The sequence below is a fragment of the Empidonax traillii genome, unplaced genomic scaffold, assembly GCF_003031625.1.
Source record: "Empidonax traillii isolate 1590-97213 ecotype Southwest subspecies unplaced genomic scaffold, ASM303162v1 scaffold112:size1231168, whole genome shotgun sequence".
NCBI classification, from domain to species: Eukaryota; Metazoa; Chordata; class Aves; order Passeriformes; family Tyrannidae; genus Empidonax; species Empidonax traillii.
In genome coordinates this window covers 563,870-635,958 of record NW_020955305.1, presented here as the reverse complement: position 1 = coordinate 635,958, position 72,089 = coordinate 563,870, and the positions used below count along the sequence as shown (strand labels likewise).

At 38.4% G+C, this 72,089-nt stretch overlaps 2 protein-coding genes across 7 annotated transcripts; one reads left to right on the top strand and one right to left on the bottom strand.

Moving 5' to 3' along the window:
• Nucleotides 1-16,998: 16,998 nt before the first annotated feature.
• GASK1B (golgi associated kinase 1B) lies at nt 16,999-35,799 on the bottom strand. 2 transcript variants are annotated; one of them, XM_027882858.1, is made up of 5 exons: nt 35,695-35,799; nt 30,670-31,954; nt 23,459-23,673; nt 19,441-19,667; nt 16,999-19,145 (listed from the first exon to the last, which is right to left on the bottom strand). In XM_027882858.1, the coding sequence occupies exons 2-5, from the start codon at nt 31,664-31,666 to the stop codon at nt 18,938-18,940; spliced, it is 1,647 nt and encodes a 548-aa protein (XP_027738659.1). In that variant the 5' UTR covers nt 31,667-31,954; nt 35,695-35,799; the 3' UTR covers nt 16,999-18,937. The 2 variants fall into 2 exon arrangements, with proteins under 2 accessions (XP_027738659.1, XP_027738658.1); XM_027882857.1 differs by lacking the exon at nt 35,695-35,799 and adding an exon at nt 32,555-33,964.
• Nucleotides 35,800-36,760: 961 nt separating this feature from the next.
• Nucleotides 36,761-53,261, top strand: TMEM144 (transmembrane protein 144). 5 transcript variants are annotated; one of them, XM_027882852.1, is made up of 14 exons: nt 36,763-36,791; nt 39,114-39,199; nt 40,199-40,252; nt 40,340-40,536; nt 41,695-41,817; nt 42,212-42,311; nt 43,119-43,199; nt 45,173-45,254; nt 45,965-46,038; nt 46,891-47,009; nt 48,287-48,406; nt 48,876-48,973; nt 50,961-51,014; nt 53,017-53,261. In XM_027882852.1, exons 4-14 carry the CDS (start codon nt 40,398-40,400, stop codon nt 53,098-53,100), a joined length of 1,074 nt encoding a protein of 357 aa, XP_027738653.1. In that variant the 5' UTR covers nt 36,763-36,791; nt 39,114-39,199; nt 40,199-40,252; nt 40,340-40,397; the 3' UTR covers nt 53,101-53,261. The 5 variants fall into 5 exon arrangements, with proteins under 5 accessions (XP_027738655.1, XP_027738653.1, XP_027738656.1 ...); XM_027882854.1 differs by lacking the exon at nt 40,199-40,252 and having other exon boundaries at nt 36,761-36,791; XM_027882855.1 differs by lacking the exon at nt 36,763-36,791 and having other exon boundaries at nt 39,100-39,199; nt 40,340-40,530.
• Nucleotides 53,262-72,089: the final 18,828 nt, after the last annotated feature.

Below are 72,089 nucleotides of genomic sequence, written 5' to 3'. Positions count from 1 at the left end.
AAGTAATAGATGCCAATTTTTAACTGATGAACAATACTTCCCTGTGTGTCAGCTCAGACATGTGGTTTGTGCATCTGGAAGCTAAACACAAGGTTTAAATGTTCCCACTCACACCCCACACAGCAGAAATCCGATGGAAATTTTTCTCCTCACTGTGCAGCGTAACAGCTGCACTGACTGTCACAATTTGCTGTTAAAATCCCCAGGGCTGCGCTCCCTCTGTGGCCCCACAAGTGCCATGAGAACACTGACATCTACATACACTACATTTCAGCAGAAAAAGCAAATTTATCAGTCATATGCACCAAAGATGTTGCCAAAGCTGACAAATTTAGTATTAGTTTTGCCCTTTTGGGTTGTATTTCCCAACTAGCTGACCAACAACAGAATCTCAGGGAAGGCAGACACTTATTTTCTGTTTCTAAAGCCTATTTCTAGATCTTTTGTTTAGGGGGAAAGAAAAGTCTTGAAAACAATGAAACATACATTTGCTGGGGCACAGAAAATGGGGGGGGTTACAACAGAGAAACTAATGTTTATTTGTCATACTTTTGAATTCCTTATTTTTCCTCCGAACTCATTTTCATTGACAAAAACATGGGGTTTAGACCCCTGAGTTACTGAAACTGCAAATTCTCCTTGCAGTCCCTCTGCACAATTAAAGCTGACACATTTCTATCTCTGAGCTCTCAGGCACAGCGTAGCTGCTCTGACCTTACCATTTCCAAAAACAAGACAATAAGCAAGGGCAGGAAGAAGAGCAGGACTGCTTATTCTAAGGGGAGAAAGGCATGTTGCAAAGGAAAATGCAATGAGTGGTGCCTGTCAGGCACAAATTCCTACTTGGAGCTCACAGAAGACTAAGGAAACATTGTTCTTTAAAAGGCTGCACAGTTAAAAATTGCCACGAACTGATAAGCCATGAAACTCATTGCCATAAGATGATACAGAGCTTAAACCACATCAAGAAGAAGATTAGTGCATATGAGCAAATTCAAACAACTGACATGCACGAGGACATGAAGATGCTGGGAGAATTTGACCTGGCGAGCAGGAAGTGTATGAAGGAAGACCAGCAGCATGTAAAGATTATGGGGGTTTGCCCCCAGAAAATGCTCCACTGGTGCTTGCCAAAACACTCAGCGTCCATCTGACATCAGGCTGAGAGTTTATTGATTAATATGTGTAGGATAACCTTTCTGGTAAATTTCTTAAAATTACTTGTTGCAGTTCAAATCATTTCAGATTTGACTCCCTCTAGAACCAGATAGTCTGTTAAATGCACTCAGCAAATATGTTTACTGAATTTCATATTGTATTAAAAAGCTATTATTCAAAGGAATGTTCTCAATGGTTCATTCAGCTCTGGTCAAGACTCTACCATAAGGGGTGTTGTTGACTGAATTTGCAAATCCTCCTCCACATGCAGCAAAATACCAAGGCATCACAAGAACAAGTTAACTTTATAAATCTCAGTCACCTTTTCCCTTTGCTTGAAACAATGCTGCTATTTGCTTATTTGTAAAATTCCTCTTGGGATATAATGATCTTTAGTCCCAACATATCACTGTACTACCACAGAGATCTTAACTTTCACAGTTTGTTTGAAAAATTAAGCAATTAATCTTGCAGACTCAAAACTTTTTTTTTTTGTCTCAGAAATCTAGTGTCCGGGGGCTACTTTAAGAAAACATATGGAGCAAATCTGTCAGTAGTTGTCTCAACATTGAGTACAGAGCAAAAAACTGTTAGCTATATCTGAGAGCTCTAGCTGAACATTTATCATAAACTGTGGGTATATTCTAGTGACTTATAATTAGCATTCATTAATCACAAAAATTTATTAATTTATATTTTCACATTCCATCCAGGTTTTAATGTATATTATGGACTGAATTCCACATACCTTGTGGGCCTATTATATCTTTTATTTTAACTCATTTTTTAAACTCACTTGAAATACCAAGCCAACAGTTTGTTTTGACTGGCTTGTACTGTTAAAGTTTAAAAAAAACCCAAACCAGAAGTTGTCAGTTGTACACTTCTTCATATCTTTTTAGTCATGCTAAAGAAATTACACATTACCCAAAAAGTTAACTTCAGTTTCTGCTGGCAATGGACAAACATTTCTGAATTAGCAAAAAATTAGTCATTCTGCTACATACTGAGAAGAATTACTCTTGGGTGTGCAATGCCTTCCAACCAGTAGAACATTGAATTCACTAATCCCACCTTCTTTTTTACCGCGGGCCTTGTTCTTTCTGTACCTTCTGCTAAGTGTCAAATATATTTTCCTTTTTGTACAGATCTGTGGACATATATAGGAGGCAATCCTAAGTGAAAACAATAGCACAGTGCTAGTGAAACCATTTCTAGTCTGGCAATGAGCAGCTCAGAGCCTGTTGATTACGGCACCAACACATGACAGGATTTGCCGCAGAGGTGTCATAAAATTCTTGAAAAGAGTGACAATGTTTGCATTTGGTGTGTTAGGGAATTGAAAACTACTAGAAAGGGAGCTGCTGTGGTCATAACCTTTGCTAGCTTCATGGAATCACAGAATTATAGAATATCCTGAGTTGGAGGGGACCCACAAGGATCATCAAAGTCCAGCTCCTAGCCTTGCACAGGACACCCCAAGAATGACACCATGTGCCTGAAGGCATTGTCCAAAACATTCTTTGAACTCTGTCAGGTTTGGTGCTGTGACCACTTCTCTGGGGAACCTGTTCCAGTGCCCAACCACTTGCTGGGTGAAGAAGCTTTTTGTAACATCTAACCTAAACCTCCCCTCAGAGAGCTTCATGCTGTTCCCTTGGGTCCTATTTCTGGTCATCAGAGGGAAGAGAACAGTGCCTGCCCCTCTGCTTCCCCTTATGAGAAAGCTGTAGACTGCGATGAGGTCTCCCTGCAGTCTCATCCAGGCTGAACAAACCAAGTCATCTCAGCCACTCCTCATATGGCTTCACCTCTTACCCCATCTTCATACCTCTCTTTCGGATGCTTTCTAATATCTTTCTTATACCGTGGTGCTCAAAACTGCACACAGAACTCAAGGTGAGACCACACCAGTGCAGAGCAGAGCAGGACAATCCTCTCCCTCAACTGGCTGGTGATGCTTTGCCTGATGCCCCCCAGGACACGGCTGGCCCTCCTGGCTGCCAGGGCACAATGACTCATATTCAAATTGCCATCAACCAGGACCCACAGGTCCCTTTCCATGGCACTGCTCTCTGGGCTTTCACTCCCCAGTCTATCCACACATCCAGAGTTGCTCCATGATACTATGAATGGCTGCATATATGGCAACATTTTGGTCACTGCAATATAAGAAAGATATTAAGCTCTTAGAGAGCGTCCAAAAGAAGTCAAACAACGATAGCGGAGAGCCTTGAGGGGAAGCCACGAGAGGAGCAGCTGAGGTCACTTGGTCTGTTCAGCCTGGAGAAGAGGAGACTGAGGGGAGATCTCATACAGTCTACAACTTCCTCATGAGGTGAAGAAGTCAGGCAATCACTGATCTCTTCTCTGTGGTGACCAGCGTCAGCACCCAGGGGAATGGCCTGAAGTGTCAGGGATGGTTTAGGTTGGATATTGGAAAGAGGTTCTTCACCCAAGAGGGTAGTAGACACTGGAACAGCCTCCCCAGGGAAGTGGTCACAGCACCAAGCCTGACAGAGTTCAAGAAGTGTTTGGATGATCCTCTCAAGCACATGGTGTGACTCTTGGGGATGGTCCTGTGCAGGGTTAAGAGTTGACTCAATGATCCTTGTGGATCTCTTCCAGCTCAGCATATTCTGTGATTGTGTGATTCTGTGAACTTTGCAATCAGCAAGCACACCCCAGATACAAGGCATGACTTCAGTCTTGACATGAGAGCATGGACAAAACTCTTAGCTGTAGATGGAAGTAAGAGGGCTGTATCCTGTAGAAACCATGCAGCAGAACTGCAAAGCTGAATTTGACAGCGAAGTTGCAAGTGTGACAAGCTGGCTATTGACGTTGTCCACAGTGACAGGGAAGCTGTCTGTGAGGATTTGAGGAAAACAGATTAAAATCTTCATTAAACTTTAACAGCTGGCAAAAAAACACATAAGATGATATCAGGCAGAGGCCAGTCAAAACAAACTGGAGGTTTGGTATTTCAAGCCAGTTTAAAAAAATACAGACAATGAGGAACTGTTTGAAACAATGGTGAACTTTCAAATTCTTTTTATAGTTTGTCTTGATTTTTTTCCCAAAGGAACACTATCTTGGTGTAAAGAATGGCATGCAAAAGAGAAAAATTCACACATTTTTGCATTTTCAAAGAACATGAAAGAATTCTGAACTCATATACATTTGGTGCAAACTCCCTCCACTCCTCCTAAGTGATGCTTAGCAGCTGTTCATTTCACTATCATCTCGCAGCAAAAATTACATATTTTTGTGTTCTACCTTCCACTGGAGAAATTCTGACCTTGTCTGAAGGTATTGCATATATGCTGTGCCTACCCTTGCCCCTGCTTGTGACTACCTGGACTTGCCTGGTGGTCCCCACACTGTTGGCTGAGCTTGGTTTCACTGGACCAACCCTGTCCCTCCTGGCTAGTGATGGGGGGACAGCAAGTGCTCCTGGGGCTGCTTCAGCTGCCAGTTTGCCTCCACTGCCAGTGGTGCCTGAGATAAATGGCTGAAGACAACCTCATCTTCCAGTGTTCCTCCTCCTTTCTCTCCCCACTCTTAGGAAAGTAATTCTTTCTTTATGGCGGGTACTGGGAACTTGCCTCTCAGCATGAGGCCTTCAGCTGAGTTGTCCTGAGATACTCTTACTCTTGCCCTTATCTTTTCTGCTTGGTTCCATTTTTGAGCTAACTATATAGCAGCTCAGCCTAGAAACAATCCCATACATCATCCTCATCCTAAAAAAGACAATTGTTTCCCAATTCCTGTGTGGCTGGATGGTTACACAGATGGTCAGAACATCCTTCTGCATGAAGATTTTGGCTCTGGCATTGTTTGTCTCACAACTGAACACATCCTGTCCCATGATGTCTCCTTCAGTTACACTAGATTGTTCAGAGATTTACAAAGTCTTGGATTTGGTGTCTCCTTCACTTCCCAGGAGAGCAAGATGCTCAAGAGAAACTTCACTGATCACATCTACCAAAGTGAGCAAAAGTTTTCAAGGAAATGCTTTATGGTATTCATTTTCCAGTGGTGACTTGACTCACCATGCTCCATTAAGACAGCCTTGTGTACTAAGCAAGACTCAGAAATGGAAAATTATGTTTAAGGGTAAATTAGATGCCATCCCCCCAAAAAACAAGATTAAATCCTATAGGATGTGTTCTGGCACAGTCCCAAGCAGCTGGGCTTACACAAAGCAGCCTTTTTTTCTGTAATAGATTCTGGTGAAGTTTTGTTCCTCTTTATAAAAATTGCCTGTGTTATCCTGAAAATAGAAGCAATTGGGCTTTCCCTGACCTGATCTGGAGAAAACATAAAAAGCTCATTTAGTTATAAAACCTATTTAATTTATGCTCTCAAAGTTCATCACAAAAACTTTGTTGAAAATTATTTGGGAAAGCAAAGAATGCCCCAAAATACTGTTAAATTATCATCCATTTTGTGGCTGTCATCCATTCTGGTTCCTGGGGAGCACTCTAGAAGTTTTCTATGTGCAACAATTGCACAATAGTATCAAACAAGACACAGATTTCCTAATATACTCCAGTTTCATGCTGAAGAACTACTAAAAACAACTATTTGCATGGTTTTCCGGGATGCAAGGTTAGGTTTCCAGCACCATCACATTGCTTTTGTAAATGTTAGAACACAAGCAAAGTGGTGCACTAAACAGAGATGAAGGTTTTATTTTACACCAAGAATTATCTTTGAAACAATCACCCTGTGTGGAGTAGTCAAAAGACATTTAAGGATTTATTCAATTTTCATTTAATGCTTTCATCCTCATTTTCTTTCAGTGAGGTTAGCTTAAAAATGTTTATAAAGTAAGCTTGTAAAGCTCAAACAGTGAGTTCTGCCTGGCTGAATTATGGAAAAATAAACAAAATCATAATTCCAGTACTGTAACTGTCTAGTTGTCCTTTTGGATTTTTCTTTTTCCATGGGGTCTTGTTCTTTGGAGTCCTTTTTTCCTTTTTTAAAGCCTTCAAAGTCTTCAAAGTATTGCTCTATTTTGGATCTTACCTCTTGTTTTTGAGCAATTGAATTTGAAATATATCTATCAAACATCTGATTTTTAAGGACTTTTTTTATTCTCAAAATTACATGTATTTCAACACCCTATCAACTCTCCCTTTATTTTTTGAAAGTGTGATCAAACCTGGATTCAGGAATTCAGAAGATGCTAAGGAAACATTCAACTAGAATGTTGAAAGACATCTGTGTATCTGATGTATGCCTCCCTTTACTGCCCTAAGCATCTTCATTTTTGAGCAATGAAATCTAAAGAAATAGGTTATAGTTTTTGAGAAATTATTTTAAACACTTGGAGAAAACAGGCAAGTTTGCAGGTGCATAACCGTAATCAATTGTAATTCAGTGATACTCTGTTTCAATTTTTAATATAGTTATTATCATGGCTCAGTACCTCAGGCAAGAGTCACGATTTTACCAGATGAATCAAAGTGCACACGTGTTTGCTATCCAAATGATACTCAATTAGACACTTAAATACAACTATAAATCTGTGCTCTACCTGCTTGCATAGAGACATGCAGGGCACCTGAAGTGCAAGAGACCTGACAACTTATACCTGAAATGAACACCCATTCCCAATCCTTTGAATTCTTCCAAGTTAATGAGTGTTTCCAAGATTTGAATAAAAACATCTGAATGCACGCAATTTTTAGAGTGCTCTGTTTTTTCCAGTCCATCATATTTCCTAAATGTTCTTTTCTGTGTAACTGAAATGTCTTGGATGTGTGAGAAATTTCATCCATTTGAAGTTCTGAACTATATCAAAGCTCCAGGAAACAGGCTCATTTACAAGGAGATAGATCTGTGTAGCTGTAGATAAACTGCCTGACAGAAAAAATGCCTACAACTCTGGTGCTAGTCCCTAACACCGATACTGCTAACTCCTGAAACACACTTTTGTCTGCTCTCAAAGCTAAAAACAAAATTATCACTACAAAAAAGCAGCTGCCCGCAGAGATGCAGAAGAAACTCACAGAAAAGTAAGAGATGAAAGGGAAATATGTGTTAACAAGAGCCAGTGGAAGCACACAGGGCTTCATTAATGGCTTTCTGGTCCCTTGGGGGCTTTGCTTCACAAGCCAACATCCCCCGCCTGAAACAACCAGCTGGAAAGTGTCACTCCTTCCAGAACTTGGCTCCCAATCAGAATGCCCTAATTAAAAAATAATGCTCTTTGGCAAAAATTAGTAACTGCTTCACATGCTTCAGAGAATTAATAAACATATTTTCATATTTTGACAAAAAAAAAAATAAAACAGTCTAATTGAATTGCAGCTTCAGGAATTGCAGATATTCACCTGGACATCCTCTGATGATAGTTTTAAAGCTGATTTGCAGCTGTATTGCCATGCATGGAGCTACTGTCATCACTCGATTGGCTTTCAAAGCTGCTATCAAATCCTAAGTCAGATGTAACTTATAGTGTTTCAGGAAACATTTTTCAATAATAACATTAGATTTGTGTGACATTTTCTAATTAGAGTTTAGAAACACACATAACCCTCACAAAGCGAGAACTGAGAGGGAAGTCAACTGTTTCAGTGTGCCATATTTTTCTTAGAATATATCTAAGATGGTAACTAACGAACGTCCATTTAAGAACTGTTTGCATAATTTTGTAACTAATTAAGTAACTTGACATGGCATCTAAGACTAGGTCTTTAATGAAAGAGAAATCAAACAAACTATATGAATAAGCCCAGAAAAAGGTATTATGAGGGGGCAGTATCAGAATCAGTGCACGCTTCTGTACGTGACTATGTTTTTCCCCTGTGATGTCAGCCAGAAATTACTCCCATTTTGGTATTAAAAGCAGTTCTGCTCTCAGGTTTCATTGTGATGCTTGCACACACACTGTCAGCATAGATTTTGTAACAAGCAGGAAGATGGCCACTCTGAAAAATGGTAAATGTTCAACGTTTTCCAACATCCCTGGATGTTGTGAGAAAACTCATCCACACAAAACTGAGCTTTCTTCGAGAAAACTGTCTAGTTTCTAAATATGTTTCATTCGTTCATCTTTTACATTACTATATTTAGACTCAGTTTGCTGCTATATCTTAAACTTCTCTGGGTTTTGATTTTGATTGTCTCCTTGGAGCAAACTGCTTAATGATCTTAGTCTACTTTGGAAATCATAGATCTAGCACACCATTCTGGGAAGCACAGATTAGCCTGACTTTCAAGTGAACGTGTATCATCATTATCAGAAGTCTGAGCCAATGATTACCATATTCCCTGGGACTGCTGCCATTAGGTCACCAGGGAATGTTCTACCAGATTTTAAATGAGGAATGACGTCTAGATAAAATGGCTATATCCAAACAGTTTAGATATCCTAGTTTAGCTGGAAATGTATTTTGAGCTGAAATTAATTTAAGGGTTTTTTTTTCTGATGTAATTCTGCCATACTTGATCCATGTCACTTTGCACCTTGTAACTGCAGCATTATGCACAGTTTAGCAGCTTTTGAACTGATTGTGAAACCTGAACAGGTAGAGAGCTTTCCTCAGACAAAAATTCATGATAATACATATTTGTATTAATTCAAGGTGAATGATTTGCCAGAAAGCACTAATGTCCTTCCTCATGAATGACATTTGCATTTTCTAATTTACCATATCCCTCTACACAGGAGACTGTCAAATTTGTTTAAATGAAAAGCACCTCTGAGCTGTATTTGCAAAATGTGTAGAATACTCGGATTCATAAAATCACAGACTTGCTTGGGAAGGGACTTTAAAGATCACGTAGTTCCAACACTCCTGCTACAAGCAGGCACACCTTGCACTAGACCAAAGTGATCAAAACTCCATCCAACAGAGCCTTGAATGCTTCCAGGGATGGGGCATCCACAATTCCTCTGGGCAACCTGGTCCAGTGTCTCACCACCCTCACAGTGAAGAATTTCTTCCTAACATCTAATTTAAACCTACACTCTTTCAGTTTAAAGCCCTTTTCCCTTGTTCTATCACTACATGCTTTTGTAAGAAATCTCTTACAGGTGAAAAATTCAGGTGAAGATAAGAATGTAAGGTGGTAATTTGCATGTGCTCTTGCAAGACACTTGGAAAGCATTCACAGGATGTCTCTGAGGGGTAGATTTATATCTGGAGTTAATAGAAAGATGTATCACACCATGTCCATTCTAGCAATTCACTGTTATCCACTGTGCTTCTGAAAAGCTAGCACTTATTTTAGCAAGTATAGAATATATCTTGGGATCATTAAACATGCTGAAGAGTCTTACACTGAAGTTACTGTAAAGAATTCTCTATTAAAAAATACACGAGTATAAATGAGAATCAGAACCACATTAGGAACACATAAAGAACAAATGTGGATAATTCAAATTTTCCATTTTTGTGAAATCATGCTCAGGGGCGTGTTTAAACGTTGCTAATGTTTAGGGAGGAGCTGGGTAAACTGAGAGATACAACCTACCATTACCTAATCTTCCATTAGCTATCTTCTTTCCAAATTATATTATTAGCCCCTTCTTTTCCTGTGATTTATGCTATGAGAGACATACCACAAAACAGAGCATTCTGACTGGGCAATCTCCTAATTTAGCCAGAAGTATATGGTGAAAGCTGGATGTTTACATGCAAGCTGGAGGAAATTATCACTTTCATTGGGAATTAACAGCTGCAAACTTGGCCAAAGTGGTCCTTTTCCAGAGCCCACTTGGGAATTGAAAAGTACCTGGACTGAAATTCCCCACAGTTAAAGAGTATTCCAGTGTAGGTAACCCACCTCTCTACTGGGGAAAGAACCATTTCAGTTGTGAAGGAAACCATGACAACAGTTTTCTGAAATGGGCATTTCTGAATTTCTTTTGTAGAATGCATTCCAACTGGCTTTCAGCAAATTCATGTCAGAGTAGCTCTCTGACACACAGAGGAATTAAGCTCTGATCTCTATTACGTTCACCATCCCTAGGAAAAAGACACACCACTTCCACTGGGCTTCAAGTACAACTCAGTATGAAGACTAAAGGCTTAGGTTTACAGAAATTTACAGTAAATTGGAAAAGTTTTTCTCCATTGAGAATATGAAAGTTGCACAATGCATACTTCATTTCAGTCCAGAATGCTTGAGCAGATCTTGGTGACATCTGTATGCCAAGTGAGAAATGGGAAACAATTGCAGAAGTTTCCCTGAAACTGGAGGTTCAGTTTTGAGCCTTAAAGAATGCAGCCTTTGCTGCATTAATGCCAGTGAGGACTTCATTATGAACTTGAAACATATGTAAGAGTGGGAAGAAATCTAGCAAAGCTGATCATACACCGTGTTGCAACACAGTCCTATTGTGGTTCCAAGACGAGGTTGTAAGAGTGGCCTCCAGGGATGGAGGCTGGAGGAGAGCAGATTGCAACGTGAGAAAATACAGCCTCCTTTTATCTGGATTCCACTGAAAGTCATCCAAAGTGCAGGACTTTTCCAGGCTTTAGTCATCATATAGTGACGGGGAGGGTGGCAGTTTACAAAACTTTTGGTCAAGGAAATTCTCTTCATTTTCTTCAATGTTCATTCACTCCTTAAAAAGTAGAATAGTCATAATATTGAGCTTCACAAATTGTTTTTTAAAAACTAAATGAATATCAGACCATATTCTCAGATCTGCACTTCTGGTATACTTTTCTCTGATCATCTGTAGTCCCTTCTTACAAGACATATTTACATAGGTTTTGGCAGGACTTATCCCCCACCAAAGAGAAAAAATTACTTTTTTTTCTTTGCTAATTATACTATTACCTATACTTAAAATCATGGAAAGCAAATAGGCTGAAAATTTGACCCTAACTATATGTGGGAGGCAGGGTGCCAAGAAGTACTGAAACACGTGTAAGTTCTGTTTTCTTAGCAGGAAAGACAGCAATTGTGAAAGCCTGAGGATATATACACTGGGTGGTAAAGCTAACATCAGAAAATCAAAGAAATCTTAGCACTAAGGAAACAGTGTAACAAAAAATAGGAGTCAGCTCTTCATGGCCATGCAGATTATCACTCAGATAAGACTGTGATAAAGGGTAAGAATTCTTTCCCAGTATGGTGTTGACACTGCATAAGCTTTAATCTGTTGTTCTTTGGCTCTCGGATCTCTTGCTTCGCAACACAAACACTAACAAATTGACAAAAGCTGTGTTTGCACATTATAGCTACTTGCAAACCAGCATTTCAAGTTCAAGTTTGGACATACAAGCACGCAAAGCAAAATGAAGTGGAAAGCTGTGATTTTAATGGGGATTTAATCTCTTTTGTTCTTTGACCTTTTGCGGCTCTCAGAATACATCAACGCTTCTGTCGCATGAGTTGCCTTATTGGCTTAGTTCATGCTGATACAGCCAAGCAAGCATTCAAGTGCGACTAGAAGTGCAGGTTTTGATGGTATATTGCACTTTCCAGCAGCAAGTACCACAGTACTATCAGTACTACCCAATGGGGTATAAATCCTGTGAATCAGCCCAGGCCTCAGCTGCAATCCTAAGCATGGAGACTTCTGCAGCTGCACAGAAAGAGCCTCATACCTCAGGAAGTAACTTTGGAAGCAATGGCTCAGGCAGTGCACTGAGTGCAGGGAAGTATCTTCCCTGTCAAAGGTCAGAAAAAGGCAGAACAGCCTATAACGGGACTATAACATAATACAACGTTTCCAAGTCTTATTATTAAGCAAACAGCATACTGCATCTTTAGTGTATGTAATAGGGTTTTTTACTTCCCCTTCCCTTTTGAGCTACAAAGCCTTCTCGAGCAGCGACCCTGCAGTGGAAGTCTCCTAGTTAAAAGTGCAGCAGGACCTGAATAACTACAAAAGGAACCCACAGGAGAAAAGGAACCCACAGCAGGAGGAATGAGGGCCACAACAGTGATCAGTCAAGATGGAGCCAGCAGCAATTTCTGGATTACCTATGTGATAACAGAACTCATATTCTTTCACACCAAACTATCACAAAATTAAAAAAAAAAAAAATTAAAAAACCCAACAACTCAGTTTATGAGATTTCTCATAAAAATCTGTATCTCACCTGTGCACTCTTCAAAAATTCAGCTGGATATGCTCTGATAATGATACACATGAAATAAATTGTGACATGCTTTCCAAGCATTTATCTATCCAAGTTGCAACTGCAGTCCTGGATAGTAGCAGTGGTATCTGCTATAACAGAAATATTATATAGAAGAAAAATATCCGGTAAAAAAAAATGTTACTTTTTTATTTGAAATCTGAGAAATTATTTGTATTGATACTTCACATTGTTGGAGATCGCCAAGAGAAAACCAAATGGGTATTGATGGGCTGCAAAAAAGATTTGAATCCTGTAAGGATCAGGTGCAAAATACAAACTGCAGGTGTAGGGTTCCAAGTTTTTCCTTTAAGTGGTTCAGCCCCAGAGGGAGAAGTTAAACATATTACATGGAAAGAATCAGCAAGATTTAGGAGTATACTGGGTATTCAAACTTACAGAGCAATCAAAAACCTTCGTGGTACAGGCAGTGATGCTGACCTATATGAGATGTGATGGAAGAATTGTCCATGTGGTCATGAAAAGAGGTAGCAGAATGAGTGAATGGGAGATTGGGGAGAGATCTGCTACAACCATGTGGTCCTGAGCATAGCTCAGACAAGAAGCCTCAGATATTTTCCTCACATAATCAGGGTTTTGTAAGTCAGGTCTTGTCATATTTAACAGGATGAATCCTTTTATCTTCCTTCAGGATGATGTTTTCAAAAGGCAGGTCTAGGTTTTGTTTGGGTATCATCAGTTTACTGCAACTATGCCCCAACTGTATTTAGAGTGTGCTTCAGCCACTTTTTATTTTTACTTTTTGATTGCATATTTCTATTTCAGGAGACCTGAAATAGGAAAAAAACCCAGGTGACCATAAAAGACCCTGCCTTAGGTATGTGATACATCCACATATATCTGAAAATTAAGATGTTTGACCTGCAGTCGTTTCAGAATTCCCGGAGCACAGCAGCACGCTGGACTACCAGATTTTACCATCTGTCAGATGTAATTCTCACACTTCATAAGTCTGGCTTTTACACAGTTAATAAATTCCATCCAAATCTCAAAGTGTTTCACACAGCCAGCTGAAGAATACCTCTGATAAGGCGTGCTTGTTCAGCTTTAGCAGACCTCTATGGAATGCCATGCCAGCTTTTCCATTGAAGGAAATAGAGATAATGTTCTTGAACAGTGAATGCTGAAACCAAATGATTAAAAAAGAAGTAAATGTACTGCAAAAGACTAAAAAGGAAATAACTACTGAAACTGAACTAATTTTTAGAGAAAGCTACTTATTTCAGTCAAATAAGTAACATCATTGGTATACCCAGATAAAGCAATGCATCACAGTGGGGAAAAAAGTTTTCTGCATTTTTTGTGCATTTCATCTTTTCCAAAAGAACAAAATCCATGGAACTGCTTTTGGAAAACCACAAGTGGGGCCACCCAGCCAAACAGTACTTCTTGGAATGTGGCACTGTGAGGTGAGAATGTGAGCTTGGGGCATTATCTGTGGCCCCTTTTCCCTATATTCCCTGGTATCCAGAACTGTTCTATTAGGAATGTTAGAGGATAAAAGCTTGCCTAATTTTTACAAAGTCCATATATAAACCTGCTGTACTTGAACTTGTCCCCTTTGAATGTCCTGACACACAGAAATACAGGTGGAACACACTGGTAGTCTTCAAAGAACACTTGTAGATCCTGCTTTGAGCCCACAGATATTGTTTAGAGAACTGACATTCCAGGTTCTATATCCATGCTATATTTCAGGCAACTCTCCTTATTTGTATGTTAGTCTTCTAAGCTTTCCTTTTGACCTTAGGGTTCAGTTCTCCAATCTCTGAGAATATGGATTAACCTAACTGACTTAAAATGTTTTATCTGGAAATGGGATAATCCAGCTAAATTGAAATTAATTCACACAAATGTATCTGACAGAATTCAGCCTGAAGCATGCAATAATGTGCAAAAATAAATAATATTTTTAATAAAACAAAGCAAATTGCTTTATGTGGGAAAGAGAATGTTTGAAAATGTTTCAGCATCTTTGTGTTTCCCATTAGTCTCTCTTGGATCATGGCAAAATATGTAAACTTCAGAGGCCAAAAGTTCTCAGGCTACTTTAACTCTGTGTGAGTCTCTATTCCATGGAGAGTTCATTGTCTCTCTTCTATTCCTGTGTTTGCTCATGGTGTGTTAGAAAGTTTACGAGTCACTGACCAATACTTCTGCTCTGGCATCATAAATTGCCATGGCCTTTTCTGTTCAATGTTTGTGTAAGTAGGTAATGTCAGAATGGCTAAAGAAGGTAGTAAATACCAGTGCTTCAGTAACCAGAAGCTTCACAGATACACTGCGTCAGCTTAGTAAGAAAGAGTTGCAAGTCTCATGAGTAAACAGCTAGAAAATATTTCAACAGAAAGAGCCTAATCTGTTTTGGATTATTTCTGTGAAGAAGCAGTTGCAAGACTGTAATTCTTCCTGAACAGTAACTAATGATCCACATATTACAATAATTATTGAGTTATGGTTTTGTTATTGCAACTTAGCTGAACTGAAAATCTGATAAAGATATTCTTTTATTTTGTATATTCCTAGACACCATATAAAAATAGCAGCAGAGATTCAAATGATTCATTTCTTGTGAACATGCTTTACTGGTATTAATTAAAGGATAAACAAATTGACTTTTAAAATTCAAAAATTCCGAAATAAAATGGAATTCAATATCTAGTACAAAACTTTTCAAAACCTCTGCGTTGATATCACTCTGGCAGTTTAGCTCAGACACAAACATATTGCTGTTTTCCCCTACAAACAAAAAACTTATAAGATTACATAAATGTGTTGGCAAGGGAAGAGTTAATCCTTAGAGAACAAAAGTTTCATCTATAATAATGTTTTGTTTAAACTTCAACTTGTGTATACTCGAAATTTGACTTACACACAAACACAATTCTACACATAAACAGTAAATTACATAAACAGCTCACCCTTTATTAGCCTAATTGACCATTTTATAGGAACAAGCCCAAGTATACAAGTATATACATGTATGTTTGTTTGGCATACACACACATGTGCACAAAAGTGTTCCCCAGATTGCTAATGGAACCTTGTCCCTTAGCGTATCCTAAATCTGTATTTGCTCATTTGAAACCATGGAATTTATCTTCTTTTTATTTTATTTTATTTTAATGTAGCATGTTATGGAGTACACACACAAAAAAAGAAGGAAACTGCTCTCACAGTGCTCCACAGAAGTTTTCATGTCCTCAGCTTCTGAAACATTTAAGAGTATTAACTTGCTGGCAGGCTCCCGAGGAATTCTAAGGCATCTGTGCCTGTGCTACTTATTTTAAGCTCTGTCTTCCAGTGTTACGAAATCAGCAGACTCTTTTGACTTTCTTAGTAATTCCATTTCATGTGGTTCTGGCTTTCAGGCAGATTTAAGAATGACATAATCGCCTTTTCCCACCCACAGGTTTTGCACTGTTGCTGTTGGTTACACTCTTCCAAGTAATGTGCAACACCAATCTTTGTGTGATCCCACATGCCCAGAAATGGAAGTCAGCCCAGCAAAGATGACTAAAGCACAGACTCTTGGCTTTCTATTGATTATGATTTCTATCATGAGTTGAGTAAGACTTCTTCAGGATTTGCCCTGTCAGTTAATATTATTTAGGCCCTAGTGCAGTCAGTTCCTGTCAGTCCAACGTCATGCTGCTTTCAAAGGAAGTAAACTGATTTCTCAATAAACTTTACCCCTGTTACTGAAGGGATAGCAGGTATCTTGAACGCAGTAGCAGAGAATGAACAAACTCAACAAAGTGCTTTTTTTGTATTTTTTTACTGTAGCATTTATGCAAATGCATTCCAAAAATACCAAATTCCTCATTATCATAAAACAAACCCCTAGAACTTGGTTCATATGCACTTACAAGCACTACCGCAATCATAATTTGCATTATTAACAATACTGGATTCAAATACCAAGCTCCACAGCAACAGGATAAACATTATGGAGAAAAAAGCACTTTCTGGAGTTTGTTATGAACATTAGAGAATCAGAAGCAATTTACAGTCCAATCCCACTGTCCAATATCACAAAGCCTCTCCTGACTTACCTGAAGACTTATGAGAGTGATTGCACAGACAAGAAATATAACATGTTAATACAGCATAGAGAGCAAAGCCTCCAGCTATGCATAGTGCAATAATAATGCAGCATTGTAAGATGAGAGCAGCATGCAGAATGCCTTGTCCTAGACACAAATTCAGACTTTCAGAGAAAGAAGTATTTCTTTGCCCTTGGAAAGTCTCCAGAAATTCTACTATTTACAGTTATGCTTTTCATGCTTGGTCAAATTTTCAAGTACTGCACAGCATCATGGCTGTTCAGACCTCTTAAACTCAGGACAACTTAGAGGCCATGGTCCAGATCAGCCTCAGGGCAATTTCTTACAAGTAGGCAATTACATTCCTGTTTTAAGAGTTGGCACTGAACTGCCAGGCAAATAAAAGAGCATATGTCATGCTCAGGGAAACACTAGTCCATGTCCAGAAGAAATTCAGAAGAATGCATCAAGTTATCACCATAAAAATAAACAACCCAACCTGAAAAAGGTAAAAAAATCCTTACTTGCAATTTCCTTCTCCTCTTGGGCAATGAGCCAATTCTGGAAAAAGCAAACAAACAAACAAAAAACACAAACAAAAAACCAGATAAACAAAAAAAAAAACCCCATGCATATCTCCACTTGGCCCTCTACTTTCTCTCACTCCCAGCAGTGTCTGATAATCCATTTGAACAGATATCTTGCAGGAAGAAAACTGAGATAGGCTAGAAAATGAGACAAATTGATCATGATGGCCACCAAAGAGTGAAATTCACTGCAACAGGAATTCCATGTGAAATGGATCTTGAGGATTATTTCTTCCTCTAGACTCTGTTCACAGTGCAAGCCAAATTAACATTTTTGTTTCTGTGAAAAAAATCATCTGGCTGATAAGTTACAACATTTTTAAGAAAGGGATAAGATGAAAGTCCTATAAAATTCTACTTTTCTGCTATTAAAAAGTCTAAGGCACTCTAAAACACGTGCTTTCAAGGCAATAAGTTCTAGTAAGTTTTAACAAATTTATATCTGTTCTTTGCCCACAAAATAAAATAAGATATTACTTAGCTGGCTAAGCTCTTAAAATTTTACAAGGTATTTTTAACTCTGTCTATAATGAGACCTATTTCTTCTAGTAATGCAATCATTGTTAATAGGTTTTCCGACACTAAAGAAAAAAACTGGTTTTGCTGGTTTTAGTGGGATTGTAGGTATTTAAAATGTTAAACTCAGCCATCTATGCTTACAGTGATAAGACATTTTTAATTTCTCATTAACGACATTAAAGAAACACTTTCAGAAATATTTTTAAATCTTATATGTCATATATTTTTTTACTCTACATAAAGACAAGAGTAGCTACAAAAGTATCCAACTTCTTCCATTATCTCATGGCAAGTGGGTGATAGATATTTCTCTAGAAAGATGATAAAGGTCCTTCTAAACAAACAGGTAGAATCAACTGATACTTTATTTCTGGAGGATAGAAATCTGAAGTGCTTATCCAATCTTCTCTAACAAGTTACCTGTAGGAACACTTGGGGCAAGTCATCATCTAGAATCATCGCTCCACAGTGGTCATTCTTAATGGAAAACCAGAGCCTGAACTGCTGTCTAGAGCTGAGCACACAGAATAAACATATCCTGGGTGATGGGTTTAACAACACACATGTTGTTAGTAGGTCTGCTTTTTGATAATTCTCAAAAAATATTGTCAAGAATTTTGTAAAAATAAAACATGTAGCAGCATATTCACAAAAAGCTAAAGTCACTTTTAAAAATAGTGGTAGCAAAGGACAATTCTGTGAGAAATACCCAGTTAATCAATAGACAGAGAATATCAGATTATCTAGCTACACATCAGAACAACTTACATTGAAAATAGTACATTTTACTGAGTGACTCATGATGAATTCAACTCCCTACTGGACAGGTAAAAACTGTATTTGTCAAAATAGTTATTACTGTTGAAGTCATGTTCTCCTTACTCTGCTTTTAAAATTCTTTCTTGTCCAGTGCAAGCACTCCTGCCTTTAAAAGAGCTGAATTTAGTTCTCAGATTTCAAAAGATCAAAATAAAATAAAAAAAGCCTTTGGAAATGTTGGGATCTTAGTATTCCTAATAAAAAGACAAGTTCCTGTGTATATGTTCCAGCAAGAAGACGTGATGACAGTTGTCATCAGTGTATTAAGCTTACACATCTCTGGTCCCATTTAAACTTGTGAGAAAAACTTACACTGACTTGAAAGAGGGAAGTAAGAGTAATCCAGACTAATGTACTGAAAATCCTGTTACTAATCTTCAAAAAGTTTAACAGAAGGAGTGTTCATGGTACCTACATTTTACTGCATATTATTTGTTGTACCATTTGGTTATTTTTCATGACACTGGTGACATAGAAGAGACTTCACTGTGTTAAGCCACAGCTGACATTTAAATGTTGCTTTTAAAACATGTAAGATTCCTTATTTAAAAATAAACTTGAAAGTTTGGAGGAAAAAATTAAATAATTCTATGAATTAAATCAATTTTACTGTCAATTTTTGTCCCATACAGAATTTTTTAAGGACTGTCTCTCAGATGGAAGCAAGACTGTTTCATTCATTCATGGGCAATACTTTGGCTCCATGTGCATTTATATAAGTAAGAAGAATTTTGGATCTCCTTTCTATTACATCAATAAGCTTTTCAATTCCTTTTCTGCCTCCTTGGCTCTCCCAGTATATTTTGTCAAGGAACAAAGACTGGAGCAACTTCTCACGTAAGCGCTGGCTCCTCAGCACTGAAACTGCAGATTCAGGGAATCTGGAAAAGCACAAAGAAATTCATCAGCTTTGCCATTACTCTGAATTGCAATATTTATGTTGTGGTTTAGCAATCAATTCCATGACTGAACACTGAGACTCAGCAAATGAAGTTCCATGCATGCCTAACCATATGCATGTTAACTGTATCTTGTACAGCAGTGGGATCATACATTTTTAGGCACATCCTGTCAATGTCTTGACCAATGATATCTATTCCAGTAACTTAAGAGTCTCATACTGAAACTGGGAAGAAATTATCACTCTTATTACAAAATTATTAACTTAAAACTTACTCATTGATTCCTTGCAGTATTTTGAAGTCAAGATTGTCCTCATTTCTGTCAAAGAAACCCTTATTGTCTATAAAGGCCAAATGCCTTTGGTCATGCCTTCTCTGAACTATGTGTGTCAGGTCAACATCATCCTGATCATTACATTTCAGCTTCAGTCCTTGCTGCATGCAGGAATCCTCCTTGAGAGGTTTGAATCCACAGCAGTTTCTGTCTAGTCGATTATAGATCTAAAACAAAGTACAGCAGAGTGCCAAGTGAAAACAATACCAAAGTACTTGGGGCAAAGTGTCACTGTAAGGCATCACTCACTAACATAGTTGACAGGAAGGCAAGCTCAGGACAAGTATAATTAAAGTCAGCAGTGAAATGGCGTTGAAGACCTAGTCCCCATACCTCATGTGCTGCTAGAAGCAATGTCTCAGACTGTGTATTTTATCCATTTTACAGCCATGATTTGTTATGTCAGTAGAAATTCTTTAAAAATAATGGAACAATACCACTGTGTAACTGAAATAACAGGATGGTGAATACAATTCTTTTTTTTTTTTTTTTCAGAAGGCTGTAGGGGTTTTTTTACATTTTCTCTGTTGGAGAACAATAGAAATAGCAGTCTGACACACAGAGGATCTTCATTGTGTGGGATCTCTTAGACTAACAGTATACAAAATAACTGAAAAGACTAGTAAGGGGCACAGCAAACCATCAGAAGCTATAAAATGCAAGAATGGTGAACTTATAATCATAGAGCAGCACCGTGGAATAAACTTTAATGATATTATGGTTTAGGCTATCTTTTTCCCATGCAAACCCTCTATTATTCATCACACAGCACTTAGCAGGAAGGAATACACACATCTGGTCTAACTTTAGTGGTGTAAATGTTAAGCATCTCTTTTGACTTAGTCATTTCTTTTCCCTTTCATAAACAATGAAGAGAATGAGGCACATCCAGAGCAATGTATGCCATTTTAGGATAATCATCTAATATAGGAAGGATAAATCACTCCTTAAAAGTGCTTCTACCCCTGTTGACTAGATGAGAGTAAATGCTCAACATTGCCAGGGCCCTGAGTGCACAAATCAACATGAATTGCCCTGAGAAGTCCCACCTGGGACTTCCACATACCTCACTTCTGCCCCTGGGCACAGGAACCCCCTTTAAGCTCAGGCCTGGCACCTCAGCCCTCTTCTGAGCCCTTTGAAGCAATGGGTGGTTATCTGCTGCTTGTCCTGCTACCTGATGTTTCTGGGTTGCTGCTCGGTGTTCATGCTTGTTAGTCTTTGAATTGCCTTGCAGCCTTGTCTGTGCCTGATGCTCCCTGGGCTACAAATCAGACCCATGGCTTTCACTATCCAGCCTGCTGGGCTGCCTCTCCTGCTGCTGGCCCTGCCTGTCCTACCTGCCCTAGAGCTGCCCTTGGTTCCAGCTCATCTTCCCGGGGAGCAGAGTTGCCCCTGCTAACAGGTGATTAGAGAGTAGAAGTCTGGTCTGAAGCATCTAAGGATGAATGAGTAGCTTATCGAAGGTAAACCAATTTTCTCTCCTTCTTTCTTGTTTACTGCTAAGTCTTTAGAGTGCTGTAAGCACAGAAGCATTAATGTTCACATAAACCTTCTAAAATTACAACTTTATTTTTGTGACATCCCAGTGAAATGAGCTGTTAGGACTTTTCACCTAATGTAGAACTAGGTTACATGTTGAAATGAAAAGGCCTCCTATTTCATCAAATGAAAGTCTGAGAATTTGTTTGCGTTTGGTTGATTGGGGTTTTTTTATATGTAGCTCTATTGCTAGCAGTATTGCTGACAGTGTTTGTTTTCAAAAGTCAAAATCCCAAGGAAGAGATTTCTCTGTCTCTTTCTCCTTTCATGAGCAGCATTCAACATCTGCAAGTGATAGAGCCTCTCTTGCTTCCAGCGTTTAGCTCTTGGGATCTCTTATTCAACTCATCCAAAGGTAAAAAAAGTGAAATAGAGTAGTTCTAGACATTTGATGTTCCTTTGATGTACAGGCCTATTTTATTTGCACCACGCTTCACTGTGTGCGTTAAATAGACAAGGAGATCATGTTTTACAGACAGCCTCTTCGTAATATCTTCCCTCATTTCAGTGCCATTATGATGGGACACTCTGGAATTGATGCTGCAACCTTAATAGTTTAGCATGTTTTTTGTTATACATCTATGTACATAAGAGGTCCAAACCCCCAAAATTAAAGAAGCAACTTTACATTTATGTCCTTATTTTCCTTGAGTTCTTGCAGAAGGCAAGTAAAGGTCAGTTATAAGCATTTTTCACCCTGCTCCTATGTTTCATAGCATTTTAAACCAGAGATTAGGAACATCTATTATAGGCACCAAACCCATTCTTCTGAGGGAAGTATGTTTAAGATTAAATTTTTCACCATTATTCTTTATTTCTGAATGACTCAAGAAGCACAGATTTTTCTTTCTTTTTTTTTAATTCAGAATCCCTTCTTGGCTTCTTTTCTTTTTTAGAGCCTTCTACTGACAAAAAATTTTAAAGTTAAGCATGAGAGCACCCAGATAAAATTTTGTTTGTAATAACCATAAGGCTTACTTTCACTCACTATCTGGCATGCATGTTCTCGTCTGGTAGGCAACCAGAGGCATAAATCTCTCTGATACCAACTACTAGAACAAGAATAATTTGTTTCTTGTCATGTAAAGTTCAATCCTTTTGTATCTTATTTTAAGATCCAGCTTCTTCTGGATGATAGGAGCTCTATTATGAATATTAAAAACTTTCTTAGAATACCTTAAAATTAGAAATCAACACAGAACTCATGAGATTTTTTTAAACTTTTAAATGAGAATATAATGGTATGAAAACATTAACTCTTATGCAAACTGTACCATTCCTATAGGGGTGTTACTGTTTAGCAACAGACTAATATGACTTTATACCCATTTCTAAGTATTACTTGCTCATAACGGGACTAAAGATGGAGTCATTAGACAAGTGGCAATCTATTTTTGGAGAAGAATTGAATGCTCTGTTTAATGTAACAAATATGCAAAAATATAACTAAAAAAATTGGAGACATGAATTCATTCTGTAACAGGACTGAGAAGAACAGGGATAGGCTATGCACAAGCCAAGTCATGATTTTTAAGTTTCAAGAAATTTAACCCTATTAAAAATTAAATTATGTGAACAACCAAACACAGTGTGTAAAATTAGTGCCTGATGCAGTTTTAAATACACCAGCAAGTGCTGCAGGAGGCTCAGTCAACTGTACCTATTTGGCAGGTAAGTACAACTTAAAGCAGCACCTTATCTCAGGAAGCCATAAAATCGTCTTCCAGATATGGGGTTCAGTTCAGGTCGTGTCAATGCAGGTAGTGTGTTAATATTCTACTACATGATTGCTGTAACTGTAGCCACACACTATACCATTGGGCAGTGCCCTATTTTGGTGTTATTTGGAAAGCTAACGATATTGTGAAGTACTTAAACAAGGAGCAGCAGCTACATCATTCATCAGTTACTGCTCTACTCCTTCCTTGCTAATTCACTGGCTAAGCTTTTTTTAAAAAAAAGGAAAACTAGCAACTACAGCTGTTATCTTGATCCAGATTGCAGCTCACTGAAACCACTTTAGTTACCTCTGAGGGCTGGGGATGTGTAAGAAGGACCACGCAGTAAAAAGAGATTTAAAGTTGTGAACATAGTCAAGATCTCTGTTTGGAAAAAAATGGAATGAAGGAGAAACAGCACGCCTGACTCAAGGTGAAACAAAACAAGTCAAAAGCCTTTGTTTCCTCTTTAAAAAGAAATTTGTCAGTTATGTTCCTGATTTCTTTCCCTGATTATAAACTGCATTTTGGATATTTTAATAATAAGAAAGAACCAGAAACAAATTCAAACTATGCAGATATATCTCTTCCCTATTCAAAAAAAAAAAATGAAATAAACTAAAATTACTTTTTCTAAGAGTCCTATATTTGCTCGCGTGACTTTTGAAGCAGATAGTTGTGTTCAGTAAGTGATTTACCTGCAGAAGAAAATCGAAAAGTGCCATCTTGGACCATTCATGATGGTGGATTTCAGTACAGCCCCACTCAGCTTTGGGAATTTTACCATTCTGCCAGCATTTCTGCTTCAACAGCTGCTGATATCGTCCCCATGTTAACCTCACTGAAGAATGGGTACTATTATCTGTTGGACTCAGTGAGGAATCCCAGAGAATAACAGGACAAGCTTGACCGCCTGAAAAAGGAAAGAACATCATTAGTATAGTGCAGTACTGTCAGTCTTATTTGACTTTTCTTTAGACATTTTACAGATCTGGCAGGAAAAACAGCCAGGGACTAATAACTTGACATCCTTTGGTTAATGTGGTCTTATTCTACATCTAACACCAGCCAACACAGGATCAAAAGCATAGGCATAAATGCCTTCAGAGGAGAGAAGGCTTTACCTGTTTGAAGCAAGAGATTAATGTACAGAATCATATACTAAACCCAACTGTTACAAAGTTTCTAGGTAAATTAAGAGCCTACAATGCCACTGTGAATCAACAGTGTAATTTCCCTCTGATTCCACTGAACTGCTAATTTACTAGAGCTGAAAACTTATGTCAAAGGGGTTTCTTTCCCCATAATGGATATAGAAACACCACAAATACTAGACTCAAAGTGTGTTTATTTTATTATCTTTAGTATTTTAGACCTATAGTTTATGACTTTGGAGCTCTGAAAAGATTTATGAGAATACTAGAGAGTGTGAGTTTAGCATGAATAAACACCTTGACAAGTTTGAGTTTTTTACCCAGAGATATGTTTTGTATTGCAGATATTTCAGCCAAATTCTTTAGTTCCTCTGTGTAAAGAATATTCTGCTCTTCCTTGAAACAGAGACAAGGGACTTCTCTTTGGTGAATTCAGGTGTTCAGAATTCTCAGTGAGAAGAAACCTCATCAAAGAATTCAAAATGAGCTTTCTCAGTATAAGAACTGGCAAATATATTTCATGAAATATCAACTAAAAGACATATCTATCTTCTTGGGAAAGTGGAACTCTCCTTTTATTAATGATGCAATGCTACTGCTGCCTTAAACTGTCAAGGACTCACAACTGACTGTGGCTTGTACACACATCAAAACAAAGAAATCCTTTACATTTTTGGGTGTAAAGACCAAAAAAAGTCTTGGTATAGAGAGTAAGAACCATTTATCTCCAAAGCTGCTGTTTACTAAATAACAAGTGTTAAAACACATATAAAGCTTTAAAAATTATTCATATTCATCTTGAAGGTCAATGAACATAAAGCCTACACTACTGCACAATTTATTGCATAGTTAAAGGCAGCCTAAGCTGTCTCTTTATCTACCACATGCCCATGGAGATAGAGATAGATCTGAAAAAAAGCTTTCAGAAACTCACAGGGAGGCAAAAGGTCCAGGGCACCTTCTCTAGAAGCAAACCAGACAGAGAACAGCACATGGAAAGCAGGTATCAAAGCCAACACCAAGGTAAAAGCTGCTGATGTGAATGCTCCACCTGTCAGCATCCTTTAAACAAGTTGCTTTTTGATTCAGCTGTACAGAGATAGTTTTTCACAGTCCTGGCTGGTCTAAAACAACATTTGACAAACTATCTTTGCCCACACCTAGCACTGAAACATATGTAAAGTTCCATCTCGTGTTCACTGAAAAACACAACAGGCCCTGCATGCAATCGAGCCCAAGAGAAAAACTAATTCCTTTCCAAAACCAAAATGTACTTGATCTTCTCTATGCCATGGCTTGCACATACAAGGTAGTCCTTCCCAAGACAAGCCAACCCAAACTGACACGCAGTTTCACCACCTCTTTAACTTCCCTCCCAGTTGTTCAGTGTTTTCTAAGAAACCCAGAGCATGTTCTTCCATTAGAAACATCAATCTCTCTTTCATTAATAGTATTACCTTAAACAGCACCATGCTCCACACTATTTCCTCCGCTGAAAACAAGTGTTGAGCACTCCTGAAAATCAGGCTTGCGCTCCACTGAGGTTCCTGAATAAGTATTTAGGTAACTTATTTGAGAAATCCTACACATTTCTCCATCTCTCTTGCTCTGGCTCCACCACCTACATTGCAGATGACTTTAGCCAAGTTAGGTCAACTATTGGCCAGGTTTCTTTTCCCAGACAGTTGGAGAAAGTCTATATAAGCATTGGAAATTGTCACAATAAAAGGATTGCTTTTTTCAGGACCAAGTTTGATCTATTATTTTTATGTCTCCAGTAACAGCTTATGTAACTATTCATGAATTTTTCCAGAAACCAAATACATAAACAGTCTTCTACCAAAACAAACATCTCCTGTCTACCCAAAAAGTACATGATAAACAATAGTAATATAAATACTTGAATAATAATAATAATATCTTGCCAGTTTCCATTAGGATACAAAAACATATTTTAAAAACTGAGGTTAAATGCAGGAAATGTTTGCATTTCAGAGGAAATGGGAGCAGAAAAGATGAGCCAAAATAAAATCTTTCAACTCTCTGATATAAATTGAATTACAGGAATATGAAACAGCAGCTTCAGTAAAGAGCTGTGACTCAGGTTTTTGACAGTTGCAGGAAAAACATTAAGATGCTGAATCAAAGTGGATAAGGGGTCTGATTCACAGCTGCACGAATTGGCATGACCACAATGAAATAAGTGGAGCTCTTCCGATTCAAACCTCATGAGGATGGGGCTAAAGTTACCTGAATATTGAAGAGACCAACTGCCAAAACTGGAAGGTTGAGTACACTTCAGAATAAGTCCAGTGTATTCTGTATGTACTTCTTTCCTAGTCAGCTTTATATATTAACACCAAGGGCTGCTGCTCTTCTTTTGCTGCAGCTGTATTGCACTGAATCTCCCCCAAAGCTCATTGGCTTCATTTTACTTTCATGATTTTGGGCATATGCAAGCAGTCATTGTAACCATCTATGTAACCATACAAAGGCAACCTGCAAAAATTTTATGGGAAAAATTTTTCAGAACTCATATTGAAGCCAGATTCCTAGTAATTCATACGTATCTTTGAATAGTAAAATATTTCTAAAATGTCTTATCTAAGTTGAATAAGCTAACACAGATGAAACCTCAGGCTAGACTACCTCAAGGTACTCAAACTGCTTCACGTGCAGCTAAGTAATGTATCACTGCATGTCTTCTTCAACATAGGCATCATCTTAGATATCCACATCCCACATCACTTCAAAAACAGTCTGCATTCTTCTTAACCACATTTGGTTAAGAACCACATTTTGCTCTTGCAAATGTAACTCTCACCTTGTGCTCTAACTTGCAGCTACAGCATTTTTTTGAACTTTCTTAAAAGAAAATATTTTCAAACATGCCCAGAACAGCAACACTAAACCAGAAAACCGTTCATGAGGTAGCTAAAGCCCTTTCTCAAACTCGTCACTGTTCACTGTAAGGCAGTAGAGCTTACCACTGCCACATTTGCAAGGAGAAGTTTAGTTGCCCACAGATCTGAAGGAGAGGGCAATTTAATGTAGACAATGGCAGGGACTGACATACAGATCATTACTTGATTTTTAAAGTTTAAATTCTGAGGGGGGCCAAAGCAGAAAGTAGACAGAATTTAGACTATTTATTTTTCTTTATTCCCTGCACACCTCGTTGCAATGTTTTTGTCCTGTGCTCATATAGATGTCACTATTAAGGAATGCATGAAATGTGCATTTGTTGCTCTCTAGACTATGGACTGCATTGTCACTTATTCATGAACTTCTCTACCCAACACAATATCGGAATTATTCTCTTACCCCTCTGAGAGGTACAGCACTATAGGGAAATATTTTAGAGCACCCTGCATGCATATAGCAGTGCTGGGTTGGGGTTTTATTCTTTGCCCTGACATTAGTGATTCATAATATCTTTGCCTGCTTTTGCATAACTTTTGATGGGATGGCAAGGACAGTCTGATAACACAGGGTATAACAAGGAAAAGCTTATGGCTCCATTTATCATCATGTAGAGGCCAGTAAAGTAAAATGACAAGTGCAACCAGTGGAGCTATCTATCACATCATTCAGCTATTTGCACTAAACCATGCAAACATGAAAGGTGTCACTCAAATGAAGAATTTCTTGCATGTTTGGGGGTGACATAAAAAGAGAGGTTCTGGACAAATAGTGGGTTCAATCTTGAGCTAAAAAAAAAAAAAAATTAGCTGAATTGAGTACACCTGTTTCTGTTCTTTTCAATATAGTATAAAACATATTTAACCAAACTTAGGATATCAGAAAGACAAAGGGTTAGAGATGTAGTTGGCAGCATGCAGTAGTTCAGTCCCTCAGCAGGTGCTGCAACAAAACTGCATAGCGATAATTTTATATATTGTACCAAAAGCCGAATAAAGAGCTCAGCCTTGTTGCTATGATCCAAGGAACCAGAGTATTATCCTTACAGCTGTCAGCTGCAACAGAAAAGCAAGCCTGCTCCAGCTCATGATAGTCCTGTTGTAGCTGAAGCCCTAACAAACACTGCCATCATCCTACCCTGAAAATTCAATTGCTGAGCTAGAGGCAACACATGCAGTCATTCTACTTAGCTTCTGGGCAAAGGTAATTAAGGTAGGGCTGTGACACCAAGCAAGGTCCCTTATGTCTCCTCTGTTCCTCAGGTTAGGGTTATGAAATAATAAAGATTTTCATTACTGTGGTAATAATGTGACCATCCCAAAACTCAAGACACATAAGGTTCAGCCTCCACTGTCTCCAATAGACACAATTTTATGATTATTTCTTTTTGTTTTACAGGCTTGTCCTTCTTTGTTTATAGATGTTTTGGTGCTCTTGACGTTTTTCACAACTTGTAGGTAGCAATGGGAGGAAAGAATGACTGCTTGCATATGCCCAAAATCATGCTCTTTTAGACTGTTATGCTAAACTCAAAAGGGCTTTTCCTACCTGTACTCCTCAGGCTTTTTATATTCAGTAAATGCACTGCAAAAATATGATAGAGTTATCACACCTGATTTTTCCCTCCATGATAGAAAAATTAGACAAACCATAAAAGCATTCAGTGAACACTTAAAAGCTTTGACAATCAAGTATGGTAGGTGAGGGTAGCAGACAGGGGACTTGAGTACAGTGTTTTGCTAGACTTTAGAAAAAAAATCAGTGGCAGATTTATGGGAATAAGGGAGACAGAACCTGCACAGGGATTTACTAAGCAGTTCTTTGAAACTGCTTTTGACAAAATGAATGACAGTTTTGAAAAGCCCATTTTTTAAGATTTTAATGCTACATCAAACATGTCTTGTTAGATCACATCGCAACTGAGGCACGCAAAAGGGATGTGTCGGGGAGAGAAATATGTCAGCCCAGAAATAGCGCACACTTATACGCTCATGCAGAGTCTTTAATCCTGCATTACTTGCTTTACCATGTGAATAACCATTTTACACAAGCTACCCTGTAAAAAACTTTAAAAATGCCCACCTAATCTTAACTGAAATGCATATGGGTCATAGAAGTGAGCTAATTGTTCATATTATTTTTAAAAATATATTTTTGCTCATTTGCTCAACATAGATGTTCTCAGACTATACCCAGCACAAGCACATCAGTAGTCAAGAAAGAGCTCAAGTAGTTATTAGGCATATGAGCTGCAGCATATTTCCAGGCTAAAGAAATGGTGAGAGAAAAGGTACAATCACTGTTCCAAATGCTCTGTTCAGCTTTTAGCTGGAAAAAATGAAGTGAGACCAAAATAAGGTTGTTTCTCTTCTCATCACCTAGCAACACTCCTCTTGCAATAGGAACATTGCCAGTTATGAGGAAGAGAAAACTAAAGAGGGCAGAACGATACAATCTGTCACAGACATTCCAAAACATACCGTAAGGTGACAGACACTGAGCAACACAATTCGCAATTAGCCTAATAGCAGTTTTCTGAGCTTTGCAGTCTGTCATCTCCACAGCCACACTACGCAGAGTTCCTCCAACCGAGCTACCTTAATGCCTTAGGACAGCTCTATAGCAATAGATGGTGTTCCTAAAAATAAAATAGGCATAATGTATCTTCCATGCTCTGCAACTATGAATAATATTCAGAAGCCCCTTAACTGTTGTTCCTAGAGATTCATTCACATTGTTGTACAGCCTGCCAAAGGGAACTTTTACAAAGCAGGAAGAAACTGGACATCACTGGGTTGTCTTCCTTCTGACAGACTTTACAAAGTCACTCTTGCGTTACTTTTCTTTTTTAAAAAAATGCAGACTGATATAAAAGTAGTTGGTATAAGCTAATTTCAGCAGCAAGAAATGAACAGCAAAAACATAGCTAACTACTTTTGCAATGATTCATTAAAATGCAACATAGTCCTTTTGGATTGTGATTTGCGACTGTACAGAAATAGCAGTTATGCTGAAGACATATTTAAGAAGGTAGCAATGTTAAAAGTAGACTTCTAACTGACATTACATGTCTGAAACTTACCTTTAATTTCACTAAAGGTTAAAAATCAAAATTTTAATTGAAAACTCTATGCCAATCATGTAACAGTCATATTGAGATATTTACTGTATAGGTTTCTTTGGATAATATATAAATGTGTGTAGTTTGTTTGATTTTTAACTACCAGAGGAGGGGGAAGCACTTTTTAAAAAATTTTCAGTTCCCAAGGGGATTAGTACCATGGAAGTAGATTCAAGCTTCTGCAGGAAAGTTCCCCACCTGTCTGAGTAGATTATCTGCCTAAATACAAACCCCCTTTCCTACAACCTGACAGACAAATTTTCATGCCCAGTTTCAACAGTATTTTATTGAAATCAATTCTAAAAGATGAGAAAACTTTTTTAAAAAAAAAAACATTGGAAATACCCATTGAATCACAGAGTATTCTGGAACTTCTTTCACCAGTTTCATTTCAGGCAGTCTCTACAATGTCATGCAACCTACGGATTACACTCTCTCTTTTTTCTCATTCCAGATACTCATGTAAGAGAAACTGTTACTGCTCTCAGCAACTCAATGGTATTTGACCTAAACTTTGGAGTACTGCATCCTTTGGACAGGATAACTGCACTGCAGAAGTTATACCAGCTTTATTTCCCTGTAAAAATAGGTTTAGCTCTCGGGCTCGCAGGAGTTAAAGGTGGTGGCTGGGTGCTGTCCTATGGCTAATGCAGGAGGGGAAAGAAAACCTCTGCACCCCACCTGCAAGCTGAAAACCACAGGAATGTGTTACCTTGGAAGAATTCTGATCTCCTGCTTACAGAAGGTAAGCTCCTGTTTAGCCCCAATATCCTATCCAAATGAAAGGCAAACACCTCACTCATGTCGAGGGGTCTTTTGACAATCCCGCAGCGTCCTTGATCACAAGCAGTTCCTGTGGTGCCGGGACCTCCTGCGAACACTACCAGGACTGCATTGTGTGAAGGTACTTCTTGGATGCTCTCTATCGGAGAATCTGCCAGCATTCGCATGCTTAAGATGTCATTTTTGCTCATCCACGAGGGAGAGCTCTCACTGTAAATCCTGATATTGCTTTCCTCAGGCTGGGACTGTGCCCTCACAGCTCCAGAAATCGTCCCAGGTCTCCGGTGACCCCTCTCTCCGACTGCCATTCCTTTATGTCTGTGTTCATCCAGCTGGTACTTTCTCGCTTCCAGAGCTACTGCTGCTCCCACTGTGCCTGTGGCATGCACGGTCCTCCCTGGCTGTTGGGCAAAGGCCTCTTCCAGGCCCGTAAAAGTGGCTTTTGGAAAATGTTGCCCATAGGACAAAGGCACTGCATTTTTCTTCCTGCGCTTTGGCTTCACTGTGCCTCTGATATTGGCAGGCTTGCTGCGCTTGGACCGCAGGGTGATATAAACTACATTGGGTGGCAGCAAGGTCCCATTGCTACCCAGCTGGGGTTCCTGGAAATTGGGTGGTGACAGGGTGCCATCCAGTGGGATGCCCAGAAAAGGAGTTTGGGCTGCATCTTGGAGACTTCTGGAACTGATCTTCTGATGTCCTCCTTTGTGCTGGGGTAAAACATGACCAACCTGACTGACAAGGAATCCCAGGTAGATCACACAGGCGGTTCCCACAAGCAGATTCCTCCTTGTCCTTGGGCGCCTGCAAGTCCAGAGCCTCAACACCCGTGAAGGGCAAAAGCAGCAAATAAATAAGTTTTTGATTTTACTTGGCTGATCAAAGGCGGTCATTTCTCTAGTGAATCCACATGATGAAAACAGCATAAAGTCTTCTGTATATTACATCCAGGATGATGATGCATGATTTCCCTTCCCCAATTTCTATTTCTTGTTTTCCAAGTAGCTTTCAGCATGGGTGATGGACAGAGGCTACTGATATGCCTGGGAAAGTGGTTAGCACTGAGGATGCTGACACTCCACCTTCTCAAGCTGTTAAATTCTTATCAGCCACCACAGGGAAAGTGATTGGTTTCAGGGAATGAATGGAGCCAGCTGCGTAAGCAAAGTTTACTGACTTGTAGTCTAAAAGATCTGATGTATCTCCTTTACAAACTGCAAAAAAAAAACAGTAATATTTCATTTCAGTACTCACATATGGCATCTGTAGTTCTATGTTTTCCAGGAAAAAGAGTTCCAGACGAGACAGTATGTATGTAGAAATTTGTCAAGATACATCTTTCACTTTCTCATTACAGTATAAATTAAACACCAAAATCATTAAATACAGGTTCAATTTGCAATCTCAGCTGGCTGGCTGTATTACAGCATTAGAAGAAAAGCTTGTCAAACCCAGATCATTATCTTTTTCTTATGAGACAAAGTTTTCACTAAACCTCAGGTTATGGAAATGCTGTAAATTAGCCAAACATTAACCACTAGTAACTGTAGTAGTTAAGTATGCACATATTCATTAATATAAAAATATATTATCATTGCCAAATTTCCCTAGTGGACACGAATATAGTTCACATAATTCATAAACACACATTAAAAATGAAAGATGGTTAACTCTCTTCACACTTGTGAAGCTATAAAAAGTATCTAGCTGTAGTTTTTAAATGAAATTACATTGGCTTATACCTCTTTCCAAAGAAACAAAGATAGAATAAGTGCACATTGTTTATATATTGCTTTAAAAATAAAATTTCTTACCTATTCAGCTTGACACATCCTTTGTTCTGGTAAACTCCTTAGGTCAATAAAAGTAACTGAGCTGGTGTCTAGCACATATTTCAGTTTCAAGTATGGTTCACATTTAGGTATTTCATTGCAGGCTAAGTACCATTTGGAAGCTAACTTTACTGAGAGGTGGTTTGCATATGAACTGCTATAAACTTGCATGAACCTCACGTTATTAAAAAAAAAAAAAAACACACACACACACACAAATCCACAGCAACTTCTATTTTAAATTCTGCAATGAAAAGTCCTGTGAAGTATATGCCTTCCAAAAGTGCATTCCATCCATTTCTAACTCCTGAGGGCCCTCTAGTGCACTGCATGCAAATGTACTGAAGAAATTCTCTCTTCCACGTTAAGGTTTGTTTACTGAGTTTTTCAATTTAACATACCCCCGTCCTCTGAATTTTAGAACTTTTGGGAATCATATAGTCTTGTGATGAGAAATTAAAAACAATAGGGACTTTTTAAATTCTATTAATATGCTACTAAACAGCTCATCGGTGTTTCCTATTTGTGCTTTCCAAAGTGGGGCATAGCATAATCACTACACAGCTGGGAAAGTTGAGGCAGACACAAGTTAAGAGCCTGTGCACCCTTAAGCAGTGAGACACTGGTAAAGCTCTGACTTCTCTCTCCTTGCCTAGTCAAAGTACAAAATAATAAAATGTATATGTTCACTGTAATTCAAGCTAATGGATATAATCTCTTCTCCTTAGTTAATACTAAAGAGGAATAGACAATTAGTTTATGTTTCAGATTGGTCCAATCTGAATTTATAATACTTTGTAAGTGGATTTTTTCACAAGCCATCGCTTTTCTTTACATTTTTGTCTAAATATGTACTATCGAGTTAAAATTTCAGCATCCATGCCATTATCAGTAAAAGAGCCTTCATATCACCTATTTTTTCTAAATCTGAATTTCTGGAGGAATTGGGGCTATAAGAAATCTCTCCATCCACTTCAGTTCTTCTACCTTTTTTTATTTTTTAGTTCAAACCTGACTGACGGGACGTATCCCGAGCAAAGAAGATTAATTCAAAAAGCTCCAGACAAGTTGCTTAAGTTTGAAATGCATCACATTGCAACAGTTGTTTCCAAATGCCCAGTTCCTGCACGTACTCAGCACCGTGGCCTGTCCATTACAACCAAGCAGCGCCAAAACACGGTACATTCCAGTTACTAACAGCTTTCCTATGCTATAACATTTCTCCTAAATTGAAATTCTGGAATCTGTAAAATCTTCCTACTGCAATTCTTTAAAGATTATCTGGACAAAATTATAAACAGATATGGAGAATTGCTCTTCCTTCCTCATTTCATTTGCAACTTTGAAATCATAACATGGTGTAAGCACTGATGTACAGAGTTGACTGTGAGGGGTTTTTAAAGGATTTCTAAATGTGATGATAGTATTTCCTTTATTTCTCCTGTCCAGAAGAGAAAACTCATGCACCAGTACATTCTTTGGAATGGATGGTGGTAGAAATGTAATGAAATAGAATACAGGATCCTGTTAATTTAGCAGATATTTGCTCTAATTCTGGACATTTGAAGGGTAAAATATAAGTGACTTTTTTTTGGGTTTTTGTGGTGTACAGCTCCAGCACCCTACTAGATACCACAGAATAATTAAGGCTAGAATGACTATGTAGTTGTTAGTAAACAAACATTTCTTCATGTTTCAGGAGAAACAAAAAAAATGTTCATTGTTCAGGTGGGTCGTATTTTTTCTGGAATTATTCTAGATCAAAGCTGGAATAAGGCAGTAAAGAGCACTACTGAGCTAAACCAGTACTTCCTCTGCGGTAATAAAATATGCAAAACAAATTTTTAGAAAGAATAGAGTGAACACGGTTATTGTCTGACCAAATTCCAGCCCATGTTATTTCACTTTGCCTACCTATATTTAGCCGGTATGTCCACTAGATTCTGTACTTGTTCCTTGCTCTAAACTATATGAGATACCGTCATCTGCATCTGATAAACTCAGCTTTTTATGTAATTTCTTCATATACCCATATTTTACGGTCAGGAACACAGGAATATAAGAATTAATATAGGAAAATAGCAATAGATGTCCTAGGTATAGTTTGCAAACGTAAATGAATAAATGAACTGAATATTTGCAATTATTTTCTACCTCTCTCCCTTTTTTTGTTTTATTTTTTGGTTTGGTTTTGGTTGAACCTCAGAAATTCATCTCCACCTATACCTGCATTTGTAGAGGAAACCAGCTCAACCTGTTTAGATGGGAAGAACTGTGACCCAGGGTGCTGCTGATCGTGCTGGACAAGCTACAGACTCTGAAACAGCTGGTGGCCTGCACTGCTGCCAGTCTTCCTAGCTGACAGTCTATGGCCAATCTGCAGGAGACAGGTGGACTGTATCAATGATCACCAGGCGCAAGCTCCTGCATCTTGACTTGTCTTTATTCCTAGATACCTGAAAGGATGTAGTTACAGGCTAGGCTCCTTAATGTGCTTTTGCTTTCTATATGCAGGCAATTCAATATAAAAGATTAATACTGTTCTTAATACTTTTCTTCTAAATAAAATAATGCAACACATATACTTGCACTGCCTCTAGAATTTTTTTTTTCCAGGCTACATTTGTTCCTCTTGGATGCACTATAGCTAAACTGTTTCCATAGACACATTCTGCAGTTCATCTCTAAATGATACATGTACAGACATTTATGTTAAAGTGATTGATAAATGGTGCATTCCTAGCTTTACTGAATCCAAGGGAATGAGAGCTTATTCTCCAAAGAGAAAAACATAAACTCTTATTATGGAAAATGCAGATTTGATTTGCAAAATATGAAGCTTTACTTTAGAAGGCTCGTGCTGTGTTTGTAAGGAGATAATTTGGGCTGCCATCTGGTAACTGTACTTCAACAGTACAGAGAGAAATGTTTGCTTCGTGACTAAACATGCTGACTAATAGTCTGTGCTCTAGCTAGTTTGGATCAAATCCTTACAGGGAAATCTGCAAGAATCTCTTCTTGACAGCATATAAAAGGTTTTTTTCCCTACTTTATTTTGGTTGCCAAACAACAAAGGGGCTTCCAGAGCAACTGGTGGTAATTTCTGCGCTTAAGAAAAAAACCTTGGATGCTCTGACCAGCCTGGGGGCTTTCCTTGACTTGCTGTGCACCACAGGGCCAGAGACTGCTGCATGGCCTGGAAATGTCCCTGCCTTCCCTGATATGCCTGCCCCTCTCAGCAGGTGCCTGTGACCCCCCAGCCCCGTGGAAGCCCCCCAGCAGTCAGGGAGGTCTCGGGAGCAAGAGAGGAGTTTTAAGGAGATCATGCTATCCCCTTTGAGAACAGTCCCATCTTTGAACCACGGCTGGGTTGCTGGGCAAGTGCTGCTAAAACTTGGGCACATTTTCTGAAGCACAGATCTTCAGCGCAGCAGCTGAAGGAGGAGCTGGGGTTGTTTAGCCTGGAGTGGAGGGGCTCATAGGTGACCTTATCGTTCTCTACAACCACCTGAAAGGAGGCTGTAGCCAGGTGGGGGTCAGTCTCTTTTCCGAGTCAACTAGGGACAGGATGAGAGGGCATAGCTTTAAGCTGCAAGAGAGGAGGTTTAGGTTGGACATTAGAAAGAATCTTTTCTCAGAAAGGGTGCTTAGACATTGGAACGGGCTGCCCAGGGAGATTGTGGAGTCACTGTCCCTGAAGTTAAGAAAAGACTGGATGTGGCACTCAGTGCCACGGTCTACTTGACACAGTGGTGTTTTCATGGGTTGGACTCGACGATCTCAGAGGTCTTTTCCAACCTGAGTTTGTGACTCTTTCTCGCGCAGTTACAGCACAGCATCGGCCTGTGAAGCACACGGGTGCACTTTCACGGAGGGAACCGTCTCATCGGCTGTCGATGAGACAGGCCGGGAGGGACAAGGGCGCTTTTGTCACAACGTCGGTGCCTTTATTTAAGGTTCCTCTTAGTGTCTGTCCTCCGCTAGACGGGAAGTCGACGCCCCAGCAAATCCCCTCTACCATGGCAGCAAAGGAAAGTCGGGCGAGAACCAACACCCTACCCCCCTCCTCCCCGCGCTCCTGGCCGGCGGGGCGGCTGAGGATTGGGCACGGATAGGGGAGGATGGAGGCGGGCGGGGAGGATGGAGGCGGGCGGGGACGGGCCGAGGCGCGGGGCGGTGCCGGCGCGGGTGGGAGTCACGGGGATCGGTGGCGAGGCCTGTGCGCGGGCCCGGCGGTAGCGTGGTGGGGGCGGGCGCGGAGGGGCGCGGGCGGCGGGAGCTGGGGCCGCACGGAGCGCCCTGGCGGGGGATCTGCCGGTGCGGGCTCGTCCGCGGCCGCCTTCCGTCCCGCAGCGGAAAGCCGTAAAACTGGCCGCGGCGGTAAGCCGGGCACGGGGCGCTAGGGGACGGACGGAAGGCGTCCGGCTGGAGCCGGCCCTCGAGTGTCCCCGCGGGGTTCGGGGCCGAGCAGCCGTGTCCGGCGGAGACAGCCGGGCCCAGGGCCGGGCCCGCCCCGCCGCTGCCCTGGCGCGGCGGCGTCAGTGCAGCCACACTGGTGCAGAGCGCTCAGCCGAGCGACTTCCGTGTTCCGTGATAACACTTTCTGAAAACAGTGCCTGAAGAACGTCTTTTAAAAAGCGTTCGTGTCGGGGAAGTGAACACGCACTCCCTGAGCAACTTTTAGTCATGAGTTGCGGTGTCACCTGGGGACGTTGTTCTGGGCCACGTTAAGACTGGTAGCAGTCTCCTAAATTCGGGAGTGGGAAGTATCTATTCTTAATGGCAAGTAGATGATAGGAGAAATGGGCAAATAAACAGTCAGTGTGGCATGCAGCCTCTAAAATTACCCGTTCCTTTAGCGCAAACAGTTTATTTGGGATCTTAGCAGCTCAGGTCTCCTTAGGGATGAAAGCTCCCAAAGGCAGGCTTCTTAATTTCATGCCTGTCTGTGGAAACTGGAGCAATGTGTTGCTGTTGCATTAAGTGAACATCATAATTTGTTTTGTCTCTGCGAAGGATGAAAATGGTGGCAAATTTCTGAGGAAACAGTGAAAATACAGAGCACAGCATTCCAGTGAGGTGAACCAGTGAAGTTAGTAGGATAAGAGGAATATGTGCCAACAAAAACCCATTGTATTTCTTGTGCAGTTTGGGAACCCTGAAGTGACCTTCAGTAAGGGCTACTTAGGGGGGAAAAAAAGCCTTCAATGACAGTAACAATTCCAGTTTTTCTCCCTGATTTTCAGACACAACAACTATGCTCTAATGTGGCAGCTTCAGCAAGTGATTCTGGTCTGGCATTTGGTATCTGTAATGGAGGCATATAAGCAAGTCCATCTGGCAATAACGAGATTGAAGAGAAGAATCTTTTAGGGAACTTTCTGAAGTTCTGTATGTGCAAAAAGTATAGTCAACTTAATGCTGTGTGCCAGTTCCTTATTTGCTCTTAACATTGGATCATACAATAGGAGAATTATTTAGCTTGGAAGGAACCTCTGGAGATCATCTGGTTCAACTCCTTCTTCAAGCAGTGCTGCCGTTGAAGTTAGAGAAGGTTCCTCCACACCTTGTCTCACTGAGCTTTCTCTTGAAGGATTTAAAATTGAGTTGAGAGTTGGGTTTGAAATTTAGCCAAATTTGGAACGAAGTGTCCCAAACTTTGGAAAGTAACAGAGTTTTAAGCAGTCCAAATGAAGCATACTCTTCCTTAGTTAAGTGGAGTTGTCTTTCTGTTTTTGGTATTACAATTCTGGTTCTTCAACTGTGCAACAATCTTCAATATGCGCAATACAGAGATTTTTTGAAGATACAAAGCAAGCAGAAAAGTGTATTGCCCTGCAGCACACAGATTTTCTTTTAGTAGATACAAAACTGAAATATTTTTAAGGTAACAATTTTCTGTACAAAATCAGACAGATAAACTACTTCAAATTTGAAAGGTTCGTAGTATCTTACCTGCGTAATGACTCATTTATTTAAAGGCAAAGGGTGTGATTCTTGCATTCACAGAGGTGCAGTGTAATCAGCTTTATTTCTGTGTCCTTAACAGCATGGTGGTCTTTATGTGCAAAACCCAGCTCTTGTGTCATAGTTGTCCAATGAATAAATGTATTCACTCGGTGAGTTGAGGTTGACGGAATGAAGGTAGCTGATGCCAGCCTTTATCAATGTTGATTTCTTCTTGCCATGTCACAGTGTATCCTGTGAAGTTGAGTTTTTGAAGAAATCTCAAAATTATTATTTGCACTGTTCAGTGTCTACAGGTCCTGGGTAAAACACACTTCATAGAAGTCTTAAATACAGTTCCTGGAGAAGCTTAGCTGCTAAGCAGGAAAGAAAGATGAGGAGGGAGAAAAATTTAATATAAATTGAGACAGCTGTGCCATTGTACCTTCATGATGAGTCTTTTAAGTGTCATCTGTGTTTTTCTTAAGTTAGAGCTATACTGATATCTTTTGAGGGGGGGAAATTACAGAAGTTAAATGGTTATATAGTTACGGAATTGAGCTTTTCATCTGCTAATACAAATAATTAATTTCAGCAAGCACTGATGGCCCTGTTGAAGCTGCAGATAGAAGCATAACATCAGCAGATACAGTTCTTGGTGTCCTAAGGACTGTGGAGAAGGTAAGACCGGAGGGTAAAATAAGATGAAGGAATGTTCAGCAGCTCAGCTCTCATTTTGTGCAGAGTGTGTAGTCACAGCATCTCTTGCAAGACTTGGCAAAATTTCCACCATCCTATTTCAGCTTTTTTTCTCCAGGCTAGTCCACCTATGCTGGGGAATGGCAAACTGCATTGGGATGTCATTTGATTCAGTATAAATAGCATGACTTCAACAAGAGTATTGGATGAATATCACTATAGCAATATATTAAGTATCCTCTTACCATTTGAAGCTAAATTTCCAAACACTTTTCCTACATGTAGTCTTTCAAATGTGGTGTTAAGATTATGTCTACAAAGTTCACATAATTATGTTTGTCCTCAGAGACACCTTTTCTGTCAAAGTTATAATCCTTTTCATAATCATATCAAAAGTGTGTATGTGGCACATCTGTTGAGTGTAACCTCAAGATGAATCTCCCACTTAAAATAAAAAAAGAGGGAAGTATTATGGGATTAAAAATATCTTTGCCTTTATGTTTATGTGGAATGAATGAAGAAACTTTGGAGTCAGCTTCTCCCTTTGTTCCCAATAGAAAAAATGAACCTTTCATGGTTTTATCAGTTAGAGCAATCCCTGCAGTTGCCTTATAATCTTGTGTTGATCCCACTGTGACATCTATGGAATCTCTGTAACTGTTCCTGACTTCTAGCTAGTGGGTCTGCAGATTGCTGTCGCTTCTTCTGCCAGTTAAGATTTTGTCTAATTACAGCTTTTTTATGCATCCCAGTATGGCCTCCCCTTTTGCTACAGGAATAAGGACTAGTCTGATAGAACATCTCACTAAAGCATCAGGGCTTCCCATGGATTCAAGTCCTCATAACCTTTGAGTGCACCTCTACATTCACTTGTTATGTGTTCAGACATGTTTTTCTGTGAAGCTGATTATGAAACAATAGTGATTTCTTTTTTTTTTTGTGCATCTGTTCTTAAATCGCTTTATTCGTATTTTATGACAGCTTCTCATCTGATGAGATTCTACTTTGCAGTTCATTCCAGCTTTTGAGAGATTGGTAAGTAAGGTCCTTTAAGTTTCAGATTTCTGAACTGCATTGGTATTATTTCATTTTATTTTATTTAATTCCAGTATTTTATTTCAGAATCTGTCAGGACCTGCAGCAAAACAACTCCACAAGAAGAGGCACCTACAGAACAAAGATGATTATCGGGAAAGGTTACAGTGCTGCTAACACCAGCAATGGAACAGATCTAGCTATTGGTTTTACTTCTTCTACAGTAGCTGTCCTTCTGTTTGGGACAAACTTTGTGCCTGTTAAGAAGTTTGATACCGGTGATGGTAAACTTTCTTATATTATTTTGTTTGGTTTTCTGTTTTTGCTAATAGGAATAGTATTTTACCAGCGAATATTAGAGTTTCAGTGCTAGAGTTGTAAATATCATCACAGTCTTAATCCAGTAGAATATGTTTAATTTTCTTTGCTGTTGTTAGGGTATAAAGCAGTAGTACTGCTTCAGGATGTGACATCTTTAAAAGAGCTTTTTTACCTGCTGTTGTGTACTTTAACAGTGATGTTGTACACTTCATGAGCATTTCACAATGGAAAGTGCAATGTCCTTTCTTGTACCCTTGTGGGGACTCTCAGATACATACAATGTTATTTCTAAGGTAAAAGCTGTTGGACTTCAGAGAAGTTGCCTTTCAATTGTGGACCAAACATAAACACAGTGGCAAAAATGAAATTTTAATACCTTTATTTGTTGAATTGGTAAGAGGAAACGATCGTTCCTATTTCATGCTTGAAATTTCATCACTCTAGTGGGTTTATGTTATATTTCCATGTTTATATTAAACGTAATGAATTATGAGAACCCTAGATGAATAAATGTTATTGCAATCATAGTATCTGCATTGCAGGCTGGATGTAACCTCTCCTCTTCATGCCAAATATGGCCCTAAAAAGACAAGGCAGGGCTTTAAAGTGAAAGTCTGAGCACAGCTGACATAAAGTTAACCAGTCTGCCTCATTGACCCTTCAAGAATCTACAAAGGAAGAAGAGATCTGTTACTGACCATCATCAGTGTCCTGGATTAGTGGAAAAGCTTGAGCTTTGAAGGACTGTTTCCCTGTGCAGTCATCTATGTTACCAGCTCCTAGGGTTGTGGGAAAAGTTTGCAGCAACTGAATACCCTCTTTGTCAGAAATCTGTCAGAATTTTTGTGTGTTTGAGAATCAGGGCTTGTGTACACTTTGTCCAGGAATGTGTCTTTTGCAGCTGTGTATCAAGGATGCGTGATAAGGAAAAGTTGACAGAATTATAACCCACCTTAAAAATGTATCCTTTGAATATATTGTAACATGGTTCCCTGAAATTCAGAAAGGAGGTGGACACCTTTTTGAATTTTTTCTGATCTGCTGGAAACTTATTATGTTAAGAGATTCATACATGCAGCTTTCTACAGGTTTTCTACTCTGTGCATATGATTTTTCCACAGGCATGTTCTTCCAGTGGATTCTCTGTGCCTCCATATGGATGGTTTCTTTGGTGGTCAATTTGATCCAGAATTGCCCCCGGTTTTGGCCTCTGGCAATGGTTGGAGGCTTTGTTTGGGCCACAGGTGAGGATAAAAAGAATTCCTTATCTTGAAGCACAAAGTAATCCTCTCTCTTCATAAAAAGGTGATAAAAACTTTTCCATATGTAAGGTAGTAGTTATTTAGTAGTTATTTGGGTTTTTTAAGTCTCGGTATTAATGGAGCTGTACCATTATAGTAAATGGTTTTTTATTATGCTTATTTTATAAGAGGCAAATTCACACCAAAAGTGACTTTTAAAATCATATGAAGGCAAAGTCCATGTTCAGTGTATTTATTTTTTAAAACACTGTTTCTTACCACCTTGTGGTTTCCTAAATTTCTTTGCCTTCTGAACAGGCACAAAATCTAAAGCAAATGCATACAAAACCACATTCTATTTTTTAACTGATTTTAGTTTTCTTTTTTTGTATTTCAGGCAATATTACAGTTGTTCCTATTCTTAAAACTGTTGGCTTAGCTCTTGGTCTTTTGATATGGGCTTCTTTTAATTTGCTGACAGGTTGGGCAAGTTCAAGGTAAGTATGCTTAAGTCTTTAGTTGTACATAATTAATGTTGCCCATTCTTCATTAATAACTGCAGTAAAAGCTAACCCCTGTGGAAACATAGAATCGCTTAGGCTGGAAAAGACCTTTAATATCATCAAGTCCAGCCATTAATGTAACACTACCAAGTCTGCCACTAAAGAGGGTTTATCACATATATTAAGATATATTGTTGCTTATATTAAGACTTATCCCCTAATAGTGGAAAGTACTCAAGTTAATTATTTTACCTTTTTATTTTTCCTTTGTCTCAATAGCAAGAAGAGTGTCTAATCATGTTCATTAACTTAATTGAGTCAATAGATAATATAGTTGTTAGTGTAGAACTAGTACACTATATTTTTTCTTTTTCAACATGATCTGATAAAATATGTTAGCTTCAATTTTAAGTGAATTTTCACAGATTTAAAAAATCAATATACAGTAAATTAACATAAAGGTTATTTTTGTTAAGTAGCCATAGCGTTTTGCAAGCCAACTGAAGTACTGATATAATGCTGCAAATATATACTTAAACAGAATTCTAAGATAAGATAAAGAGTCACAAAATATTCTGAGTTGGAAGGGACCCACAAGGATTATTGAGTCCAACTCTTAGGTTAATGACCTTTATAAAGAATCAAACCTACAACCTTGGCATCATTAGCATTAGCATGCTCCAACCAGCTCAGCTAATCTGAGAGGTTTATTTACATGATTCAAGATTTCAAAGACTAGGTTATAATTTAACTATTCATATGAAGTCAGTGCAATTAAGTGAAACTGGTTAAATGTTCCAGGTTTGGTTGGTTTGGAATTGACCCAGAAGAGGTATCAAGACCAATATTAAATTATATTGGAGCTGGACTTTCATTATTAAGGTAACAATTTATTCTTATAATGAATTTCTGTAATGTAAAATGTATATTTAATAATCAACCCCACAGACAATTTAACTAGCAAGTGAATGTATTGAAGTATTTTTTGCAAATCAGTTTAGTGCCAAAATCATGAGGTATCCATACCTAGCTGGTCAGTGTTGTATTTCAGAGTAGGAACATACTTGATACCCAGTACAGTGGGTGGCATGGTTAGCCATAAACACAGAAATATATTTTTAGGCTGGTATACATGTTCAAGGCAAAGCAGGAATTTCCTGATTGCCTCCCGAGCTAGGTTATTGAAATGGTTCACTTCTGCAAATCCTGTGAGAGAGGACAAATTTGACTAGAAGAATCTTGTTGAGAAAACCTCAGATTTATGATCTGATTTCACTCAGTCAAGGGTAAAAACCACAGAAATGCCACAGAACCCTTTCCCTGATACTTTGGGGTCCATGAAAAGCAAGAGGCTTTGCATGTTTTTCTGTCCATAATAACTCCCTGTCTTGTAATTCTAAAACCACCCTTAAAATTTTCAAGCAGTGTCTTCCTTGGGATCTTAAGAGGGGCTTTATTTTTTTTTTCTTTTAGTTGATTATTTGCATGACTGCATACATTTTGGTCCAAACATGGAGGAAAGAGGATCCTTCTTGAGTAGCAGTGATCTTGCTTTCCAACTGGGTTGCCAGGAAGGCGGCCCTAAATCCTAAGGGCTCACCATAAGTGTAGTAAGCAGCAGATGGACGTAATGCCTTTCAGAAAAGAAGGTTATTGAGAACATGGAGATAAGGAAACCGTTTTTGATTGCTAGGAGAGAGCTGCTGCCTTAGATTCGTGACTTTTGTTTCCACTTTCCCTCTTTCCCGAGTATGCAGCTTTGTACCCGTTGCTGTTACATGGGACACATGAGTTTGGGAGGTACTGAGAAAATAGCAGTAGTACTGCTGTTCCTTCCTGGTGAATTCATGCAGCTCACCACCTGCTTCCTGCCTGTTTCTGATATATCATAGAGGAAAGACCAACAAGGAAAAAGATTGTGACCAGACATGTTTTCCTGGCAAACTGCTCAAAAGCCTATGTCTGTTGCTCTGCGGAGTTCAGAAGCAGGCATTTCACTTTAGCCTCCTGGGTGGAACCTGTATATGTTTGTCAAGTCCTTCTGGAGGAAGCTGACATTCTTTTATACTTATACTTACTCATTCAGTAAGAGATGAGTAGTTCAAATGTAGACATTTGGTTTACAGTTTGGAGAAGAAATTCCTAAATCATTAAAATGTTTTTCATAAAAATAAAAAAACAGATCCTACCAGTTATTATTGCATGTATTTACCTGATTTCCTCCAGCCAGCGGTACAAGTAGTAATGTTTCATTTTAATCACTTAATGCACTGGAGCCCCACTGAGCAATACCTCTTCTCCTTCCACATATGCGTGAGGCCTCGTAGCAGCAGTATTTAATCCCTCACATATGATAGAAGTCTAAAAACTAACATTTTTCTGTAATCATAGAGCAAATTCACAGGTTTAAGCTGTTCTGTGTAGAATAAGTAACAGGTGTTCCGTTGCAAGTGTGGTTTGGTACAAAAGGGCACTGTTAACTAAGGCATCTGTTATTAATGTGGCTCTAACTACACACTGTAAAAATGAGACATTTCAATCCCATTGCATAAGAAGAGATATCTATAAAGTAATACAAAACCTGATTTATTTACTTACTTTCACTTAGGTTGTTCGTGAGTTAAATTAATAAATTATAATTATTATATTATGTGTATTTATATATTATATATGTGTGTATATAATCATAATAAGTTATGACTGTTTAAAGCAATTGCATTTTTTTAAATATGTTGAAGTAACTCTAGGGTGATAATGAAAACAATGCCTCAACTTATAACTTTTGTCTCTGAACACTAAATGTTACATCCTTATGAGCTGACATGGTATTTATTGGTGTATTTTTCTCTTCTGAGTGCTGTCATATTTCTTTTTATAAAAACTGAAGTCCAGAGTTCTTCAGCTTCATTAGAAAGCACACCTTTACTGAGAGAAAGTGTAAGTCCTCTACAGTTGTTATTTTACAGCAAAGTACAGATCCATTTAAAAACAAAAGATGTGTTCATTGGTCAGGTTTGCTAGGATTTATGGTAGACTACATGAAACAACATAAATGTGTAATGATTGTATCATTGATTTTATCTTAATTTGTGGATCTTGTATATCCAGTTAAATATTAGCAACAGAAGAGTTTCTTCCCAAGTGTTCTTTCTTGATTGTTAGCTTTGAATAGCTTAGAAAGTCCTTTTTCATTACGATGGAGATATAAAAGACACAGTGTATTACTTTCCTACATGAGAAGAGGAAGCAATTTCAATTAAATGTTTACCATAAAGCTATGATGGTGCTTAGATGAAGGGTCAGATTTTGGGCTGCATTACAGAGCCAGGAGACTGTCAAGAGTTGCTGACTATCACCATCAGCTGTGGCACGGGTTGAAGGCCAGTGGTGGGTACCAGATTGGCTGTCGCTCCTTTGGGAGCCCAAAGTGTGCAACAACTAGGGAACAATAGGCTCCTACTGCTGTTATACCTTACTCTTAGAGATCAGTGCTCAGTTGCTGCCTGAACCCTAGAGTTTTCTAACTATGCTCAGTGCTCACTAGAGGTTCCAGTCTACCAGACTAAATCATAGAAGACAATCTGATTGTAGATTTTAAGAAATTAAACTAAACTAAACTTGCTTGAAAAACTCTTGTTTTTTTGCAGTCAATTAATGTTTCTGAAGATACCTCTGATGACTCATGGGTGAACAGACTTTCACCAGCAAAAAAGAGGCTCATGTAGGTTATTAACAGTTCTTGTTCTGGTACAGACCAAATAGCCAGAGAAAGTAGTTGAACACAGCATTAGAGCAGAATTTGTGTCCTGTGGTTTTCCTAGCCAAGTCACACAATAAATAAATAAATAATTAAATATACTAGTATAGTGTGCAAATCTATGTATGAATAATTGCGCAAATATTTAGATTATTTCCTTGACTGACATTGTTGACTGTGCTTAACCTTACCAATTAAGCAAAGCATTAGGCGCTACTATGAAAAAAGATCATCTGTCAAACTAAATAGCAATATCAACTAATTACAGAGCTGGTTTTTGTCACCTGGTTCATTAGCACTGTAGCATAGAAGAAGCCTGTTCTAATGACATGCTTCCAGGTGTGGTTTCTGGTTAAATACATCTGGAGAAGGCATGGCACTATGGTAAGGAGACAGTAGAAGTGCTCCAATGAAGAAGGGGACTTAAGAGGCAATGAATCTGGGAATAGTGATAAAGAATGTATAGACTCAACAGTGAAGCTGAGGATGGGAGCATTTTTAAATATATATTTATTTGGTCTTCCCTAGCTTTGCTTTTAGGAAATTGTAGTTAGTTAATTTCCCATGTCATTAATCTAGACTGCTCGCTCTTGCGGCAGGAATTTTCCACATTACTTGGCCACAAAGTATAGGGAAACTCAGGGAACCATTGCTACACTACACTGAAAATAAAAATGTACTACAATGTATTATCTTTATACCTAGCAATTTTCACATGGTGCACAGTGTTTAAGTGCAGTACTGGGTGCTTAAGTGTGTTGTCTACTTCGTTAATTTATGCTAGGCTATTTTCTCCAATTTTTGCTCTTTTTGAAGAGGCTGTAGCCTGGCTGTAGTAGCTGGAATACTGTACGGTTCCAGTTTTGTACCAGTACTGTACATCAAGGACCATGGAAGAAGAAATGGAACTATATACACAGGAGCAAGTCAGTTTGGTAAAGGCTAATAGATTACTTCTGCTTTATTTCATCATTGTGTTTGCCTGCTTTTTCAAAGGCGTGGGGTGGAATTCTTCATATGCGTGGAAATATATCATGACAATTTATCGGTTCTGCATTACATTATATGTTGTCATAATCATAGTCCTAGCACCCCCTTTTTCTCGGAGGTAAATTACACCATCAAAAACAGTGAGAAGCATCCCAAAGGCTACCATACTTAACTCATAGCCATGTTCCAGAAGGCATTAAGTACTAGCACTCTCAAAATACAAAGTTTATATGCGTGGAGGATGAGGTGAACAAGGGCACAAGCTTGCCAATTGCCAAATTAGTACACCAGTTAAGGAAGAGAATAACTGATAAGTGGAGCAGAATATAACAATGTAAATAATTAAAACCGTGTAGATTTTTTTAATGGAAACCTTTTAACACAAGCCTAATTGCCAATTTCAAACAAAATTTCCCTGAAAACGTCTTCCTTAAGGTTTGGATTATACTCTGTCAGGTAATACCAGCAGCAGCTTAAGAGCAAAGTATTGCTGTCCTAAGACATACAATTTCTCTTGAATACTGCAGTTTATGAATATTTATATATTCTCCACCTAGGCAAAACAGATGTTGTCATTACTATAGCTGCCTTTCCTGTTGAGAATTTACAGCTCCAGGGAGACAGGGATCACCTTGTTACATGCTTCTGCTTTGCCATGTTGGAAATACTCTTTTTAGCACATACAAAGTCCATACAAGATTTATTATTGTTAGTGATTATGGTAATCAAAATTTTGATACATTCTTCAAGATTAAAAAAGGACAAAACTGAGCCACATTTAACTTACATAATATGTGCAGTTTTCGTGCCCTTAAAAGTACAGGAAAGAAACAAAGGCTATATACAGGAACTCAGTTGTGATGGTCAGGAGAGGACATAATTATGTAAAATCCCCACCCGAGTTTCGTAGCCTTCCTTGAGGATTTTTCCAAGGTTTTATTAAATGAATGAAGTCATATGTAGTAGAGTTCCAAAAATAACAACTCACAGAAATGCAGAGAAAGCTGTAATAAATGCTGAAGTCAACACAGCAGTTAATTCACATTTAAAATGTGTCTTTGACCATATCCATCCACAGTCAGACTGGCAGATTTGAATTTGAGTTGTTAGGAGTAGCACTTCATGCTTTTTTTGTCTCTATGAATGCTATCAGTGAAATTAATTTTGTTGAAATTAATAACTGATGTTGTATACTAACATAATTTTGTCATTTCTCTTTCAGATTTAGATTATGTTTTTGCACACTTCAGTGGAATATTTCTTACAAGTACCATCTACTTTTTGATCTACTGTGCAGTCAGGAAAAATAAACCTAATGTTTATCCCCAAGCCATATTGCCAGGTATGACTGTTTTTTAAATTAGGAAAGCATTTCAATTACTTATTCTGACCATTTTCCAGTAAGTAGTCCAAGCTACATGTTGGAATTGTAGTTTGCCTTTCAAGTGGCTCCATTTGACTTTTTGTCTCTTTTGACAGAGCACTCCTATTAGGTTAATTAAATAACAATGATAAATTTTATTCTAATCTGACACTAGAACAAAATGACATTGCAGATTTTCAAAAACTGACTGCCAAATTGAAGAGCACAGTGCCCAGAAAATTGTGAACTTAAATTACTTTGCTACTTCAGAGTAGCTGATTTTTATCCTTTGAGTTTTCGTTTAGATTACCAGAACCAGCTTGTTAAAGCAGTTATCATACTAAAATATATATCTACAATTTCTGTATTATGTTATAAGTATAAATTCTCCACAAATTGCTGTCTACACCTTGCTATGCATGTTTTTGATTAGGGTTTATTTTCCTAGGGTTTCTTTCTGGTGTGCTTTGGGCGATAGCCAATTGCTGCTGGTTCATAGCCAATCACTATCTCAGTGCTGTCGTCAGCTTTCCAATAATTACTGCAGTAAGTATATAAAAAATAAAATACGTAATGGAATGAAAAGTAAATGGTTTTTTTTACCCTTCTCTTTGTGAAATTAAGTTGAAATTATGATGGATCTAGAACATTTTTAGTCAAGAGTATATATTACCTTCTCTGCTTGTCTGTGCTAGTTTGGGGATTTTTAGGAACATAAAGAACCATGACAAGCACCATCTTGGTCAATTCCAAGCATTAGAAAAAGCAGAAGAATTAAGAGTGTGGGTCTTTAGGTTACATAAAAGCCAAGTCTCTGGAACCAGAATTATATCAACATTAACTATTTAACCAAAGTGATTAAAAGAAGAAATATTTTATGTTTTCATCCCAGAGAGTACATTTTGGTCTGAATGTTTTAATTTGTGAGTTTTATCCCCTAGCAGTAATTTTACTTAATTAAGTCAGGTATTTTTTTTTTTACCATTCTTGAACAAACAGAACAGATTATGTACTGCTGGAAAATAATGTTCTTATGCAAATGAGAGGAAAATAGGTTGGCCTGCTCTGCCTGTTTTATTCTTATTTATGATACTTTAAAGCATAAATTCTATCACCAGGTAAAAGTAAACTTTGCCTTCACTCTCTCGCCAGTGTGCTAGTTGGTGATGCAAAGGTGGCAAATGAGATTTAACAAATATCAAAACCAAAGTTTTGCCCAACAGCAGTATTTGGGAATCAAACTAATGAAACATCTTTAATAGGGATTAAGTTTTGCCTCAAGATGCAGTAAATCCAAGTAAACTCTGCAATATGCAATGGAAAAAAAAGACTTGCTATAATTCTAATTAGAAATTGAAGGATTAATGGAAAGCAACTTTAGTAACTTAGTTATCAGTATGCCTAAAGGGCAAGCATATAAAATCACAAAATTAAAAACATACAGACAGCAGTGATGAGAAACTGCCTGTTTGGACCACAGAACTGCTGCTTTACTTCCCCCTGGAGAGAATTTCAAGAGCTATTCATCACAGCCATTTAACAATTTGTTTCATTTTTAAAAATGCATTCCTCTTGCAGTGTACTTTACCTAGGAAGTGAAATAATACCTCAAATTTCGCTAGGAAACAGTACCCACACATACATTCAGCATGAGGCACCATTGCTTGCTGGTCTATATGTGTGTCCCATCAGCTGCACTGAGGATGGAGAGAGGAAGGTCCTTGTCCAATCATCTGTCAAGTGTTTCTCAGAGCAGCTCTAATGGGAAGCATTAACAGAGCCAGGTTTTGCTTCACATTCAGATGTTTTCTCATCAGACATGAAAATTCAGATCCTTGCTCCCTCAGGGGAAAAAGTGTCTTACCAAGAGTGCCTGGAAGTTGCCGTTGTATATCACTGTTTGCACTGTTTGCTGTATATCACTGTTTAGCCAGGAAATCTGTACAGCATCATCACCAATAATCAGTAGTTTTCCTGACCTGTCTCTGGCTGGCTTTGTGTGTTGTCCAGATGCCAGCTATAGAGAAAATACATCTATGTTCCAGCCTCTTAATACCATTTTGAGTGATAAAATCAGACCTTGTCCAAACAGTTAGTCATGCTAATAAAGGAAATGTTAGGAATATCCATGGTAGTTGCCAATAAACCTGAAAAGTCCTTTGAAACAAGGTAACATGGTGGACTCAAGTTTGGACTAAAGTGAGGCATATTATTTGAACCTACTGAAAGAACACAGAACAGCCAGGGCAGACTCCACAGTGTAATTTAGAAAGAAATTGTGCCTTCTCAAAAAAAAAAAAAAAAAAAAAAAAGGCAATCTCTTGCCTCTTTAGTCCTTCCTGAAAATTTTACTGTGTCTTACGTAGTAAAGATTTCGGTGATGTTTATGCTTTAGTCATGAGCGCTTTACTTAGATGGAATGGAAAGGCCTAAATGTGTTATCCAGACAAAATTCAACCACCCTGAGAGCAGTTATGAGAAGGTGGTAAATTTCAATGAAGTGCTGTAATGTACAAATTAATCCTACTTTTAGGGGCCTGGCCTGGTTGCTGCAATGTGGGGAGTCCTTGTATTTAAAGAAATCAAGGTAATGTTATTGGGTCTCTTGCCCAAGCTCTCTTACTTGTCTCTAACTCTGGAAATAGTATGATTTGATATACAGCTGTATCTCAGATTTCTCCTCCTTACAAGTATTGCGTTATGAAGCTGAAAGTCATATCATGCACTGCTTAAGTTTTCCAAGAAACATGAAGAACTGTGAACAATTTTTACAGGAATGAAGATTTTAATTCCATAACTGTATGAGCAGCAGTGGATGTAAGTGAAGACTGTAGCATAACCAGGAGGTTTGATGCCAGGCACAACCTGAAGACAGTTTTCACTTGAGTCGACTCTTTCAGTGAGGGTGGAGGGAATGAGTAGTTGTCCTAATAACCATGTAGACAGGTAGAGTGGACTTTAAGGGTCAGATTCAACAAAAGACTAAAAAATGCAACAGAGGTTAGTTGGTCTTAATAATTACAGTATAATGTAAAGACCCTAAACTGATATGGCAGTGATTGCCTAGAACAAGCTGATTTACTCTGCTGGATATTAACATATTGAACCATTTTGAACTGGTCTGAACCAGTTTGAACTGGTCTGAACTGGTTTGAGCTGGTCTGAACCAGTTTGAACTGGTCTAAACCAGTTTGAACCGGTCTGACCTGGTCTAAAGCGGTCTGAACCAGTTGGAACCAGTTGGAACCGGTCTAAACTGGTTTGAACCAGTTGGAACCAGTCTAAACCGGTTTGAACCAGTTGGAACCGGTTTAAACCAGTCTAAACTGGTCTGAACCGGTTTGAACCTGTTTGAACTGCTCTGAACCAAATTAAACCGGTCTAAGCCGGTCTGAACCAGTCTAAAGTGGTCTGAACCGATTAAAACTGGTCTGAACCAGTTGGAACCGGTTTAAACCAGTCAGAACCGGTTTGACCTGGTCTGAACCAGTTTTAACTGGTTTGAACCGGTCTAAACCAGTTTGAACCGGTCTAAACCAGTTGGAACCTGTCTAAACCGGTTGGAACCTGTCTAAACCAGTTGGAACCGGTTTGAACCGGTCTAAACTGGTCTGAACCGGTTTGAACCAGTCTGAACTGCTCTGAGCTGGTTTAAACCGGTCTGAACCGGTCTAAACCAGTTTGAACTGGGCTTAACCGGTTTGAACCAATCTGAACCGGTCTAAACCAGTTTGAACCAGTCTAAAGCAGTCTAAACTGGTCTTAACCGGTTAAAACCGGTTTGAATCAGTCTGAACCGGTCTAAACCAGTTTGAACCTGTCTAAGCCAGTTTGAACTGGTTTGAACCAGTTGGAACTGGTCTAAACTGGTTTGAACCAGTCCAAACCAGTCTGAACCGGTCTAAACCAGTTTGAACCGGTCTAAAGCGGTCTGAACCGGTTTAAACCGGTCTAAGCTGGTCTGAACCAGTTTGAACTGGTTTGAACCGGTCTAAACCAGTTTGAACTGGTCTAAACCGGTTTGAACCTGTCTGAACTGGTTTAAACCAGTCTCAGCCGGTCTGAACTGGTTTGAACCGGTCTAAACCAGTTTGAACAGATCTGAACCTGTTTTAACTAGTCTGAACCAGTTACTTTGCTGGTGGAATTTCAAGCATTGAATGCTAGCAGTGTAATACCAGGTTTTTGTAGCTAATATGTCCAGGATCCATGGGTACCTAACTTGCTATTAGAGATCATCTTTCCCAATGTTTTTGGTGACTGTGTAAAACGAGTTAGGCCTCATTGGGTCTACAACTAGAAGTTCTGTGCCTTCCACTACAAATTGGTGTTGCACCACACGAGAAGATCATCATCTAGATCTTTGTAACTTTCCAGATCATCCATTCTTTTCACACATTTTTGAACAGTCTCTGCATAAGTGCTTACTGCTTAAAATAATCTGAAAAATAGACAAAATTTAAAAATATAGTAAATTTATTAATTTTGTCATAAAATGAAACCTGAGTTCTTTTTTTTTTGTTTTTTTTCAAGGGGTATCAATTATGGCAATATGATATTTTTCTTTTTCTCTCCCTTTTCCTATACAGGGACTGAAAAACTACGTGTTACTGTCATTATCGTTTTGCATCATTTTGGCTGGATCGCTTTCCACAGCTTTTTCTAAAGTTTGAAAGGACCTTCTGGACCAGTAGATGGTGCTAATGTTTAACACAAATAGAAAGACAATGTTGGTAGATTTGCAATACATAATAATTTTCAACATGTATGTCTAACATTTACCCTAACTTGCTTCAGGCAAGTGAAGATTAAAACCATTTGGCATGAAAGAAAATATGGAAATGTTTGTTTCTCTATTTCTTTGAATAGTAAGAATGTCAAAAGATTTTATTAAATAAAGCTAAATGATTTTATAATTACAAATTATTTTTTCTAGTACTAAACTTCATGTCATCATAAATTGCAGTTTATTATTGTGGTGGTAGATAAAGGGAGTATAATTCATAGTCTGTAATACTGTATGTATTTGCAAGCTGAATTGTTTTGACATTTTGTCTTACTAACTGAAATATAAAATATGTCTTGAAATATTCTTTATGGAGCTGATACACATGAAGCTAACAAAGCTTTTATTTAGAAACATTATTCTTTAAAGTCATCAGTTTACATAAAAATGTTATCTTCCAGTCACTTTAGGATTGTGGAGGAGATGGAGTAAAAAAGGTGCTGAAAAATAAATCACTTTTGTTTCACAACATTTTCCATAACCACCACTATCATGGAAAACAGTTTATTTTCTTATTTGTGGCAGCTAACCTTTATATATGCAAAGCATGTTGTCTGAACCTCTCCTTACAGAATCACTGAATCATCTGCGTTGGAAAACACTTCTGAGATCATTGAGTCAAATATGACCGAACACCACCTTGTCAACCAGACCGTGGCACTAAGTGCTACATCCAGTCAGTTCTTAAACACCTCCAGAGACGGTAACTCCACCACCTCCCTGGGCAGCCCGTTCCAATGTCCAGTCGCTCTTTCTGTGAAGAACTTCTTCCCGATATCCAACCTAAACCAGCCCTGGCACAGCTTAAGACCATCCCCACTTGTCCTACTGCCAGTTGCCTGGGAGAAGAGAGCGACGCCCACCTGGCTGCAACCTCCTTTCAGGCAGTTGTAGAGAGTGATGAGGTTTCCCCTGAGCCTCCTCCTCTCCAGGCTAAAAATCACCTCCAGCTCCCTAAGCCACACCTCACAGAACTTGTGCTACAGACCCTTCACCAGCCTTGTTGCCCTTCTTTGGACACTCTCCAGCACCTCAACATCCTTCCTGAATTGAGAGGCCCAAAACCGGACACAGTACTTGAGGTGCAGCCTCAGCAGTGCCAAATACAGGGGAATAATCACTTCCCTGGTGCTACTAGCCATACTTTTCCTAATAAGGCCAAGATTCCATTGGCCTTCTTGGCCACCTGGGCACACTGCTGGCTCATGTTCAGCCTCTTGTCAATGAGGACCCCCGTGTTCTTTTCTGCTCGGCTGCTCTCCAGCCAATCTGTCCCCAACCTGTAGTGCTTCATGGGATTGTTGTGGCCAAAGTACAGGATGAGGCACTTCGCCTTGTTGAACTCATACTGCTAGATTTGGCCCATCTATCCAGCCTGTCCAGGTCCCTCTGCAGAGCCCTCCTGCCTTTGAGCTGATTGACACTCCACCCCAGCTTGGTGACATCTGCAAATTTGCTAATGGTGGATTCAATTCCCTCATCCAGATCATCAGTGAAGATGTTAAACAGGACTGGGCCCAGCACTGATCCTTGGGGGACGCCACTAGTGACTGGCTGCCAACTGGATGCAGCCCCGTTCACCAGCACTCTCTGGGCTTGGCCCTTCAGCCAGTTCTTAACCCAGCACAGAGTGCACCTGGGCTGCCAGCTTTTCCAGGAGTATGCTGTGGGAGACAGTGTCAAAGGCTTTGCTGAAGTCCAGATAGACCACATCCACAGCCTTCCCCTCACCCACCCTAAGTGGGTCACCTGGTCATAAATGGAGATCAGGTTGGTCAGGCAGGACCTGCCCCTTCAAAATCCATGCTGGCTGGGTCTGATGCCCCATCTGTCCTGTAGGTATGTTGTGTTATTGCACCCAAGATGGTCTGTTCCATAACCAGGCACCGAGGTCACGCTGACAGGCCTGTAGTTTCCCTTATCCTCCTTCCAGCCCTTCTTTTGTATGGGCATCACATGGCCAACTTCCAGTCATCTGGGACCTCCCCAGTGAGCCAGGGCTGATGATAAATGATGGAGAGCAGCTTGGCGAGCTCTTCTGCCAGCTCCATTGTCACACTAGGATGGATCCCATCTGGTCCCATAGACTTGTAAGGGTCCAAGTGGCTCAACAGGTCACTGACTTTTTCCTCCTGAATTACGGGAGGGGCTATTCTGTCCCTGTCTACCAGCTCCAGAGGCCAGTTGTCCTGTCATACTGTTGAACACTGAGGCAAAGAGGGTGTTAAGTACCTCAGCCTTTTCCTTGTCTTTGGTAACTGTATTCCCCCCTGCATCCAATGAAGGAGGTTTTCCTTGTGCCTTTTTTTGTCATTAATGTATTTATAAAAACACTTTTTATTATCCTTTTCAGAAGTGGCCAGATTAAGTTCAAATTGTGCTTTCACCCTCTAATTTTCTTCCTGCATGACCTGACAAGAGCCTTAAACATTTCCTGAGTTGCCTGTCCTTTTTTCCAAAGTTGATAAACCCTCATTTTTCCCCTGAGTTCCTGCAAAACTTAGAGTCTTAAGTCTTTTCTTCAGTATATGAGACAACCCAAGCTCCTGCTGTCTTCCCTTGTGTGTAACATGCTCACAACTTCTCTTTCCTTTCTGATAATAGCATCTGCCATGGACAGAGACACCTTTCACTAGACCAAGTTGCTCAGGGCCCCAACCTGGCCATGAACACTTCCAGGGATGGGACATCCACAACTTCTCTGGGTAGCCCCTTCCAGTGCATCAACACCATCTGAGTCAAGAATTTCTTGTTAACATCTAATCTAAACCTGCCCTCTTTCAATTTAAAACCATTTCCCCTTGTTCTGTCATTATCTGCCCATATGAAAAGTCCATTTCTTCCTTTTTATACACCCCCTTAAGCTTCTGGAAGGATGCAATGAGGCCTCCCTCATGCATTCTCCATGCTGATCTCTCTCTAAGTGAACTAGAACTGTCTAGAAAATCAAGACATGGCAGTCAGGCAACAGTCTTGGAAAAACAAAGAAGACCAACAGTAAGATTATGGAGTTTTCTCCCCATCCAATTCACAAGCTCTGTTTATGGTTATACATCCTAGTATTACACATTCTATGTTACATATGACACTCTTTGCCATCACGTCTTGATATTGTTAACATGTTCAGATTGCAATTATAATTTCTGCTTTCTCCCTTCCAGCCTTCTTTTTCTACTCTGTAACAGGTTTGATCTTAAACAACTGTTACTTAACCTGCTTTTTCCCATCTTGTGTTGTTTATTCCTACCCAAGTGTCAGTACTTGTTGTCTGACAAGTTTTTTCCCCTTTAAGCCATTTCTCTAATTTTGGGCTGTATGTTAAATCTGTCCTTCAGCAAATCAGCAGTATTTTTCAGCCAGATGTTGTCTGCAAATGTAATAAACATACTCTAATTGTTGTAAATAATTAATGAAAATGCTGCACGATACTGGCCTTTACTTACTTTTTATTGGAGTCTAATACGTCTTTTCACTCTGATAGGGAACAATTGATTACCCTATCCCTCTGCACAGTTTCCCTCTGTCTTAGAATGATTTTATTTAGACTACTTTCTCTGAGCTTTTACATAACATCTGTAGTGGGTTGACCTTGGCTGAATGCCAGGTGCCTGCCAAGCTACTCTATCACTCCCCTTCCCAGCTGGACAGGGGAGAGAGAATAAGGTGGAAAATGACTTGTAGGTTGCGATAAGGCAGTTTACTAAAGCAAAGGCAAAAGTTTGCGTGCACACAAGCAAAGAGGAAAATAATGAGGTTTATTCTCTACTTCCTGTCAGCAAGTGGTGTTTGGTTTTTTTCCTGGGATGGAGGGCTTCAGCACCTGTAACAGTTGCTCCAGGATGCAAACACTGTAAATAATGAATACCCCCCACCTTTCCTTCTCCCCTTAGCTTTTATATCTGAGCTGATGTCTTAAGGTATGTTATATCCTTTTGGTTAGTTTGTCTGAACAGGACCAAGAGCTACTGCATGAGCTATTTCCTGTTTGATTTCCTCAGAGTCAAAAGGTCTGGCCATACAAACCCAATACACATCTGATAGAGTTGTTCAAGGCAAGGTACAAGATGTGTTCCACCCTAACACCTGGTATTGTACAGAGAACTGGTCATTTCTGTGTCCAGTGTTCAGGTCTGGCACAATTTCTCTTTGACAGATTCTTGACTGTTACTTACCTAGCCTTTATTCTATTGGCTCAGACAAGAAAAAGTAATATGTTCACATGTTTTTTAAATAACTTGAATTAAATTGGACATTTCTTAACTTCCCTGGATCTGTTTCCTTTCTTAAAGATCACAGTCTTAAAGGTTCCCTTCATAAATATTACTGGAATATACTCCATGCCAGAAAGTGGCCAATAGACAGAATTGGCAAAACCAAAATGCAGTATTCTCAGACTCCTATAATTTACAGATCTGCTTTAATATGGCAGTTCTTCCCAGTCGGGATTATTTTTTATTCCCATGTCCCTATTCAGAGTTGTGTTAACCCTGGCTGTGCTCTGTTTAAGTAAGGCTGAAGGAACAAGGGTGCTGTTCACTCTAGTTTACAATGTCACTGTGGAATAGGGGCACATTATTTCTGATTTCCACACAGGTACTGACAAAAGTACTACACTTGTAACTCACTATTGTGCCAAAATATTTACAACGCAATACAATACTTATGAAGATAGTGTGATTATAGCACCAGTTCACTTCGATATACCAGTGCAGCAGCTCAGGGAGGATCATCTGTTTAGTTTACTACTACCTGTAGATCATCTTTCACCTTTGGTTAAAGTCTGCAAGTACAGTCTATTCAGTGAGGCATACTCATCACTCATTTATGTTTAGTAAATTAATAATGCCTCAGTCCTGCTCCCTGGGAGGTGACAAAGGTAGAAGCAGGAGAACCTGCCTTGGACAAGCAGGCAACAGCAGCAGGGCAGAGAGGCAGGTCCCAGCTCCTCCCGGCCCCTGTTACCTCCCCAGCCTCACCAGTTGGAAGCCCCTGCTCTCAGTGAACAGAGGACTCTCCACAAGAAATGACCTTCCTGCTTCAGGTGGGCACTCCGGGCTCTGTGCTGACTGTTCTGGTGCCCCTGCATGGCAGAATGGGCAGGGGATGCAGATTTTCCAACCACACTCACCTGTGCCTGGTCCATCTCGGGAGCAAGACAGGTGCAGGCAGGATAACAGAAATTCCAGGGTGTCGTGGTCGCTGTAGCCAAGACGGCCACCAGTCATCACTTTGCCCATGAGAGCCTCTCTGGGAACAAGCAACAAATCACGGAGGGCACCTCTCTGTGTCAGCTCCCTGGGTACCTGCACCAAGAAGTTGTTGTCCAGGGGTTTTAGGAATATGCTGGAGCTGTTTTTACCAGCTCTGTGGTGTTCCCAGTTGACACCCAGCAAGGTGAATTCCCTCACAAGGACAAGGGCAGTTGGTTTGGAGGTGTCCCTTGATCCTTAAAGAATAATTTGTTAGTGTCGTCACCATGACTGGAAGACCAGTACCAGCCTCCCAAAACGACAGTGCACAATATTCTTTAACTTTTGTCCAAAATTATGATCACTTTAGGTAAGGATAGATCACTTTTAGATGAAGAAAAGAAACTTGGATGGAGTATTCCATGCTGAACTGGCATATGGGAGATGTTCCTTACATTCTGTTCATTGTCTCTAGAACAGCCATGATTTTAAAGGCTCCGGATATTGGATATACTATGATTACAGTTGAATCTTCCAGTGCAGAAGTACCTTGACATTTCCTAGTTTCCGTACAGAGTCATTGGCTTTCTGAAACAAACCAAAAACCTGAACTCCTGACTGTAGCAATTGCCATATAAATGTATGTAGTTTGATGCAGTTTTCTAGTCTGTGTTGTAAAGCTATAAGATATGCAAACTTAATTGCTGACTGCTAGGGTAATAATTAAAATTCTTGTTTGTGAAGGCTCAAGTATGACCTTTATTGAAATGTTTTTTAGCAGCTATCCTATTCCATTTGACTTGACAACTGAAAAAAAAAAAAAAAAAAAAAAAAACAAACACCTCTTCAAGCACTTTTCTGTAAAAAATCCCATGTGGGATTTTTAAACCAAATTTATGGTTTAAATATGTATGTATTCCAAAATAGTTTTTGTGATGTTCACTTGGAATATGTTGTATAAATATTCCACTCATTTCTGAGACTTTCTTGGTCTTGAAATTTCTAGTTAGAAGTAACACTGTTACTTCTTTCATGTGAGAATGCTGGATTAACAGCATGTTTATGGAGCTATTTGTACAAAACAGTCTGGCAGCAACCAAGTTTAGTAAGAAAAAATTCAACAGCTAATATAAATTATCATTGTTCTGTTTATATCAGTATGTTTTTGTGTAAATGGAAGAATCACATTTCTGGGAGACAATTGAACTTTCAAATATTTGTTTAGGCCTGTTTAACAACTTGTAAGAATATATTTGAGCTTGCTGTAAGAATTTCTCTGGTAATACTTAGACGCAAAGTAGCCTTTAAAACAGAGAGGGAGTTCCTAACATTTTTGTCCAGTGTTGGGAACCAGGGAACTCAGTGTCATCTTTTTTCAGATTTCCCTACCTGTTTATTCCTTTCCCTGTGTTTATTATCAATGGATATTCTGAGACTCAAGGACCTTCTTGTTCCTCCCTATTCTTAGTAAAAATGATTGTTCTCTGGAAAAATAACAATAGTTCCTGTCTTCAAATGTAAATTGTGAAAACTAGCTTTTCTTATCCCCATAAAAATTTTATATGTTATCTATATCATAATTTTCTTTTTCAACTGATATTCATGGTTGATTAAATACTATTTCAACAGTCTGACCTGATCCTTGAGCTTTTTTGAATCTGGGGGGAAAATAAAATGAAAATCAAGATGATGCATGCTAGAAATTAGTGTCTTTTTGTTTTCTTTTAATTTTGACCTCACTTTCAAATAGAAAACTGGTGTTTAATACCCTATTCCATAATTACTGAATGACTAATGAATTCCACTTTCCTTAGCTATATAAAAAGCTGATGGTGACTATGGAGCATTTTTTTTTGATGAATTTGTTGTTCTTACATTCCTCATTCTTACCACAAAACACCTTTTAAAAATGTAAAACATATTTAATTTTTTAAGTAAATGAACAGTTCTCGTGTCTCTTATTGCACCGCAGGGCCTGTTTGAGAGTACAACCTGAGAAAGGAAATAAGACTCAAAGGAAATATGACTTTCATTAGTCCTGCCATTATCATTGATTCAGGCAGTCTGACACCATAATCTGTTTGCAGGTTGTGCAAGTAACTCCTAATGAACTCAGATTTTGGTATTTATATAGGAACCAATGGACTGTTAATGACATAAATTACACCTCAAGATCCATCAGTTGTTTCTCATGTCCTAGTATTTTTCACACTGCAGATCTAAAAACATTTCCTGCAGAACTGGAAGACAAACCACACAATTCCCAGGTCTTAAGCAGGGAAGAGATGGGAAAAGAGAGGTTTTTCACCTCACTAGTAAATAAAATGAGAGAATTGGTGGCAGCAATGTTTCTGTAGCCCTTGTTTCATGGCAGTGAGGCAACAAACTAGCTACTTTGAGCTTTTCTCACTGAGCCCATAGGCAAGCTGCAAAGGGCATTGGTTTTTATTACCATTTGTGGACCAGGGAAAAAGCTGTAACCTCTAACTGATGGGTCATTTTTTCCTTTTTATTATTTGCAGGTGGAGGCTAGGAAGAGGAGCACTTGTTCAGGAGTTGCAAAATTATAGCTGGCCCCACCTGTATTTGCACATCTGAGCTTTGATCTTAGCTGAGGAAGAGCCCCAGGAATGCAAAGGCCGCAGGCTCTTTGCATATCCATCTTGGGCAAAGGGCTGATCTAGTGTTTAACTGGTTAGCAATATTTCATGTTAAGCAATGCCCTGACACTGCAGTTTATTTTCCAGTTGATTTTGTGCGCAACTGAAAGGTCGGAACTTGTTGTATAAAACTATATCATGGCTTATGTTTCTTGAAGCATACCAGGCTCATCAAGTTCAAAGGAAATGTTTTAGACTGTTGGCTTGTTGTCTTTCTTCCAGATGTACTTGCACTGAGCATGCATGACCTCATCGTCAGCTGCTTCAGATGTTTGTGCCTAACATTTTTGAGTGAAGTAGTTGAAATTTAGTTCATAAATCCATACGAAAGTTAATGGTTTTAGCTAACTAAAACTGTATGTGATTAAAAGATTGACTCATTTGAATGTTTTTAGAAGTTGGCAGCATTTCATATTATGTGATGTTTATAATGTGAGCAACAAGATATTTATTGCTAATAAATTAAGCACTTTCAACTTGTGACTCTTGCAATGCACATTGTGTTTTCTTGGCTTTCAAGACCTAGTCACCAAAGTTTTCTCCTTGCGCTCTTCCAACTTTGCAGACATTGAAGTAAAATGCTTGTCTTTTTTTCTTCACTGATTACACTTATTATAGTTTAGAAGCAGATAGATTATTTTTCATAACTTAATGAGCAACAGTTCATTCAATGAAGCAATAGGGAATTTCACAAAAAAGTGGATAAGCTGAACTATGTAGATGTATTCATGTATGCTTTCCATGATACCAAGCCATGCTATTCATTAGCAGATCACACCTTTTACTACTTTTATTTGGCAGTTGCTAATCTTGCCATGTCCCCTGCATGTCCTTTTTTTGAGGGAAATAGTGGTAATCAAGTTGGACCAATCCAGTTAATAAACTTCTGCTATTGAATCAGGATTTCACTCATGGTTCTCATTATGCAGGTCATGGTGATGAAAGATTATGTCACTACCCAAGTGTTTGCTGCTAAGAGATACCTTTCAGTGAAACCAGTGGATAGGATTTTGAGGGGGATTGCGCTCTTAGGCAAAAAATCAGTTACATTAACTTTCTTCACTGTGCAGAGGTCACCTGATGAAATTCTGGGAGCAGCAACTGGTGCTTCAACCTAGCACATTAAGAAGAGTGTGCCCTTGCTACTTTTTATCTGATGGTTAGGAAAAAACTGATGCTTCCTAAAACTTTTTTTTCCTCTTTGTTTTACTTTGGTAAAAAGATTTAGTTTTATATTTTTTTACCTGAATATAAGCACTTTGCAAATATTTGCAAATTTACTATGCCCTGCTAGGCTTGCAAATTGATTTGCTGCTTGTCCTATTTAGTATAATTTCCTTGCCTTTACAGATATCATCTTGAGTTTACTAGAAATTTAGAATCTTGGCCGCTTTAAACACAGTTTTGCATATGATTTGTTCCTTATCAACTATGACTTAGACATTGCATATTAATATTGTCAGCTGTTTGGCGTTAGGGCTGTTTAAAGAAGAGATGTGTAAAGTTTCATGGTCTCTTTCAGTTTTAAATCTTGATAAAGTGTCAGTGTGATAACTGGATTTGAAAACACAAGAAAGTATCTTGTTCACTGGGCCTCCATGAAATATACCCCAACCAGGATTTGAAGACCTCTTCCATTTTTTCTATAAGGGAGAACCAAAACATCGTGGTTGGACTCCAGCAAATGGATTTCTTTGTAGCTAGAGTGCACAGAACTGTTATGCCATGAAATTGCTTCTGAAAATTTGAAAGGAAGAAAACAGTACAGCAAAACCAGTCTCCTCTGTCTTACTTAGTTTCTTATGTCTATGTATCTGTTTCTAGAAGCTTCAACTTCTCATTTAATGCAACTTGCTGATGGAAAATTATTCAGAATATTGAATTTTAGGGGCGCCATCAAAACATTGCAAAGAATGTCACAGATTCAAGCAACCGAGTTACACATATCTTCAAAATACAGTGACCCTAAAGATGTAAATATCAATATATGTGTGTTTGTAGACATATAAGGATACACTCTAAATTATATCCTTATAGTTAAGAAAGATCTGGAAATTTTTGCCAGTAACTATCTGAAAATGTCAACTCAGTCGTTAGCAGCAATTGAAAAATGCTAGCATGTTCAAAATTCTTAAAAAATAAATGCAGAAATATGACTATGCTAGTGTATAATTTCAGTTCACTGGTCTCTGAAATACATGTATAATGGATTTTTATATTTCATAAAGAAACAATTTAATCTTCCCTTGTACAGAATAATTCCTCATTTAACAAGAACAGGACTCCTCAGCCTGAATTAAAGAACTAAAATGTAAGAATAATATGCAATACATTAATAATAAGAAATATGTTAATAAGGAATTATCGGTCACTACTGGTTATAATGCAAGAACAATTGAACACACAACAAAGTTATTAAAAATGAGATTTGAAAGACAAAAGGAAATGACTTTTTCAAAGAAAGCATAATCTGCATTTTGAAACTTGTTCTCAGAAGGTGTAGTACCCATTAGTACTATTAATGAGTTCTGAGGCTATTAATGAAAGATAAGGCCATTTCTGACTTTCAGTCACTACAGCTGACCTGAGTGGAACTTCTGCCTTTAAGTCATCTGATTTCCAGCAAAGAGGTGTCTCCTGAGAAAAACTTTTTTGTTCCAGGCACACTCATTCAAAGACTATTATTTGCAGACTTCAGCTATTCTATGACATATATAGAGCATTTGATATTCATTTCATTAAAGTGGTCATATAAATTCCATGACTAGATTAAGTATATAAGCCCCTTTTCAGTGTAATTTTTTAACAACTCACATTACTGGAACGTTTGCAAGTAGTACTAATGCCATGGGTAGTATTGACATGCAGTGCTTGAACTAGAACTCAAACTTTATGATTTAAAATGTTAATATTGATCAAGACCATTAAATTAAAAGTCATAATTTTTACAAAAAAACTCTGAAATATTCATTCTAACACAGAACTTCACACAAATGAGAGCTCTGATATATTAAAAGATAAAACTCAAGGTTAAATTCTTCAAAACAATTACTAAATAACTATAAAACCCTATCTGGCCATAGCATGAATATTTATTCCCTGTAGCCAGAGGTCTTGGTTATCAGGATTAAGTAGCTTCACAGATTTCAGTCTCTGTTATTTTAGGGTAAGAAATCTGACCACAGAGAAAAGATAGTTCAATCTGTTTAAATTACAGTTTAAGTGAGGTGATAATGGTACAGTTTGCAATTAGCATCACTTCTCAATCAGGTTTTTATGCCCCATTCTTAATTTTTCTATACTTCTACACTGTGCAAGAGGGAGCAAATATCTGCTGTGACACGATATATTTTTAGTCTAAAAATTTTCCTGTTGATTGCAAAGAAGGAAGATTTGGAGAAATTGTGTCCTCACATCTTAACCTGTGCTAATTAGTCAAATGGTTTAATTTGAATAATCCAAACAGAAGCATGTATTTTTACATTGTTTCTGTATTTTCTTTGCATTTCCCATTTGTATTTATCTTCCCATGGAATAGGATCTGAGGAAAAATATAGATTTGTACAGAAGTATAAGGATACATATATAAAGGCTATGAACTTATTCTGTTGCATTAAAAGTCCCAGCAGTGAAAATCTGCATAGCAGCATTACAAATTCAGGACTGTCAGTTATCATGAGCAGAGATTTCTAATGCAATTTTCTCAATAATAACAGTAAAATCAAAGATGTCAAATAACCATTGCAGATTCACATTCTGGGTTGCTTTATCACACTGAGGAGGAAAAATTATTCTGCCTTTCCTAGTAAGATAGAAAGTTTTGGAAGTTTTCCTTTTACTGTTCAATGTTAGGAAAAGGAAACTTTGGGCACTGTCCAAAACAATGTATTTAAGAATGTATTTTTAAAATACTTCAGCAGAAGTATTTTAGATACTCCATCAGAAGACATGTTTAATCTGAAATACTTTCTTCTCTTTAGCAGTGTAATCAATAAGCAAGTCAAACAAATAGAGAAAGGAGTATTGTTCATGGATAGTTTTTCTTTTCAGACAGAGTGAATCAAGGTATCATGGCCTTGGACTGGGTTTGTGACATCTGCAAAATATTGGGAAAGAAATAAAAGCATGCTATGAAATTTCAGCTTGAACATTATGGGGTTTGGGTTGGGTTTTTTTTTTTTTCATTTGATATCATGTGTATATAAATAAATGCTCTTGTAGCCTATAAAGAAATTCCCAATTTAAATTATTTATATATCATTTTCATATTTTATATTCTCCTAACAGAATATCTCCTTACAGGAAAGAATCAAAATTAAGGAAGAAGTACTGAGAAAACTCGTGTGTTACCAAGATCTGCTTAAACTGCTAAAATGCTTAAACTTTAATGCAAACATAGAGAGCTGTTTTCATTAGATGTCAAAAACCCACAGCTTATTGAGCTACAAAAATATTTTTGCTTAACTTGTGCCAAAATATTGCTGCAACTTGGAAAGTGTCATGGTGACAGGAGAAAAAATGTTACTGTATCACAGAAAATTCAAATATTATTTTTACATCGAGGCATAATAGGGACTATAAATGAGTAAAATATTTCCATATTAGTGTAGCTTTATAAATTCTATATGTTTATTATTTTAAGTATGTAGGACTACCACCACCAACTGGTAATCCAGCTTCATGTATGTTTTTCCTGAAAAAAAGCTGACTAACCATCAGTTAACCCTACTCTTGTCTGTAATCAGGGAAGAATCATGCAGATTTCAATACTGATTTGGACCTGATAAGATAATCACAATGCCTATAGACAAAAAGCAGAATAAAACCTTTTTCTAGAGAGAGGAGGGATTATAGAGTCTCTGCCTGTGACACAAACAAGCCAGGCTCAAGAAGGACAGTTTCCTTAAACTGCCACAAAATAGGGTTAGAGTGTTCTCAGCGGTGCAGAATGGTCAACTGTCAGAACACACAGGAGTAGGTCTGACAGTGTCAAAGCTGAGCAATATAACATGATGTTCTTTAGGTAAATCTCAACAAACCTTAATGGGGAAAAAAAAAAGCCTGTTGCTCTGCAGAGCTGTTAATTGCCATTGACCAGCCTTGGAGTCCAGCAGTGTTTGGCCCCCACCGTTGACTTGGTAAGATATTTATCCATACTGCATGGTCAGAACTAAGAGTGTATCTAAAGATTTTGATTGATTTTCCTGCTGGGAAAAAAAAAAAGAAAAAAAAAAAAAAAAAAAAAACACCCACACCAAAAAACACCTGCATTCCTAATTTATTTTTTTTTTTTACACAGAACTTATTCAAAACCAATAGAAAAATAATTGTTATTGCTGCTGTTGGTTAACTGAAGCAAATGAAAGCTAACACTTGGAAGAGAACACTGTTCATACTTCTTTTTTAGAAGAGAGGTGCATCTGCAAAAGAAAAGGTATTCCCAGGCAAAACATGAGCTAAAACTGAAAATACTATCCATAGAAGGGTATGTAACTATTGAGCTTTAATTTTTGTAAGTCACAGATTCCCAGATGTATTCCTCTGCAGGATTTTCCAATTCGATAACTTTCAAAATGTTTAGTTTCATACAAAACATGAATGTTCAAGTATCTGTGAATTAAAAGTGCTCCTACAGTGAAAAACATTTACTTTAGCAGATACTCATGAATTGAACATGAGCAATTATCAGAAAAACTACATTCTTGCCAAGAGTATGCTCTAAACATCCGTGTTTCTGATTTTCACCTCCATTCATCTTCACACAAACTTCAGTTATGAGCTAGTCTTTTCCTTTGCTTGGTTTTGTTTCTAGGCAAGGAATTTGGTTTAAGACCATTTAAAACAATGTAGGAGTTTAGGAGGACCAAAAAGGCACTGGAAAAGTGTGTGGGGTTTATTTAACTTAAGTGCATATAGGGCTTTTAAAGCACAATATTATTTCTTGAGCTTCTAACTAATAATTTAATAGGAAAGCATTACAAAATCATCTGTTGAGGAAACAGCATTTTAAAGATGAAATCTCATAGTGTAAGTCTTGACAAAAGGGAAAATGTGTGAAATATGCCCTCTCATATGATTCAGGGGAAAGGAGACATTTCCTGGGGAAATTTGAACTTTTACAGGCTCAGAGGCCAAGGCAATTTGGGATTCAGTCTTTGAGAATAGATGACTTTCCTCTCCTCTCATGATTTAAATCAATTAATGGAAGGGATATAAAATTCATTAGCATAGGGCTATGTTTCAGAAGCTTCCTTCCCTCTCTTTCGAAGACTTCAATTAAATCTTCCCTTTTAGGTGACACTCCCTTCGGTTTTTATTTTACTTTAGGCTATACTTTCTCACATAGTACATGAAGTTCCATTTTTAAAGTACCATAGAAGACTTCCTTTCATATACATTCAAAATTTAAAAGTTGCTTGTTGCTCTGTACTTTTCAATGTTTTTTTACATGAAAAAATCCTTTATTTCAAAATATGCAAATATTTGTGTCTTTATGCTAAGACAATAGAGATGGTTATCCCTAATATTGTTTGCTTTGAATAGTTTATCTAATTATTACAAAGATAACTACAATATGTGTGTCATTTCTTATTAAAGGGATGCTTGAATTTTTGGCTGTAAGAATTTTTGTGCTGTAAGACTTGAAAAAGATTTATAATTGTATAGATGGATTCAAACTTCTGAATTTTTGCAAATCAAGGACAAACCTTCTTAAGCTGAAAAAAATATTTATTCTGCCTTAAACCCTGTTTCAGAGTCTCAGTAAGTTTATAGGCACAAAAAATACTATCCTCACAAAAGCAAAAGGCAATAACATTATTCCTTGTAAAAATAACAGCTTGTCTGAACTGTAACAGAATTCCTTCTCCATCTATTTAAGTCTAAATCAGCATTATTATACTTGGTGCAATAACATGAGTTCTCCATTAAACAAGGAAAATGCTGAAATTTATTCGAGTTTAAACCATGTAGTTCCAGCCTGTCCCTGCTGTTTGTGACTGTTTGAATTCAGCTCCCTAGCCGGGATTCTGTTACACGTTGTGCTCAAGCCAATTAACATCTGAACAAGTGATTCATTACTAGCTACAAATCACAGTTACTTCTGGGAAGGCTCCATATTGTTAAAGTGGGCCTTGCAGTAAGTATAACTCCTGAGATAATTATAATTTGAAACTTGAAACTTTAAGACTGCTTCAGTACAAACACAGGGAGCTGAGGTTTTGAGGCATTTATTGGAGTCCATGCATAATTAGAAATACTTACATGCTTATGCAATGGAATTTATTTTTTAAAAAAAATGGGTTAATATCATCAGGAAGGTAACTGGCAAAATAATTATGTCTCCATTATGCTAGGTAAGTAATGAACCAATAATCTTTTTCTCCTAACCCATTATATGAGTCTGTCTTATGACATGATTGCACCTATTTCACAAATAGTGTATCTGGATCACTAGAAAATAAAGAAAAAAGGGAGTTTCTAAGCTGGTATGGCAATTATTATGTTGTATTATTTAGTTCAGTTAGACAAAAAATCATCTGCTCAGCAATATTCTTTTTCCTGCTCTTAATATATTTACATCGTAAATACGGTAGAATTTTCTTAATTGGTTTTGAGAGTTTTGGAAAATTCCCTTGTTAATAGATGGAATTTCTTAGATTTTTTTTTTGTCTTTTGTTATATGGTATTCTGATAAAATTGTCAGATTTAAAATGAAATTAAATTAAGAAACTCATAAACCAGAGGTAAAGAAATGTATTTCTTTGGGGTTTTTCCCATGTCTCTACAATAATTTCTGAAGAAAAAAATAGGGTAGCTGCTCCCACATTATAAAGAAAAACAAAATCCTCACAAAACTTATGTGAAAAATAATTCAAGCCTATAATTTTATTGCGTATCTAAAAGTCAGATTTCTATCTGTTTAAATTCCATATTGTGACACATAAAATGACTTGCACACAAGGTTTTTTTATGATGCTGCAGTAGGATGTACAAAGAACAGTATGACATGCTCTAAACTCTTCCATATCTGAAACAGTTTTTAAGGGGCCCTGTGGTTTATCAGTCAGGAACCTGCAGTGGAGAACACTTTCCAAGTAGGTTATTTGACCCTTTCTGGAGGATTTCCTTTCTTCAGCAGGTTACTGACTTGATTATTTCTAGTGACAAAACCTATGCCTGTAAATGTCATTTCACTGGATGAATATTCGAGGTCCTAAAAATTGTCCTCTTTAAATAGCTTCAGATTTTCTGTTTAGGAAGCAGTGGTGAATCCTTTCAAAGTAATTCCTCTTTTATCCTCTTTGATGTATCCTTCTACAAGGAATCTTATGTGGAACTGAGCCCAAATTGACATAGTAGGTAACTCCTGAATTGCTGTCCTTGGGGATCTCTTCTTCCACCTCGTAGCCACATGGTATATGAATATTTTCAAGAGACTAAATAGACACATCCTACCCTTTCAAACACAAAAAAATAAGAGATGTTTTCCACCATTGTTATAAATATTTTGTAGTTAGGAAATGTGTATGATTTAGTTTCAAAAGCTGCTGGTAGAAATGCTTGTGCAACTTGCTAGACTAAAGAACACAGAATTTAGGTTTATTCTGTTTGTGACACAGAAAATAGCCTATTTAATCATTGCACCAGAAAGTGTGGCATGCTCAGAAGGTAAACTTGCAAGACATATTAAAGACTTTCCTGCATTTCTGCAGAAATATAGTGCTTGAGTCTACAGATAGAGACTCTAGGTTTTCAGAGAAAACTTTGCATAAATTCTCTATGTCAGTTATGAGTCTATTCATTGACAGATTACTCATTCATTTCTATAAGATGATGCACTATGGAAGAGCAGAACATGACCAGAAGTTATGCTCTTGTCTAGCAGGCATATTGGGACCATACAGGAGAAGAGGAAAAAAAATGAAGAAGGGATAACCAACAGAGACCTTTGATATGGACATAAGGAGCTAAAAATGCTGAATAAATCTAAATATACCAGAGGACTAGCAAGAAGGTCCTAAACAAATTGGTGATTTAACTTAAATTTATACTCCAATATTCTGCAAATATGAGTTTGCTGATTTTGAAAACTAAGGCTTTCTCAAAGATAAATAGTGTGACCAAATATCTTGGTAACAGCAGAATATTTTATTTGTGATAAATTAATCTCTTCAATTGTTAAAAATGGCAATTAACAAAAAAGTATGTTAACATTAAATTCAGAAATGGGTAATGACATTAGCAGACTACTGTTACATTTTGCTAGATGTAAGGAAAATCTGCATGTTTATGGATTTTTTTTCTTCTCATATTCAAATACAAACATTTGGCAACTTGACCATTCTTGTTTCCAGTTCCTTTCTTGTCAGAAATCCTACCTTCTTGGCAAACCATTCTCCTGACTTTCTTCTCATTAACTAGATTCATTATGCAATTTTTCTTACATTACCATGTCTTTTTAACTCTCTAGATCCAACTTAGGTTGCCCTAAATTCTCTTCAGTAAGGAACTTCTAGCTTTCTACTGCCGTCATCAGGAAACTAAGAATATGAAGCTGTCATGAATGTAGAATGGATCTGCTTTATAAGGCAGGTCTCATGAGATAAATTCCCAAAGTGGGATAATGTTGGAACACTTGCCTATCCCTTAAAAACTTCCACTTTGTTAATATTTTCATAGAATCATAGAATGATTTGGGTTAGAAGGGACCTTAAAGATCATCTAGTTCCAAACCCCTTGCCATGGTCAGGGACACCTTCCACTAGACCAAGCTGGTCAAAGCCCCGTCCAACCTGGCCTTGAACACTTCCAAGGTTAGGGCATCTACAGCTTCTCCAGACAACTTGTGCCAGTGTCTCACCACCCTCACAGTGAAGAATATCTTCCTCATATCTAAAATACACCTACTCTGACCTTGTAAAAAATCCCTCTCTGGCTTTCAATTAAGCCCCCTTTAGGTAATAGAAGGCTGCTATAAGGTCTCTCAGGAGCCTTCTCTTCTCCAGGCTGAACAACCCCAACCCTCTCAGCCTGTCTTTGTAGGAGAGGGGCTCCAACCTTCTGTTCATTCTGGTGGCCCTCCTCTGGACTCACACCAACAGGTCCACATTTTTCTTGTGCTAAGGACCCCGGAGCTGAATGCAGCACTCCGGGAGAGGTCTCACCAGAGCAGAGTAGAGGGACAGAATCACTTCCCTTGGCCTGCTGGCCATGCTGCTTTTGATGCAGCCCAGGATAGGGTTGGCTTTCTGGGCTGCAAGCGCACATTGACAGCTCATGATGAGCTTCTCATCAACTAACACCTGAAGTCCTTGATCCATTCTGCTCTGCCTTTACTGACATCAGGGATTGCCCTGACCCAGGTGTGGGACCTTGCACTTGGCCTTGTTGAACTTCCTGAAGTTCACACAGGCCCACCCCTCAAACATGTCAGGGTCCTTCTGGATGGCATCCCTTCTCTCCAGCATGTTAACCACTCCACACACCTTGGTGTTGTCAGCAAACTTTGAGGGTGAACTCAATCCCATTGTCCAGGGAGAACTGATAAGGGAAGATGAGGAAGAACAACTGCCAGACAGTTGTGGAGCAAGAGAATTTAAAAGCACTGCCAGGATTGCACAGTTTGGGCAAAACATAATAGAACAGTGCACACATGCATGAGTGTTTGATGACCAGGATAAAATGAAGTAATTGACAGATTTGCTTGTACTGTAGGTCTGTTTAAGTGTTTTAGAGGTTTCCAAAATGAGAGAAAGAAATCTGAGTACATGAGAAATCATAGAGAGTTCTACTTGCAAGTGTTAGAAGACCCAGGTTAGCCCTGGCCACCTAGGGCTACTAAACACTTCCAGTGTGTGAGGTGTGGGGCCTCCAAAACCTTTTATGTTCACTCTCTTAAGCAATCTGAGGAAGGGAAAGAAAAAAAAAAAAGTAGAAAAATGAATAAAAAAAAAATGTATCAGAAGAAGCCTGTCTTTACAGGTCTTACATTATTTAATTAGAACAACATTATTTCTCTGAATGGG

What these genes read in the sequence shown, in the direction of transcription:
- GASK1B (XM_027882858.1), bottom strand. Translation starts at nt 31,666, where the DNA reads ATGCTGTTTTCATCATGTGGATTCACTAGAGAAATGACCGCCTTTGAT. An exon ending in GAGATCAGAATTCTTCCAAG is followed by an intron (nt 23,674 to 30,669) that starts GTAACACATTCC and finishes TTCCTTTTTCAG; the next exon opens with GCGGTCAAGCTTGTCCTGTT. An exon ending in TTTTCGATTTTCTTCTGCAG is followed by an intron (nt 19,668 to 23,458) that starts GTAAATCACTTA and finishes ACTTTGTTTTAG; the next exon opens with ATCTATAATCGACTAGACAG.
- TMEM144 (XM_027882854.1), top strand. Translation starts at nt 40,398, where the DNA reads ATGATTATCGGGAAAGGTTACAGTGCTGCTAACACCAGCAATGGAACA. An exon ending in GCTGGACTTTCATTATTAAG is followed by an intron (nt 43,200 to 45,172) that starts GTAACAATTTAT and finishes TTCTCTTCTGAG; the next exon opens with TGCTGTCATATTTCTTTTTA. An exon ending in CACCTTTACTGAGAGAAAGT is followed by an intron (nt 45,255 to 45,964) that starts GTAAGTCCTCTA and finishes GTTTTTTTGCAG; the next exon opens with TCAATTAATGTTTCTGAAGA.